At 41.9% G+C, this 72,089-nt stretch overlaps 1 long non-coding RNA gene across 1 annotated transcript; it reads right to left on the reverse strand.

Moving 5' to 3' along the window:
- Nucleotides 1–18,870: 18,870 nt before the first annotated feature.
- LOC146441420 (uncharacterized) lies at nt 18,871–47,551 on the reverse strand. Its single transcript, XR_014849904.1, has 5 exons — nt 47,461–47,551; nt 41,003–41,191; nt 39,206–39,298; nt 20,120–20,194; nt 18,871–18,973 (listed from the first exon to the last, which is right to left on the reverse strand). It is a non-coding gene; the product is annotated as an uncharacterized LOC146441420 (long non-coding RNA).
- Between the last annotated feature and the right edge of the window lie 24,538 nt (nt 47,552–72,089).

A 72,089-nucleotide genomic window follows, 5' to 3' on the forward strand; every position in this document is an offset into this window, starting at 1 on the left:
CCGGCCACCTTACAAGACTTTGAGCCTGGTAGTTCTGCCAGTTTGCAATCCACCTATTCATTGACAGTCCACTGTCCATTTATTTACCATGTAATTCATCAGTCTGTTGAATGTTATCCAAGTGGTGTTCTAGGAGACAATGCTGAAGGTCCTGCCAAAGGTGAGAGGAATCACATCCACTGTTCTCTTCCAATATGCCAAGCCTATCACCTCGTCAATGAAGTTTATCAGTTTGGCCAAGCAAGCAATAACTTCAGTGTAGACATTGCTGGCTTGATAGGAGAGAGCTGAATAACTTCTGAGAAATCATTTATTTAATGATGTCTGACTTCCTGGTCACAAAATGTCCCTGAGCAGGCTATGTGGATTTTCCCCATGTCCCATTGTGTGTCCCCCAGTGTATTATGCATCCTGAGATTGGAGTCACTCTTGGTCTGTGTGTCATTCACCTGGTTTATTATAATCTTGACCTAATGTTCAAAACTTAGCCAATCTGAGTGGCCATTTATTCATGTAACATGCTTTGGTTCCCTCGTTAATTCTTAGAATGAGGTTTCAAGTATATCTTGAAAGTCAAAATTGGCTTTCAGCAAGTATTGATATGCAGTTAAAAAACACTGTATTTCATGTGCATCACTACTTTTTTTTTCTACAGGAAAATTCAGGGAAACTTAAGCATGGACTGAAGACATTAAGTTAAAGTGAGACCTAACACCACCCAAAAAAATACTGACATTTTAATGGAGGATAATTACTTAAGAAAAAAATACTTGTTTTGCTGCTCTTAGAGTCAAATTTGTCAAGATAAATCCTGGGGACACTCTGACAGCCTTTCATGTTTATTCCTTTAGTGGGTTCTCAGCTCCTGGACTCCTGGTGGAAGTAGACCCCTGGAAACAGAAAATAACTGATGGATCCCAGTCTCATGAACTGACCAGCCTTGTTCCAGTCTAGTGGGCCTTGCTGGAGTGGGCAGAAAAGCTGGACTTTAAGCTACTGCTGTTCTTGCTTTTCCAACCTTTTCTTGTACAGAATATCAAATTCTTTAGGATGAATTAGACAGGGAGGAGTAGAAACATCTTCTGCATCTCCTTTAATTCTTGATGTCTTCACAGCAGCTGTCAGCTTCAGTTTGTTCATCGATCATTCAGTTGAGCAAGAGCAAGAAGATGAAGGACCATTCACCCCTTGATGCTGTTAACAAGCCTGTCAGGCTCTGACAACTTAAATGAGAGACATTTCATAAAATTATGAGTGAAATTTTAAATGTCTCATTGAGGCATACCACAAAATCCTTTGCTGTCAAATGAGCACTTGCAGTAAGTTGGTTTTTTCCCTGACTCAGCACTCTGCTCACGTCAAACCCATCAGGTTTTTGGAAACATCTCCTTTTTATAGGGGGCATGCTCAGAAACATTAACACAAGCATTAACACTCAATTTACCTGCTGACATTACTGTTGCACATCAGTACTGTCATTTATGTGCACACAGCAGAAGGGCAAGATAGTTTAATGAAGACTCTTTAAAATGGACTAAGCTTCTCTTTTTCCCTGTCAAATACCACTACCTGATTTAAACTGACAGTATTTCGCAACCAATTCAATGAACTTTTTCTCCCCTTCCACTGCCTGAGTTGTCCACATGGTTTAATGTGATGCTTTAGTCCCACAACAAGAAATATGTGTGGTTTTTAACGACTTTTTGCCGCAGCCATGTTCTGACTGCACACGTATTGCAAAAGGTATCTTTTTGGCCCTTGGCCCAAATAAAAGACCTGTGCATTGGCCAGTGCCACTAGGGCTCTTAAGAAGCCCAGCTCTGTGGCACAATAAATGCAGGAGCTCTAAAATCTGCCAAGCTTGAGGGAAGCCATCACCCAAAGCACAGGGCATGAGGTTTGTCTGTCTGCCTTTCACTGGGACAAACGTGTCCCAGCAGCCTCTGTGGAGCTTCTCAAATTTTGCTCTTCAAGGTACACCAAAGTGGGATATTTTCTTTCGGTACAGGTTTCAGCTAAGGAGAGCACAAGCAGCCTTTGTTAAGTTGACTGCAAACCCCATTTGAACAGAAAATTTTGTTTCACAATGTCCACATGTGTGGTGCCAGAAGAATCTATTGTAGTACATGAGTAACAGTTGTTGTAAGCTTGCTTCAAACACAATGGTTATCTGCTTTTGAGCCAGTAGCCAAAACCAGAAGCAACCATGCAATTTATAGCTAGCTAGGTAATCCATCAGCAGTTAGGCTTCAGCTTGGAAAAATATTTTGGGTACCAGCTTAACTATAAGTGTATGGTTATATACATTGATTTCAGTAGGGCAAACACATATGCCTAGAGCTATGCATGACTGGAGCTGTGTATGATTAAGTGCATCACTGAGTGCAATTAGAAAAAAATCTTAGTCTTAGCTGTATGAATTTGTCTAGATATAAATATAAGACGAACTCCATGTTGGCTCTGTTTCTTTTTTGGTGTAATACAACATAAGCAAGATCCTATTACTCGGTACTATTTATGGCATACCTTCATGCATATGTGATAACACATTCCCAGCATATTATTTAAAACTGATCTTTTCCACTGCTGGGATGTTTGGGTTTTTTTTACCCAGTTTCACTCCCCAGAATCTTCTAGAAACAATAATACTGATTTTGTGTTCAGACTATACAAGGAAGAGGAACTTAAACAATTGCCTAATTTCTTTGTTTTCTCTGCTGCCCTTCGTTGCCTGTATTTCCATGCTCAGGAGTGAATATACTTTCTGTCAGAGTTTCAGCATATTTTCCTGTCACACATTCTCCCGCTTTAAGCTCTTTTGTTGTAATACTCTTGACATTTAAGCTGGGCACTTTAAAGGTTCTTTCTCTTTGCTTTATTCTATGATTTATTGATTACTTCCAGCTTCTGTTTCCCTAAGCCTATTTCCTTTCAAGTTTTCTCACCCTTCCGACTTGTTGTTTCATCCCTTGATACAAATAATGCTTCACAGTCCCAGTTTTAAAGCCACGACCAAGGCACAATTTTTTCTCCCATTGGCTTGGCATAGCAGCATTTTTTTTACACACGGACGCCCAAAGACATTTTAAATGATTACAGGGGTCATTGTTACTGATGAATGTGTCATGGCCACACATTTACAAAAGGCCTGCTGAGCTGCACTGTCCTTTGCAAGTGGTCCCTGAAGAAGTCATAGGCACTACTCACAGATCAAGGGACTGCTCAGTGTGGAAAAGTGACGCTCCACACCGGGACACAAGTCAGCATTGTGCAGGGAGAAGCCCCCTTCTCAAAGGCTGGGCAGCGCTAGCAGTGTGATTCTGACTTAAAACCAGAACTGTGTGAGATGCTGGATGAGGGGGCTTGCCAGCAGTTAAGGGTTATTACACCTACACACTGGGGTGCACATTTTGCGCTAATTGCTACCTGGTGGGAGCCACACAGTCAGTGACAGAGTGTGGCTGTCTGTGTGCTCCCATCCGCATTTCTGCAAGGCGCAGTTTTGTTCTGGTGTTGCTCGTAATAAAGGAGGCTCCAACTCACCAGAAGTACCAGTTCTAGCATGAGAAACACAGCAGGATGTGTGTCTCACATTAGGTGTGGGTCTCAGTGTGAGTCTTGGACTGAATTTACCTAATTTGGCTGCATCCCCAATTCCCTGCCATGACCTTGGCATAATATTTGTGTCTGCCTTGGCATCTTCCAGTGACTCAAACTACAAATAGTTTTGGAATCATCAGATGGGACAGCCTAGAATGAAGCAAAGCATTACCACCTGTGCAAGGCTTTGAACAGCATTCCTTCTCTGTCTCCTGCTCTGTTACAGCAAAGGACTGGAAAGGACCCCTGTCTTTCTCATGTCTGTGTTTCTGTCTCAAACTGAGTGACACACTGGGCCCTTTAATTTCCCCTTGGTGCCCAAAGTAGTGCAATGATTTGCTGCTGTGCCTACGCAACAGGAAAGCACAGTAATTCTGCTGGATTGAGCTAGGAATTTGTACCTTAGGCATTAATGGGTAGATTGCCTAAGGTGACAGCTGGAATCTGTGCAATAGAGTGCTGTGTTCAGAGGGGCACTTTTGCCCACTTCCAACTCAGATACAGGGGCTTTGGGAAGCAGACTGTGACCAACGTTCGCATATAAAATGTACTCTAGTCAATTAGCTAGTGATTTTTCTGTCAGCCAGGATTCTGTGCAAATGAAGAGATATCAAAGATATAGAAAATGATTGAACTCAGCTGAAAATGTACCTCCTGCTTGGGTTCTAAAGTAAATAAAGACCTTTTACTAGCAAAAAAAAAAGAGCATTGTTCTCTACATTTTACCATTTCAACAGAGGTGAAAAATTAAATTGCCACTAAAATTTTATGAGAAAGGAAATTCTTGTTAGAAATTTTATCTGAGAGTATTGATTTTGCTACTGTGAAGAAAATTGCCCTCTAAAAGTTAATAAATAAAAGCAAGCAAGGATAGACTTTTACTTGATTTAATTTAAAATCTTCTAACACATACAATATTGGTAAGATTATGTTTTAAAACAAAGATGTAACTTGCTGTTTTTCCTACATTTCAATGACAGGTAGAAAATTTTAAATGATGAAAAGTTGGTCTTAGGTATATGTAAGTCTATGAATACAACTTCTTATTAATCTGAGAATATAGATGACTAAATCCTTGGCCTCTGGTTTGTCTGTCAGAACATCTGATGCCCATACCAGCAGGATGTTGCTCTGGTTCATTTTACATGCAGTACACCAAAGGGGTGTGTGGCTAGCACAGTTTTTCCCATGAGAAGTTTTCTTGTGTTTTGTAAATAAAGATAAAGTTTGGATGTTTTTGGAACAGTGTCCCAGAACTTGGGCAGTGCAGGCCTGGCCAATCAGGCCTGGGGGAAGGCTTCTAACTGACCAATCTGGGTGACTTTTGAGAACTCTATAAATGTGATAAAATCAAAACAATAAAGGTCATTCCTTCTTGCCACTGAGAACCGATGCATTCATTACTCTGCTAGCTGCTCAACAGCGACAGGGGTGTGTTGTCCTAGGGGCTTAAACAATGTTTTACGTTGCGCTAAAAATTCAGCCCAAATGATGCAGCCAAGACTGAGAGATGAATAAATTGTAATAGCAGTGCTTTTATTAAATTGGAAGTTATGCTTCTGGTAAGAAAATGGATTTTACCAAAGCCAACTATTAGTAAGAAATACTTATGTTGTGATTTTGTACCTATGTATGTCTTTATCCACATATGCACATGGATATTATACATGTGTACTTGTCTTTCCTTTAGGCAACCACGCAGTGACATTTTTCGAGGAATAAGAACCTGAATAAGCAACTAAGACAAAGTTGTGGTTTTTTTCTCTTTCAGCAGTGGAAATAACATTAATCAACTATGTGGCTAGAAATTTTTGGAGAGAGCCTTCAGCAATTTCCCATTGATTTTCTCATTTCAGTATCTTACAAAAGGCAACAAAAAAAAAAGTCAAGATATTTCAAGATAACATATTCTTCTTGTATAGGAGGAATTTTAGCTTTCTTTTATGGAAGCTGCTGGTTTGTTTCTTCCGGGTTCCCTGGGGGATTGCCTCAGAGGAACCAGAGGCATGTTCCCTTTCCTTGGACTTTAATGTGATCCATGGGACCCCAGTGCTCTGCCAGCTCCAGAGGCACAGCACAACTGAGGAATTCTGTGTGGGAAACCCATGTATCAGAGTGATGCTCTTACATGGGTTTTAACAGTGTTATCCTCAGATGAATTGGAGTGAGGCAAGCTCAGGAGCTGACAAGCACGAATAAATCCCCAAGTGAATGACCTGGTAGTTTGTGTGTCTCCTTTCCTGTTTAATTTTATTTTGGGAGTGGCTACTGTCTTGTGCTGTTGCTTTGTTTTCTAATCTCACAGATGTCTGCCAGCTGCTGGATACTCAGAAGAAGACAGTCACTTGGGCTCTTTCCTGTAAGCCATGTCCCCGAGTAAGTTCTCACACACAGAAAAGAAATTCAGGGCAACAAAGAGCTATCAGTGAAAAGGTTCTTTTAGAGTAAAAATTTGGTGGAGATTAAAATAAGGCAAAAGTTCAAATGAGAACGAGCCAGTGCCAAGCAAGCAAGAATCTTGGGAAAAAAGAAGGAAAAGAAACATTGGTTTAAAAGGCAAGTAACCATGGCGAGACAACAGCTCAATGCTAGAATCTGGTTAAGAACTAATATCACACAGAGCTGTGATTGTTTATTGAAAGCTAACCCATGGGAGAACAGTTGTCTCCAATGAGTGTTCTCACAGATTGGATCCAAAATTATAACTGCATTTTTTTAAGCATCCAGCACTTCAACACTACCCATTTACTGTTAGACAAAAGAAAAAGAAAGTATGAAGTTTTTTCTTCGTGTCTCTTGTGTGTTTAAGGCAGAGCTTTACATATGGAAAGGCATTTCATGTCAGCTGTTGAACGGGTAACATGCTATTCTGCAGCAGTTGCCAATGGAAACTGTTGATACATTTTCAGTGTCTCTCCCAAGTTTCAGAAGAAACTGGAAGCAGTGTCTGGTTTAGTGATGTTTTGTTTGTGTGGGTTTTTGGAGGGTGAGAGGTCTTGCACCCCTGAGCTGCATTACTGCAGTTATGACACAAAGCAGCTAATGGAGTGTGGGAGCTAACAGCTGTGGAATTAAGTTTAGGCATGAAATAAAAATAATGGCAGCTTTGATACAAGTAATAATTTACTAAAGATGTTTTGTGGCTATCAGCAAACTCACAACATATGCACACATCCATACACCTGCTTAAGTTGTGCACCTGTTGTCCTACAAATAAATCAAAGGGACAAATGGAAGCTTCCAGTGTTCTGCTATAAATAAAAGATGATTAATACCATTATAGTGACAAACAGGTATTGGCAGCACACAGTAAGAATGGAAGATTGTCATCTAATTTGTGCTTTTGTTTCAACATCTAGATAAGCTTGGAATACATACACAGTGCTAGAGGGCACAGCTGCAGCCCAGCAGATGAGAAAGAGAGAGCAGGTCAAATTCATCTCTCACTGTAAGTCAAAAGTAGCTCAACCAAAGCAGAAATTTTCATGGAAATGAACACCATCTGATTTTTCTACAATCTGGAGGATTTTTTCACTTACACAAATTTATTGCTCAGAGCTTCTTGGCCTAAACTACGACACCGTGATCTGTACTGGGTCTGCAGGTCTTGGCACTTCTGGGAACCTGACTTTGCAGCTATTCTTTAGAGACCTATAGGTCTGTGTGGAAGGTCTCTTTTTGGAATTAGAATGCACATCCTTAAAAGATCCTTCAGGCTAAGATCTAAATCCCCACATTTGCACTTTGTGGAATTGTTTACACATTTGCAGAGGGCAGCTTTGAATATTGCTGGAGTCTTTGGTCTCTTCAAGTCAACAGGGCAAATGAAAATTGCTGTGTAGACAACTCCCTTTCACCCACAGACTAACTAAAATTTAGGCAATAGAAGCACAATATATTTGAACTTTTCTGCTTCAGAGCTGGCTATACTGGCTGTCAAGGTGATTTAAATTTTTTTTTCTGAAAGGAGAGGGTTAGAATTTAGAGTGTAAAGCTAAACTCTTTCCCTTGCCTCTGTCCTGTCCTTCTGCTCTACCTCCCCACCCCATGCCCTTGGATGCACAGCATTCCCCTCCACCAAGGCAGCTAGCTGCCTGTGGAATTGCCTTGCCTGGATTCAGACTCTCAGGTAGGCTGAGAATGGCAGTTGGGCAAATCCCTCTATTTGAGTGCCATTCCTTGTTTTATGAAGCAAGGCACCTGTTCTAAGGTACAATTTATTTCAGTGTGTTAATGGCATCTGAAGTGTGTTTTGCCCATTCTTGAGTAAATGTAGCATATATTAGGGGTGGAGAGACAGGGAGCTCCGTCTTTGATATAGCTGCATTTTCCCTATGCCTTCGTAGTTCCAAGGAACATCTCCCAAAACTCACAGCTGCCATTGTGTCAAGCCAAACTGCTACAGCACATTAGAGAGATATGCACAGTCTTCGATTCAATTTGTTTCTTTACCTGTCAGCTAAAGTGAAATCACACAGAGCAGGAGCCCCTCCTCAGTCTTTCTGTATGGGAAAATCAAAACCTTGTTCTTTTGTGGTGTTCTGCGTCCCACATGCACTGTGCTAATCTCCTAATGTCACGCTCTGTATCCCTGGCACATCAATGGACCTGCACAGGAAGAGCAGAATTTGGCACCTTGGTGTTATCTATTTAATAGCTCAGAGGTCTTCAGGAGCATAGAGGCTTTACATTTATTTTTATTATTTATATATACTTTGCTGGGGACATAACAGGGGTGCCCACATTTGATGCCATGCTCATGTGCAGGGCAAAACCTGCTCTTGTATTCTTTCTGCATATTTCTGATCCATGATGAAGATCTCTGTAGTGTCTTTCATATTCACAGCCTGATCCAAAGGGCACTGAGTCCCTCTCTGCACAGATACATCCCAGCTATAAACAGACACTTGCACAGAAATCAAGAGGCAATCCAAAGCATATGTGAAAGCGAACTCGGCCCACTTTTTGTGCATATCTTAAGTCTGCTAAAGAGGAATATATGTTCCACTTTTGTGTTATTGTTTTTTCCTTGGTTGACAGTGAGAGCCTTTGGATTCTGCAGTAAGGAGTGAGGGCACATTGTCACTTTTCTGTGATGATTTTTGCCTTCTTCACCATTGTCAGGAATTCACAATCCAAATGATTCACATTATGTGAGGAAATATTGCCTTCGTTTGAATTATTTTATTTTTGTTGCAATCACCTCAGAATGTTACTATAGTAATATCTCTGGTTTTCCTTGTCAAGAAACTGTCACAGATAATTTCATAAACCTTTTATGCAGCTACGTGCAAAGAAAACAATGCATATATTTTACTATTATGCTTGCCTGTAAATAAAAAAAATATTTAAATGCACATAATTGCATCATAAGGAAAGAATACAAAGATGCCAGAATAAAACAGGTTGAAAATGAGGAAATATTGAAATTAAGGTAAATATTATCTCCCTTGCTCAACCTTTGCTCAAAGTGCTACGTCATCACATTTATGCCTGTTTCTCTGGGCATGAACAGTTTTAGAAATTGGAACTGAAAAAGAAAATTCCCTCTCTTTGTGCTCCATTGACAGTAGCACACAATCCTTGAGACACTGTAAGGAAGGCCTAGGTTGTATTGCTGTTTGGCACATGCCAAGTCACCTGATAGCAAGACCCTATAATTTGCTCTCTAGGCATGAGAGGATGAACTGTCCTCATTGGAAGGGTCTGAAAGTGGGATTCTTCAGATACTTCAGTTGCTAAGCCTCAATAAATCTTCTCCAGACACAGACATACGGTGATTTTCATTTTATATATATATATAAAATTTGCCACATTTGAGAAAAATGTCCACTGAAATGGCAAACAAGCATATGCACATTAACATCCTGAAAGTAGCTACTCAGTTTCAAGCAGCACAGTGTTAGGGCATCTTAATGAAGGCTGTATGCTTTTTCATTTCCCATACAAATAATTTCCCTTGATTTCAATCTCAACTTCTTAAAAAACCAAAACCCTGAAATATTTTGATTGAATTTCTTCCAAATCCTTAGCTTTGGATGGTCAACAGGGAAAGAAAAATATTCAGTTTAATGATATAACAATTAAATACTTAAACAACTTAACCTGGCAAAGTTCTGAGAACGTAAGAGCAGAATGTTGCAGTGGGAAGATATCCAGGGGAGAAACTGGGACTTGTGTGTCCACTGATGTTTACATCTGTCTGTCTCCTGTCACCCACAACATTCCATACTGAACAGTTTGCCTGGCACTCCCATGCATGTGGCTTGGTGCATCATCTTACATTGCTTATCCAAGCATAGCCTTTTTAAATTTAAGAGTTGGCTCAAAGCACCTGAGAAGGGCTTGATTTGTGAGCTCTTCTCCACAGATTGACATGTGTGCAGTGAGCAGATGTAGACCCAAAGAGACAATTCAACATTCCTGCCGTGTCTGGCAGGAATTCCTCTTTCTTCTCATCTCTGCCTACCTTGAGCTTCCTCCTGCCAGTTCTTCTCATCGGAAGAATGGAAGTGTGGATATTCAAGATGTCAGAGGGTTCAGGAGAAGCTGCTGGCTGCTGCTGTATGAGCAAAACCAGCCAAGTGTCCGAGTTGGCATTTAAGACTAGGATCTGACCAAAAAAACAAACAAACAAAAAAATGAACACCGGTTTTCTCTGAGCCTGAGATGAACTAGAGAACCATCCACATTCCTGGAAGAGTAGAGCCTCAGCAGAGCCTCAGTAGGCATAATGAAGTCCCGTCGTGCCCTGGGAAAGTAACCTCTTTTTCCAGTGAGTAGGATTTGTCCACTGAAACAATTCCTGGGCAAATTATTGTCTCTTTAAAAGGGTTAAAAACACAGACCAACTAGGAGAAGACACAGTATTCCCCATGTTGGGGGAGGTTACCATGGCAGAGTCCCACTGCTAGAGTCACAATTTTCTGCTGCTGTACCATATGCTTCCCAGAGAGGCCTGTTATTTAAGTTTCCTTATATATCTCCCAGAAAAGGGTGCTGTTAGGTAACAAAAATCTGTCAATTTCTTTATGTCTAGATCAGTGGTAGACTGAAGACAAGGATTATTGCATGGATGGATGTTTTTTCAGGGTCATGAAACAGCCCACACAGATTAATTTTATATTTTAGACTTCGTGTGGTTACCATTTTATCAGTCATTTTATCAGTAAGCAAGCAGCAGGCTCTCACTTCAGCTGTGAAGAATGAAGCATTTTAGATGATGAAATGAAGTCAGGAACTTGACATTGGTGTGGGATAAGATCTTATGTGCCTTATGCAAACAAGCAAATGCCCATACTTGACTTGGGGTAAAGTGTGAAGGAAGAGCTGGTATGGAGACGCTGCTGCAGGACAACTGCCAGGGGAGTTTACAAGTCCTAGCTGGTGTCTGTAACGTAGAGGGAGGATACAACATTGATGGTATGAGATGGGATATTGCACAAAAGGAAAGGAAATAATAGGAGGCACTAGTGAAGAAGAGAAGTTGGAAGAAAAGAGAACCATTGGAGAAGGGAGAAGAGAACAGCAGGCAACAGAAGCATGGATTTAGTAAAAAGTACAGAGACTAACAAGTACAGGAAGAAAATATTTTAGTACTGTAGGAGGATAAACTTGCAGGCAAATTCTGTTTATTTCCTTGGCCAAAAGTAGGCAGGCCCTCATGCTTTATAGAATAAGCAAAGTTCTCTCTGGTAGCACCTCTTCTGCCAGCTCACTGAACTTTCTCTTTCAGATGCAACCATTATTTATTTGTGTAGGCATGGCTGTCCTCCCTGTGGTGCAGGATGAAGGTGATTGGAAGCATTTTGTAAAAGTCACTTTCAATGGGACAAAATTCCAACATCTAGGGCCAAGTGTCCAATCTGAAGAACTTTGTACACTTGAACAGTTTAACCTCCACTTTCTTTTTTAACAAAAAACGTGTTTGCAAAGAGGAATCCATTGTTTAGCATTTCACTTAGCAGCTCTGGACTGAGGCCATATTCAAGGTATATGCAGGGATGTATTTGCAGAGGTTTCATCACTAGCAAACTATACTTGGTAGGTTCACAATGCCAAATAAAGACTTATTATTTCCCATCTGTTTTGCCTTTCAGCATTTGTCTATCATACACTGACACTTCAAGCTGGCTTGTTGTGATTAGCTTAGTGTGGCAGAGAGATTGCTCACATCATCAGTCAGAGCTTTGGCTCACAGTCCTGGGCTGAAGCTGAAGGTCAGATCCACACTAAACCCTTGAACTGTTATAACAGCCTGGTGGCCATTGGAAAATTCTTCTCTTTTTTCTTTCTTTTGCTATTAGAAATTTTTGGTGAGCAAGGTACAGGAATAAGAATGAGTTGTGGGGGTAAGGAAGCAGCTGTAGCAGGGGGAAGAGTAGAAGAGGCAAGTTATTTCATACACAAATGTGCTGTGCATATGTCATGACTCACCAGGATGTGAATCTGCAGTGGAAATTAGAGAGCAAAGGGAAAAGCCAGAGCAGATTTTTCATTTGGAGTCACACTGACTTTTCTTATAAAGTCTTTGTGGTCTTGACTTCCCACATTTTTGGGACTGTTCAAGGCATTTTTAATTAAGTAATGGTTCCACCAGAAGCTATTTAGCAATGAACAGTGGTCAGTTGGTCAGGCCACCAGCTGAAATGTGCTCAGCTTTGTATAGTAGCAGTTCTGAGTGGAGTTCTGAGCAGTTCTCTTGCCCTGGTGACTGTGAGTTGGGAGATCTTGGCTCAGTTTTTCCTGGCCACAGGTCCTTATCATAAAAAGGAAGGAAGGACAAGCTCTCATTTAAGAATTTCCATGGAAGTTTCTGCAGAGACCATGAAAGCACAGACATGAAGGAGAAAATCCTACAAAGTAGAAAATATGCTATTCAGAAGAAGGCAAGCCCATCACAAACCTGTAACAGGCAGGAGAGAACTTCCTGTGCAGTATCATTGGGCACCTTCTGGTGAAGAGGTAGAAAATGCCTGACATTATTTTTGTGTTACTGCCTGACTGCTATAGGAGTTCCTTTGAGCTGTAAGAAATCATGATAACAAAGTGTAGTGATCATATCACTTTAATTTATGCAACCAGCAAGGATGTAGAATTATGAGGCAAATATGTGGAAAAAACACCCATGTCCCTCAGGGAAAGTTGCACATAGAGATCTATAGCAAAATGAGGTTTCCAGAGTGATGACAGCTCACCTTTATAAGAAAAAGATAATATTTTGGTGGCTGGCTCCTCCATCCTCCTCCCCTATCACTAAATACTGTTTGTATTTAGCCTAAAGCTCCTTTAATCAGGGGCTAGTCTTGGTTTCACAGATGAATATGCCCACTCAGTAGATAGATGCAGAATAAAGCCCTGAATTTCCCTGGATCCAGATAATTTAAGGATTTTTAATTTTGTAGTTTCCACTGAATTAAGAACTGATGACATTTCTGCTGCAGTAAATGGAAGGTGCTGTTGCTGAAATACCTGATACTATGTGAGCGAGGAAAACCTGATGGTTTCTTAAGGTGTATTAAGGAGCTACAAACCTTTGAAATGCAAGTTGCAAGAAAATGAACTAATACTTAAGGCAAATGCCATGGAAAAAACAAGGGAGGTGTCATGAGATAGATAAGAAACGTATTCTCTTGGACTGTGGTGCCTCAATAGGTAATCAAGGCCACTGCAGGCACTCACATAGATCAGACAGGGCTGCCTCTACCCATGTTTTGAGCCAAAAGTGCCAAGCAAAGGCCATATGACCACCTGTGACTGCCTGCTTAAGGGAACAAGGCTGCACATTAAGTTGTCCTGTTAGTGCTTTTCAGCACACAACCAGACCACTGTATACCTAGGTACATTACTCTGTGCCTCAGTTCCCTGTTACAACAGCATACTCCTTAATAAAACAGGGCATCAGAGACTTGATTTATTCATCTATTATAAGAGCTTTGAGATCACAGAATCACAGAAAGATGGAGGTTGGCAAAGATCTCTGGAGATCATCTTGCTCCAAGAGGGCCACAGCTCAGATGCCAGACACTGTACAGTAAGCTAAATTGCCTCTACCTAATCACTGTTTTCAAATAGGAAATATTTCCAGGTTTGAGGCTCATTGTTCTTGAAATGCAGATGAACACATGCCATTATCTCCCCCTCCCGCCTCCTCTCAGACCCAAAACTGATATCAAAACTGGCAACTGTCTTTACATTTTTTTTCATTCTTCATTCATGAACAACATAGTTAACAGTGACTTTGAGAGAGAAAAGATGTGAAGACTTTAATATCTGATGAAAAGTAAATATCACTTTTCATGAGATGAACCCTCTCTGCCTTTGCATTTTAAAGTACTCTGGGCCAGTTTTGTTAGAGGGGGTTAATGCCTGAGCCCAGAGACCAAAATGTAACTCACTCCCCTCTCACTCTATCCCTATCCACAGAGGAGTGGCACTGCAGATGCCAAGGGGACAGGGAGCCCAGGAGGAGCACTGCAAGCTCTATCCAATCCCAAATGGGGCCCACCTGCCGTGGCAGCCAGCTCTACTGGGCCATGCTCAGCTCCACTGGGCCATGCTCAGCTCCATCCAGGTGTGGATGAAGCTGGCATTGCAGCAGCTTGGGCAGAAGTGCTCATGCTTCTTGTGGTACCATGCAGGAGACCCAAATGCCACAAACCCTGCTTTCCATGGAAGCCCAGTGAGGTGGGGAACCATGTCACCTCCTGAAGAGACCTACTCCAGGCTCTGACAGACTCTCTCAACCCATGAGCTGCATGGTGGAGGCCACACTGCCCAGACCATCCTGACTCTGTGCCTTGTCCTCATGCTGGCAGCAGGAGTGTCTTGGCCACGCTGGGCTTCTGCACAGGGTCACAGGGCATCTCAAATCACCCACATCTTAAACCATTCAAGGCTGGTTCTCTCCCTCTCACACAGTAACCAGATTGATAAATTGAGATTTAATTAAAAATGATCAGCTACTGCAAGGACAGGCTTTTTTTTCCTTTTTTTTTTCCTTTCCCCAGGCACTTGTTTTGCATGTTTACTGTGCTAAAAACAGTTACGAGCAATCTGGATAGCCCTCTGTTAGCTGTGATGAAAACATTCTCCGGTATATCTGATGGTGCCTGCCACTGAAGAGGCCCAAGAAACACTCCAGCCCAATGGGAAATGATCCTAGCTTTCTACAAATGACATGCTGGAGACCTGATGCTGCCTATCACCTGGAGTCAGTGCTGTGGCATTATCCCTGGTGGGGACTTGGGATTGTTCATGGTTCTGACAGCAGGACACAGGCATTGATGCCTGTGGACTGCAGTGGGATACACCCTGTCCCCATCTTCCCTCCACTGCACCGCACCACACCACACCACACCACACCACACCACACCACACCACACCACACCACACCACACCACACCACTCACAGAACTGTGGTGGCCATGGATGTGGGTGGCAAGGAGCTTGCTGTCAGGGCCTGATGCTCTTGGGGGTGACTGCCACATTCAGTAGGGAGAATAACGTAACTCTTTACAATTCCTGGCCTCTGGTGTGCTTGGGCACCCAAAAGCAAGCTTATACCCAAAATCTTTGCAGAAATATTAGCCCAACAGCAGTCTGGGGTAGGACACAGTAGCAGCTCAGAATTCTCAAACCAGATATGCCCTCTGCCTTGGAAATGACTGACCGTTGCACCCCCTCATGTGACATAGATGAGGACCACTGCCCGTTCAGCAGCAATGTGGTGCTGTGGCCATGGCCAGCTCTCCCTCCTCTCACTTCAGTCTTCCTCTGGGCATCTTTTTCCAGAAGCAGTTTTACAAGCCTTTTTCCTGGCTGCAAAGCTATTTCTTGCTCCCGCATGGCACTGTTCATTCCCACACTCATCCTGCAGTTCACCACTCTCCCTCTTGTGCCAGTCTGGGGCCATCGGTATGCTGGGACAGTGTTAAAAATCCTCAGTACAGAGTTGCACTGAGCTCAATGGCCAAGTGGGACCAGTCCTGCAAGGCAGGGCTGGCAAAAAAAAAAAAAAAGAGAAAGTTCACCTCCTCCTTTTAGCGATAAGGAATCAATTCATTACCAATTCAATGCTCCCAAAAATCTTTCTGGTTTGCTTGCAGACATCTACGGATAATGCAAAAAATTGTCCTTCCTTCCTGCCTCACACACAAATACAAACATTCAATTAATCTCATGGTTAGGATTATTATTTTTGTAGGTGCTAGTAAGGTGTAGCAAGTCAGAGTATTCTCAAAGCAAAGCTTCTTTATTACCAATTTTGAAAACATCTCTGTCCATCATTATCAAATATCCTAAATAGCCATGTTCAGCAGCATTCTGCTGGTACTTAGATTATGAGTCACTGGGTAATTTAGCCCTGTGAGTGAGATTGCAAACTGTTCTCCCCCTGCCTTTTCCAAGAGGAGATGCCAGTGGGGGACCTTCATTAATATTCACTGTAACATACATCTGTTTGCCCCCTCAGCCACTGTATGAAAATATGCAAGCAGAGGGGGAAGGGTGGAGGGAGAGCTAAGGCAGGCACCCCTAGCTGTGTCTGTCAGTCTGACAAGGACAGCAAGCATTTGCTTTTCTGTGAGCCATTCTTTGTGGCTTTATAAGCATTGAGGCATTTGAAGTTAGAAAGGCACTGGCTCTGGCTGAGGAATAATAGCGGAGCTCAAGTTGATAATGCTCCTCAACAGCTCAGTGTTAGGGCTGGATCTTCGGTGTGGATGCAAGTGACCCACTTAAGGTTTATGGTTGCTGTTGTTCAAAAAACCTCACCGTCTACCTTCTGTCCCATTGAGACTCAGCTACGACAGAGTCATACTTCATATTCATCTATGGGAACATCTGGCCCATGTCTAACATTTAATTTCCACACCATTAGAGTCAAACAATACGTGTACATCAGTAGATAATGTAATCCATTATCACGCAAGGCAAAGAGCAGCAATTTATTAGCCCAATTTAAAATAGCCTTCAGCAAAAAATAGTGCATCTTAATTCATGGATCTGAAAGGAATGACATATTTTCCTGTAAAATGCAAAGGTATGAACAGAGACATGCTTTTCCACAGTGGTGCATATATTATTTCTTTTTCTTGCAAATCTTTTTAAAGATGAAATATCAGTTCTCTGTCCAAAAAGAAGAAAAAAGAAGAAAAAAAAAAGAGAAAAAAAGAGAAAAAAGAAAAAGTTCAAAACCAAGGTACATCCATAATAATACAAAAGGAGAGATCTTACCAAGGGGACGAAAAAGAAAAAGCTGCCCCAGAATACAAGCAAAAGTGACCTTTATTTTACAGTGAAGTTGTGATCTGAATGTGAAGATCACTCAGACTTTCCAAGCTCACATTTCAACAAATCCGGGCACCTCAAGTGCACATCAAGCATTTCCTCCTCTTTTTAAATCCATTTCTTTAATCTGTCTTTTCCAATAAGAGACATTCTCTAGATAGGACCAAAAATATCAAAACAAATTAGAAACCTTTGCCGACCTAGCAAAATGAGTCACTTCTCACAAGCCTTTGATTAAAGGCCGTAACTTCCTTCTAGGGGGAAATTAACTTCCCAAATGGCAGAGCAACACCAGGCTTATGTGACACCCAAAGTTCACTTCAGTTCTCTGAAGTGCAATAAATTTTCTCACTTTTGGTTAATAAATACATCACAGGCTCTGACAATACTGCTCAGCTCCTATCTCTAATGTACCCAAAGTTTACAGCTGTCTGAAGCTGAGATTTGTATTTGGCAGCTTTTCTGGCTATCCTTTTTTTTATTTGACATCAAAATGTCATTGAAAAACTACATAGCCTTGGAGCAAAGTCTAACCCAATAAATCCCTCATTGTTTTTCCCACGGTGAAATAACTGTGCCAGGAGAACTAGAGAGTTGCCGTGCCCCACCTGGGATACAGCCTGGAGGTGGGAGAGTGCCCACTCCCTCAACAGCACTTTAAAAGAGAGCAGTATTATGTGGGCAGCTCAATCCTGCTGGCATGTGTCAGGTGCTTTGAGAGCTTCTTGGAAGACTTAGGTGCAATAACGCATAGTTCTGGATCTGATCTGTTTGAGCCCTGCCAAAACTGAAACCATGCAATAATCAAAGCAGAACTTTTAGGTGACTGGGAAACCTTTAAGGTAAAAAAAAAAAAAAAAAAGCTTATCTCAAATATCTGTGTCAGTGCCACTCTTGTTTGGCAGCACCTGAATGGGGATTACCAAAATCTCAGCTGTGGACTTTGCCCCAGACAACGTGTAAATGAAAATCCCAAACAAAAGAAGCCTTAAGGTTGCTTATTCTTTTGGCATTAAAGTCATTGATCTCCTTTTCATCCTGATGAAGTGTTCCTTTCAGTGGGCTTGGATGGAATAGCATAGGGGTGATTGGTTATGGGGAATTATAAACGTAAAAACACAGAGAAGAAAGAGAGAAATTACAGCAATACCAGGTTCTTGTGGGAGTTCTTCTGGTCAGCCAAGAGCAGGACCTGCCTGCAGACCATCTACAATGTCACAACTGTACCAATGCCGAGGGGCTGGGCTGAGAGGGAAAGGGTGAGGGTGTATGAGCACGCTGCACGTGACAAGGACATTGAAACTGGAGGTACAGCCTCATGAAGAGAATCCCACAGCAAAACTGTGACAAGGCATGTTCGTCAGCAGTGGCAAGGGGAATTCTGGAGCTGAAGCTGAAAAATTGATGTGTTTGACCAAATTAAACAAGTGTCTCAACCAGAGAAACAGTTTCCGTTCTTGGAGAAGGACTGGTGTTCTTGTGCTTAGAAAAATACTCTGCTACTGACTTAGAACATGAACAGAGGCAAGAACAGGGAGGATCCAAAATCCAGGTAGGTGACCCAGCTCAGCAGTCAAATAGATCACTGATCGTCTGAAAAGTACTATAAAAGCAGAAGGTCTTGGAGATTTAGAAAGAGTCACACCTGACTCTTTCTAAATCTCACACCTGTGCACTTGACGCATGTAAACAGAAAGAGAAAACCAGTAAATCTTACACCAGACAAAAGTCCTCTCATCCAATTGGCTGGTGTACTGGAAGGCTTCATCTGGATGGTTCACTGACTGGCTGCAAAACAGCACCATGGCTTGGAGTGGGCTGGCGGGGGTGTGCTCAGTGTGAAAGAAGTGAATGATGACACATTAGGAATAGATTTTTGTCTTTTCCATCTCAGCTGGAAAAGAAGGGGAGAGTCTTCTGTCTATCATACCCAGTGATATACAAAGTGACCTGGAATAAAACTGGTATATCTTGCCTGACCTTCTGTTTACCATCCCCTTAATAAAAGACATCAGAACACATTCTCCTGGCGCAGTTACTACCCTTGTAAGGATGCAGCTTATGCTGAGATACCTGCATCTCTCTAGGAAGGAAATAAGACAAAGAAAAGGTGCTTGCATTAATGCTGCCTCAGGGCACCAGCAAGTTACGGGTTGGTGGGTTTTACAAGACTACTTACTATGCTATTCAATTAAAAAAAAGAGCAGTTACCATAGCAACACCCACATCTAATGGCTCTTATGCTACCTCTGAGATCCAAAGCACCTTCTTACAGAGATGCATTGACCAATACAGTATGTCGTGGGAAGTTTTATGCTTCAAGCAATGGTTTAAGGGGGAGAATGTGTGTTCCAATAACCAGATGTATTTATATCCCCAGGTTGTAATATTAATTTATAACAAATTATTTTTGTTCCTTGATATCTCTTTTCTTCTCATTACTATTTCTTTGCTAATAGCACCTCCATTTTTTTCTTTTCCTCCCCTCCCCAGATGAATGATATTTGATTAAGTACAGGATGAGATTTGCAACATAGGAGCTCTGGGATATGTCCCACAGTTGGGTCATATCTGTCTGTAGATCTCATATCTATGAAATTCTACCATGTTATCATAGCTGAGCACTCATGGTGGCCAAAGGAAAGCCGGGGCGAGTATGTATTTGTGGAATGCAGTCTGACACTATTGGTAGTAAAAGATGGGTTTGCTGTCCTGAAAAGGGATGGAGGGTGGCAATTTTTATTTCTTTTGCCCAGCAGGGAAAAGTGGGAAGGTAAGGTGGTGGTGCATCTTCCCCAGTGGGGTAGAAGGGGGTGCAGCAGTCTCTTCCTTTGTTACAGGCATGGTTGAATGGCAGAGAGGTTACATGACCCCTTGAACATGGCAAGAGTCAAGTTAACATCCTCCCAGCCATGCTGGAGCTGGAGAGCCAGAGTCAGAAACGTGAGGAAGAGAGAGGGCAGAGCTGGGCCTCTGGATGTCCTCCTCACTCCTTGGCCCTCTCTATGGACAGTTTATTTCTCTGCAACAAGTCACAGAGGGCACACACACTGTTCATGAAAGAGAAACATGCTGCAGGATTCTGCATCCCCTGTCCCCAACTGCTGCTTTAAATATATCCACACCAAGTGGCACACTTCTGGGCCACTGTCACTTGGGTAGGCAGGCCTGGGTCCCCTGGGGACCTTGGAGGGATGAGGGGCAATGCGAGAGTCCTAGAGGTGCTTACCTTTCCCTGGGCAAAGCCCAGCTTGGGCACTCTGGGTCTCACAGCTTGTGTGCCACTTGAGCTCCCACTGTGTCTCTGAAATGTGGGGTCAAAGCTGACACTTAGTTTCCAGAAACAAAAAAAAGAATGCGAATCTTCAATAACCTCTGATTTTCAGTCTTCTAATTATCTAGCAAGCTCAGTAGGAGAGGAACAACATGTTTGTCCTTCCTACAGCAAATATTCCTTGTAAATCTAAACCAAAAATTCCAGAAAAAAACTAATGATTTAAAGAAGAGATACCAATTAATCACATTAATTATTATTTAGATATAGATTATCTTCAGAAACACAGGACACTGCTATTTTGTTACTGCAGCCTCACTGAAAAATGTCTTTCATCCAAATTGCAAGATTGAGCATCAGTTCCATGTTATTTTCCCATGAACATAGGGCTCCATGTATTATTTGTGATGTTCCTAATTTTTAATTATCCCAAATTAAAACAATGGAATGATATATGATGAATGAAACCGAGCATATGTTAAAAACGTCTAAACAGTTTTACCTGGCAAAATGAACAGAAACATAAATTGCTTGTAGTGCATATTTAAAAATTCAATAGCAAGCTAAAATTATCATTTGCATTAATGTATTCTGAAATATGAATTATTAAGTGATTCACATTGGTGCAACAAAAGCCAGTTTGGAGAACCTAGCTTTAGCCTGCAGCATTCCTCAGCAGCCTTATCTTCCCAGTCCCCTCTAAATAGTGCTAAATACATAAAAGAGATTCTTCTGATTGGAAAAATGTATCGAGAACACCTGTATGAAAAAAAGAAAGCCCTTTACATTTCTAAGCAGCCTTAAAAAAAACCCCTCTCAAACAAAAGAAATTCAAATATTCAAAATATTCAATGCTATTCAAGTCTCCCATCTCTTTTTCTCTCTTTCCTTTTTTTAACCCCCTTTGTACTTTGCACTCCTGTAATTTTTTTCTATGCTTCAATCCCAGCCATCACAGTTTTTTCTTTTCTTTTTTCTTCTTTTTTTTTCTTTTTTTTTGTGCCTCCATTCTTTAGAGATCAAGGCAATGACCTCCCAGAGGGAAGCGTGGTGAGTGCCTCTGCCTGCATTGCTGCACTGGAGCTGGGGGCAGCTGTGGCTCCGGAGGAGCACTGGGTGGTGGGACAGGGAGGCTTCCCCACCTGTGGGGCAGGGAGGCTGCCTTTCTTCTCCAGAAAGCATCAGGGGGGCACAAGGGATTGTGCAGGATGAGAAGTAAGACTGAAACATTATCCGGTGCTTCATCCAGTGAAATCTTAGTTCACTGAGTAATGCTTCCTCCTCTGCATTGTATAAAAAGGGGGAAACCTGTCAGTGAGGTTTTCTGGGTCTGGGGCTTGGGCTTCATAATTCAGGATCCCTTTGTAGGGCATTTTTCCCCCCCTGCTTTTTTGGTTTGGGCTGAGAAAATGAGATCCTGACGCTTAGCCAGAAAAACAAGTTAAAGCAGGACAGCCTAGTGATGAAAAAGTAACTCCAGGTTACTCTTGGACTCCTGTCCTTCTTCTGTTGAGCTGAAGGTCAAGCAACGAGTTTGTGGAAGAGCCAAAATTTGCCGCCTGTATTCCCAGCACTCTGTTTCACTGTATGAGCTTGATTTCCCGGAACACTTCCCTAGCTCCAGCTAACTTCAGTGACTGGACAGTTGCAAAATATCTTTGTCTACTCAGGGCTGAGATGCTGCTGCTTCTCAAAGCAGTTTATCAGTCATGAATGCTAGATCTATGATGTGCATTGTACAGCCCAAGTTTACAGACATCCTTCTGCCCCAAGACACAAAGCTCAGTGTTTTGGAAATGGAATTTCTTTTCATACCATGTGATTACAGATATATTCTGACTCACTATTTCCATTTCTCTTATGTATTAGTAAAGAGGAAAAAAATGGTTGGAAAAAATTATCTCTGTAGCATTATTTCTATAAAAATTCATTTCATATGCAAAGTGTTACTTTGCTCTGGGAAAAGTGACACTGAAGGACTTATGTGTAATTATGTCTGTGTGTTGTGCATACACAAACACACACACAGCAACTGATGAGCTATGCTAATAGAGAAACAAAAAGCGGATGTGACATTTACCCAATACAATAAACATAGGTCAAAAAATAAATTGCCACGGGATCATTAGGAGCACAGTTATGCATGAATAGCTTTACATGGCCAGCAGTCTTGCTACTCCAGCATCTTGTCACCACACAAGCAACCCTAGGAACCCTTGTTCCCAGTAAAATTTTAGTCCTGGTCTCTACTTATTAGAAATAGGTATAAACCTTGAAGAGTTTTTTCTGCTTTTGTCAAATTTGTTAACCTGGCAGGATATTTTTATTATATCATTAAGTATCAGGTCCCCAAAAAACCAAAAAAAATCATGCCATGTTCTTGGCCTCTGAGATTTCCTGGAGAAGAGAACAGATTAATTACATGCATGCAGGCAGAAGAAATAATCTGTCTTTCATTACATTTGAATTTTCCAGTTTTCTATGTAATTGAATTCCCCATGTTCTGGTACCAGAGTCCATCATGCACACTGGGAGAGGAGCACAGAGGGCAGGATCTGCAGAACAAGGTCCTGCTCATACAAAGCTCCCATATTTCTGCCTGAAAGATCCCAGTCCAAAGTGCAGCTCTCAAGCTTGCCCAGTGAGTCCATGCTCTGTGCATGCCCTGTGTTGGTTGACCCAGGAACAGACTGAGCATCACTCAGATTTTGCGGAGATGAAAATATGTGGAGATACTACTCCACAGGAGCTTCCAGGTGGCCAGGAAATGCTGACAGATGAGCTGCAAGTGTCTACTCTGGCCCGCTTTGCCCACACTTACCTCAGACATCCTGAAGTCTCACACTTTGCTGCTTTTAGTGGGATGTGGTCCTTGCTCTGAAGCAAACATGGGCAAAGTGCCTGGGGTCCACGTGCCCCTGAAGATGCATTTCTAGGTAAACCCCTGCCTCCTGAGGGGATGCTTCCAGCCACTGGTGGTCTAGAGCAGCTAGATCCCCCCAGTTCTCCATATGGGACAGAACCGAGGCCAACAATTCCCCCAAATTGTCCTGTGCCTCATTGTTACCCAGATCAAACCGTGTCTGGGGAAGGGGGTACCTCTCCAGTCTGTTTCACATTCCTTTTTGGCAAGATTTCTAGTCTCTTACAGGCCCAGTGAGCGTGATGTGGAAAGAGTTCCTTTTGGGCATCTCATAGCTGGGTTCCAGGAACTCTCCCCTTGTGTCTATCTGCTGAACCTCATAAACTGGCACAGCAATTACTGCTCGGGCCCCTTCTTGGAGACAGCTTGCTCCCACCTGCCGAGCTTAGCTGGGCAGCAGTGAGTCAGGGGTCATGCTTGCCCATTTCTCCACATTGTTTCACGTTCAGTTAAAAACAAAGCTGTCAGTAATTAACAAAACATGAGATATTTGAGAAACCAAATTTGCCAAGCTGCTATTTTATCAAATCATAACGGTGTCGCTGCCAAAATCATCACTTCTCCCCTCTGCCCCCCCTCCTCCAGAATCAGTTGTGTGCTGTGAAATTGAAAAACTCTGTGTCAAGGAAGAAAGGTTCAAAGAGAGCTGTGGTTTTCCAGTTTGTTACACTACCAATGCAAAACGTGCCCTAAACGAAATTAATGGCACTGTCTAAAAAATTCTCACTTCTTTGAATTTTTCTTGCTGTCTGAGTAATAATAAGCGAGCTGGTCCTAATCAAACAAAACAATCACCTACCATAGAGCTTTGTGAAAAAACTAGCATTCTCTCCCTTTAAACAGAGGAATATTCAGGCTGGCAGAGTTGTAGTAATTCATACAATGTGGTTTGTAGGCCAGGAGTGTAGTACACAGCTCCAAGGGCCCAGTCCAGCCCTTTGCTGCTGAACTACAGTGTTGTCCCCTCCTTTTGCAGGATGGGCTCCCAACATCGGAAGTTATTCCAGGCCCCATTCTGCACCACACTTACTTAGTGCTTAAGATGTGCATGACTCTTACATCTCACAAACTTTAACTGGAACAGAAAGTTCTCAGTCTCTCACAACTAAGAATTGCTTAGTATTAGCCAAAATCTAATGCATGGCATAATCTATAAAACTTTATTGTTTTTATGTGTATTTGTTTAAAGAAGCTCAGTATTCACCAGCCTTTCAGCTTTTGTTCTCAGTTCAACCATGCTAGCACAGTACCTTGACATTTCTAAGAAATCAGGCAGAAGTTGGGTGCCAGACAGAATGGGATTTCCTAGGATTTTTGTTACAGGAACAAAGCTGTATGAGGTCAGGCATTAAATAGGGTGGAAAAAGCCATCTTAAAAGCCTGAGACAAGACCTGCATGAGTCATCAGAAATTTTCTGTCTGACTTCTGTGGACCCTGGGTGAGGCTGTGAAAGAACATTATGATTTCACATGTCAGTATTCAAACTTCAAGATGTCAAAATTAGGATATTTACACTGCCCTAGGCATTTAGATTTGGTAGCACCATTTTTCATATAACCCATTCTTAAAGGAGACAACTTCTTTCAGAAACCATATAGTAAATGTTGAAGAATAATTTAATACTGGGATGCTAATGTTAAACTCACCGATGTAATTGATTAGCACATCTTTGTTGACTCATGGTGACATTTTCTGAAGTGCTTAAACAGCTGAAGAATACAAACTAATTAAAATGAATTTACGCCCCTTTGAAAAAAAGAGGCATTTTCAAACGTGTCCAATTAAGATACCCTTTCCCCACTAGTAATGAGAGAGAATTGAGTGCCAACTTTCTAAAACTAGTTTTGAAATCTCACCTTTAATTCTTTCTCTGAACCGTATTTTAGTGTTTTTCCATCCCAATACATTTATGCAAGCACTGTCACTTCATCTTGCTCTTCTAACAGGTACTTTCACCGAAGACAGCAATACTGAAATACTCATGTACCCAAGATAACTCCTCCAGTACTGCAGCATCACACTTCTCAACATGTGAGACAACGTCTATCCAGGGATTCGATGGAATTTCCTGGAGTGCTTTAGCTCCTCTCTAGTTTCCCACTCTCCTCTTGCTGGTTGCCTCCTATCACTGACAGTCCCTTAAAGCTAAAATAGTCTGCCACCGGCTGTGAGTGCATATGTAGACACAAAGTTGCCTTATTATCCCTAACAGTGACCCATCTTGGCTGAGAACTTTGCTGAGGATTTCTGTTCTGTTGTGCTCCTTCATGGGAGCTGCATGCACTCAGTCTACCTGATGCACTGCTAATATGGGCATTAGCTTTTACGATTACTCTGACCTCTTCCAAGAGGCATTTTCATAATTATTTCATGCTAAGTAGAACAGCTTCATGTCTTAAAGAAGCTTCTTTGCACCATTTCCAACAGTGCACGTGGGAGCACTAGATTCTAGTGTTCCTTCAAAACTGGGTCTCTCATATCTGAAGATATTGGGCACTCAGTCTCTTCTCCCCTTCCCTCTTCCCAGCACTAGCCTTCAAGTGGAATTTAGGTGTGCTCTGGGAGCCCCTATTTGGCTGGGCTTTAATACCAGCTATTAAACTGGAAACCCAGAGCTTGGGAAGCCCACCAAACCTTTGATGTGAGGTGGGTTTCTGGGGAACAGCTCAACAGTTACATGGCTTAAAGGGTCTTGCAGGTCAGCCGGGCAGAAGGGAGGCCCCTGGAGGGCTGTAGGTGCCTCCACAGTCAGCAGGCAATTAGGGGTTGTAAGGAGAAAGTCCATGGTGTTCCAACACTGAAGTAAGACTGCTCAGATATGCTGTTTAGGCTGCTGCTGACACACACCAAGATACTTACTCTTCAGCCCAGCCCATGTCCTTAGCACATCTCCAGGATTATACTCCAACGCAGTTAAGACAAACTGTGCTTGTTTATCCTTACTGCTTTTGATAGCAATTTTTTTTTTGGTAATTTGACAATTTGGGACAGGAGGTGATTGATGATGATACTGGCAGCTGTGGGGGTGCGGCCGCCCGATGCTGCAGATCCCGAGTCCCCGAGGCCGGCGGTCGGCGTAATCCACGGGGACGCTGCCGAGGATGCCATCGCCTGGGGCTCGGAGGAGGCCGGGCCGTAAACCGCTCTCTCCCTCCCCTGGAAAGGTTTTCCTAAGCTTATTGGTTTAAAGTTCGCTTCCCCGCCCCTAGCACCGCCCCCGCTGCTTGCCCTCACTAGAATGTTCTGTTGCCGGGCTTCCCCCATGAGTTGCTTGTAATCCCCTCCCTACTTATACTTCATTTGCTCCCCCGCTTGTCCCTCATGTTGTCCCGGAGCCCCGTTGGCTCCGCCCCTGTTGTTCCTCCCCGGGAAACCCCGTATTTCCCCCTAAAAACCCCCTCCCTTTGTTCTCTCGGCGTGGTGTGGCCGCGACCCCAGCCCTGCCGGGTTCTGCGCCCGGCAGCTGCGTGGACCGCCCCACCCGAGAGCCCCCAGTGTGCCTCCCCCGCGCCGCTTCTCCTGAATAAACTGCACACTGCTGACTCTCAGCTCGTCGCCCTTTCTTTATCACGGGAAGCGACCAGCGACTCCCCGGCGTTCCTGCCCGGCAGGCACCCGCCTCCGCCGCGTGGTCCCTGCCGCTCCAAGGAGCGAGCCTGGGAACACTGAGGCTGACCGCAGCCGCCTCTGGAACAGAGCTGAACAGCCGGGAGGGCTGAGAGCTTGGGCCCAGGTGAGGCCCCCGAGGTCTCCCGAAGCCCCGGAGCTCATTGGGGCCAGGCGGCCGGACCCCGCCGGACCCCTACAACTTCAGGCAGCAGATCTGAACTCAAGGGGACAGGGCGGCAAGTGCCTATAAGGAATATAACTGATGAACAGCTGAAAATGGGCTGTGTTTGATAATCTCTTCATTCATATCAGATGGAGCCAAAAGAGCTGGTTTACATCTGATTATAACTGTTGTCTTCTAGAGAGCTCTGAGTCCCTTGGTGGATCTCAGCAGTTTCAAGAAATTATCTGCTATCTGCATATCCTACAATGCTTAGGTATACAAGCAAGATATTCCTTACAGCCCCTCCCTCAGACACTCTGGAGACACGAGACAGACGATTCCAGTCTGGATCCATTCCACTGCAATTATCCACTGTTTTTTTGTAACATATTTTTTATTTAAATAAATCAAGAGGTTCCATTTAGCACATTGCATTTGTCTTGGCATACACTTCACACATGCAGAAACTCTATATTAAAGCTTTCATACAGCTGTTAGCAAAAGAATCAGCCAAATGTATCCTTGGTGTGTAACTGTACTGACTTCGGTGAAGTTCCACTGGGGTATCCCCATTCTGTTGATTTGTCCCCCTCCCTCTCATTCCAGAAGACAAAACAGAGGAAAATGTATGTTTAAATTTAGTTAAGGCAACATATTCCCCATATGAGACACAAGTAAGCCCCTGCACTTCATTGTCTTCTACATTGCTTGCTGCTTTATAGGACAGATTTTCACATTTTTATATTATTTTGATTTTATGACAGATGCCATAACAACATAGAGGTTGCAAGAACAAGCAGTAGGAAGTCCGAAAACATGAAAGTCACCATTTGCCCCATGAACATAAACTGACAACCTTGAAATGAGCCTGTTGGCACCAGAAAACATAAGAGCAGCAGGTGTCTCTTAGTTTTGAGTGCTAGTCTCCAAGGATCAGTTCTTGGCCCTGTTTTGGTCTAAAGGATTGAGAAGCAACATCAGAAAAGTAGAAGAAAGAGATTCAATATCAGTGTGTTGGTCTGGTCTGAGAGGTGCGCAGGAGTTCACCTGGCTTGCAGTGCAGTGCACTGCATTGCCTGCTCCAGGTTTCCTTCAGCAGCTGTCCAGAGTCATACCAGGGACGCAGAGCGCTGCCTACTATGAGAGTCAGTTCAGAAGAGTTAAAGCAGAGTGACGTCTGGCAAGGAGGTGAGACTTGGGTGAGCTACCCTAAAAATTAATTTTTGCCACTGCTGTCCAACAGTTTTATGAACTACACGGATGGAAACACAACTGCATTATCCACTGTCATGGAATCACAGCGTCATTGCACTTGGAAAAGAACTCCTTGATGATCAAACACTACAGGCTGGGGGCAGAGTGGCTGGAAAGCTGCCCCGCAGAAAAGGCCCTGGAACTGCTGATCAACAGTGGCTGAACATGAGCCAGCAGTGCCCAGGTGGCCAACAAGGCCGATGGCATCTTGGCCTATATCAGCAATAGCGTGGCTAGCAGGACCAGGGCAGTGATCATCTCCCTGTATTCAGCACTGGTGAGGCCTCACCTCCAATCCTGTGTTCAGTTTTAGGCCCTTTACCACAAAAGAGACATTGAGGAGCTGGAGCATGTCCAGAGAAGGGGAGCAGAGCTGGGGAAGGGTCTGGAGCACAAGTCTGAGGAAGAGCAGCTGAGGAAGCTGGGGGTGTTTAGTCTGGAGACAAGGAGGCTCAGTGGGGACTTTATCACTCTCTACAGCTCTCGGAAAGAACATGGGAGCTGATCTCTTCTTCCAGGTAACAAGTGACAGGATGAAATGGCCTCAAGTTGTGCCAGGGGAGGTTCAGTTTAGATATTAGCCTAGGAAATAGTAGGAATTTTTTCTTGTGTGGAAAAAGTTGTCAAGCATTGGAACAGGCTACCCAGGGAAGTGGTTGCAGTCACCATCCCTGGAAGTGCCAAAAGACATGCGTATAGGGCATTTGAGGACATAGTTTAATGGTGAACATGGTGGTGATGCTGGGTTAACAGTTGGCCTGATGATCTTACAGGTCTTTTCCAGCCTTAACAATTTTATGACTCTGTGAACAAGAAACACTGCTTCTCTTGCCACTCATGCATCTTCCATGTGTTTTGCAGTGGCTTGATCTCTGCAATTCTGTGTTTCTGGGCGCTGAAGCACTGATAAGCACTCAGAAAGTATCCACTCAGGGTAACAATGGGCTCAGGGCACATGGCTAGGTTACAGACTGAAGGGCACAGTGTAGTTAGCATGTCAAGGAGAAGGCAAAAGACTTGTTTAATCACCATTCAAACAGGATGCAGAAACCTGATAATGTGTGGTCTTTTCAATTTAGCAGATATGTAACAACATTCTGTGGTTGGAAGTTGAAACCAGTCAAAATGAGAATAAAACTGACATGCATATTTTTAACATTCAGGATAATGAAAGTGGAATTATTTCCCAAGGGCTACAATAAAGTATACATCACTGGAAAACTTTTCAATCAAAAGAGAATGAGGCTGGATTTTTGTTTTTCAAACAGATATGCTCTAATTCAAGGAGGAATTAATTGAGGCCAGTACTGCAGTCTGCACAATACAGCAGATTGCATTAAATGTAACCCTTGATGTTTTGAGCATCTTTTACCAGCATAGAGGCCCAAAAGTAGGATTGTCCATGTATAAAAATAGTCTTATTTATTACTAATACACACAGCAGTGGGCCAGGGCTAACATTATTAGGCTAAGCATTCATATGCTCAGTATCCATGGGGCAGCCACCTTGTGAATCTCTGCTGGCCAAGGTGCTGTCAATCAAGCAGAGATGTGTCAACCTTTGTTTCTCCTTAGAACATGTAGATGCTCAGCCCTGTTGATGTATTGCCTGCCTCCTCTCTGCCTTCTCTCATAGGATTTTTAGATCTTGACAAGCCGGTGATGATTTTCTGCTCTTTTCCCCTGCTGAATCTCTGATGATTTACTTCTCTGCTTCCAACCATTACGAACTGTTACTGACCTAACAAGCTCACCTCTGTGGTCCCTCTTTTTTTCTGCCTTCTTGCCTATCAAAATCTCTCACCGCCACCTTAAAGTGGGAGTGACAGCAACAGCTCATCTCCGTTAAAACTGAACCCTGAGTCACAGAAATGGTTCCAGTGGTACCATTTGTTTTTACAGTCAACAAACACTCACAGACCAATATCTTCTCTGAGGCTTCCCCTCACAGATTGCATCCCATGTGGATATATCTCTTAATGACTCTGCTCAGCCTTCTTATGCATGAGGGCTGCAAGCACATCCAAATAGATAGAAGGAATGGTTCCCACCTTCCTTAACCCATGTAATGTGAGCCATGACTATGGAAAGCTGGAAATCAGTAATTAAAAAGAAATTCTGCCACTGTGCACAAATACTGAGCATTATGTATGAGGCATGTGATTAGAATCTCATAGAGATAGGTGAAACTATTGGACAAATACTACTCGGTACTGCTGTGCTTTTATATTTCACATTTCATATCTCTCTTGATAACTTTAACCGCGCAGAAAACCCAAAGTTATGACTTTGGCTGCGGATAATGTATATGCCAAAGTTCAAAGAGCTGCACCAATTCCCTAAGGTGTTAAAACTGCTGAAAAAACTAACAGAAAAAGTGCAGTTCCCCCCTCCCCCCTTCTGAATTCAAACCTTAATTACAAAACAAAATCCAGCAACTTCATTCTGGGTCCATTAAGGAATATGTAATATTTTGGGCAAAATGTTAGCAGAATTGTGAACATTTTGCAAATGCCCTGTAGAATTAAAGTATTTTAATTACGGGAATCTCCAGAATGGAAAGCAAAGGATTTTCTAGCAGTGGTAACATGTGGTGCCATCGTCAGTCCTTAGTATCCTGCTTCACAAGCCTCTGTCACCTGCCACTGTCCTGCGAGCTACACAGAACTTGTGCATGCATCCCTCTCAGCAATGTGGTGGCAAGCAGAGGGGAAAAAACTTCCTTCAGCTTTAGTGCAAGACTTTCTTGGTGGATACTCAAGTAATGTTTGTTCTGGCTGTAGTGTCTCTCTTAAAAATTACATATTGCTGTGCCTGGAAACTCTCCTAATGGCTGTGTGTGTGTGTGTGTGTTTGTGTGTGTGTGAAACTGTGATAGATGGATTACAGAGATAGGTAACACTGGACATTTTAATGTACTTGTAACCTGATCAAAAATATTTCAGCTTTACATCCATGGATACTTTGAGGAGGAAAATAACATTAAAAAGAATACCCCAAAGAACCCCCCAAACTCACAACACCCTGGCCCCAACCAACAAAATCAAAACAGTAGCAGAGATGTAAAAGAATATGAGAGGACAATGACATTATTTATACAAGACCTACTTCATCTCAAAATAAGATTCAAGTGAGTTACACCACTAAAACCTCCCCATGTGAAGCTTCTGCAGGAGGATGTGATATGCTTTCAGTCTGGCTCAGAAGGGAGAGCCCATCTGACGAATTTGGCTAAAGGTAAAACTCACTAACTAAATGCCACTTCACATCTCTGTTCTTATGAGTACCTTTTTTTCCTTCAGCTCGTGGGAAAGAAATGCAACTCATCTCTTCTTTCCTGTTTTGTCACCCAAGGAGAATCAGCATCAGCAAGGTTCTCAGAAATTTGTATACATTGTTTTTCTTCCTTTTTTCAAAGAGTCAGGAAGATTATAGGGTAACTGTTCTCCAAGCATTAGGCCACTTTTAACAGAAAAAAAAAAACAACCAAAACCAACACAGATCCCTGCAAACAATTCTTTGATTTTGTTTTAAATTAAAGCACTTGCATTCTCAGAGAGACTGTTTTGATCTGGATGTTGAGGCTATGTTTTTGTTGTTTCTTATTTAAAAGTGCTCATCCATACTCAGTCACAGCAGAGACTGAGCACAGCATTACTTAGGTGTCTATTTGGGGTGTATGTGTATTGTTCTGTCCTATTTTTGAGCTATTTTAACTTAAGCTTCATATTCTAGTGCTTTCTGATAAGTAGAGTTTATGTCAGAATAATTGGCCTGAGGATTTTTCTTTCCAGTCCAGTACATTTCTGAGGTACAGCTACATGGGAGATAATGGAAATGCCTCTGGAGTATCTGTCTGACAAGGGAAATAGCAAGAGTAAGGAGTGAACACAAAACAAGGACCTTGTCAAAGAGTGTGCAAGTGAATCAGTCCAATCACTCACTGTGGGTGACGTATCTGAACAAATTGAAGCTGACACAATGGTCAATTTGACTGAGGAAAGTATAATTTTGGATTAGGGTGAGCACCTTTAATCTGTCAATTGTGACAATCTTAAACCTGTAATTGAAAGAGCACAGCACTGCTTTACTCCAGATGTCAGTCAAACCTATTCACCCTCCCCAGATCACTGATCAGTTTGCAGTCTCTTTTGCATTTACTGATTAGGCTCCTAAATATGTCCTGTCTTAGACAAGATTCTTTGCTCCACCTAAAGAAAATATTATTCTAATAAGAGCAGCCCTTCAGAATAACACTTTGATTCACCTGATTTTCAAGCAAATGGTATTCAGGGCACAGGAAACAACAAAACAGAGTATCAGCATGTGTTTAATTTTAGCTCTCGCTCCCTGAATTGCCATTTGAGCTATAACACAGTCTCTAACATTTAGTATGCTAGTGTGCCCTGCCATTCCAGAATTGAAGTCATGTCTCTTAGTGTCATTCAGAATAGGGTGATTTCTGCCCTGGGAGCACCACTCCCAGAAGATGGTTTTGTTTCCAGCCTACCTTACTTGTCCCACCTGTCCCAGCCTGGGACAAGTCAGAGAATGATTTCCATAGGCATTTTACCCTCAAATCTATCTGTGAAATTACAGACCAAGGATACTGAGTCATGGGAAGCAAGGATATCTTAACAGCTTCAGGAGAAGAATTACTCCATCCCTGCCCACTTGCATACAGATGGTTCTATGATTTATCAAGAGAAATGGTCCATATGCTGCTTACAGTCTCCTGAGGCTTTTACTCCAACATCACCTCTTCCAATGTTTAGATTAACGCAACATGAAATGGAGAATAACATTAGCCTGACTCTGCAGTAAGCAAAGAGATAACAGAACGACTTGCTGCACTAGAGACTCTCCACTACTTTGCAGCAACTCACAGAAATTCGAGATCAGAATAATAGAATTTTCTGAGTTGGAAGGGACCCACAAGGATCATCGAGTCCGGAATTTCCGTATCTTAGCTCATGCTGCAGGTGAGCCATGGCTCACACTAATATCCTTCTCTGCATACTGAACCTGACATTCTCCACAGCAGCTTGAATTCTAGCCTCTTTAATTTTATGGTCATCACTGCTACCATTGTTTTAAATGCTTGCTGCTGTTGCAGCTCTAGAGGCAGAAAGAGAGAGGAACCTCTTATCATTCTTAAGAGCAACCTTGCCATTGCGAGGCAGGCCACAGGGAAGTACTGAATAGAGAAGCAAATTCCCATTCCCTGGTAGCAGAAAATGCAGCAAAATATTAAAGCAGCTAAGGAAACTCATTTCTTCAGCATGTGAGGTTGAAATAAACGGGCAAAGAAGCATCCCACCCTCCAGAGCTTCTCAAGAGTAAATCATCCTAACTATTAGTTATCCATCCTCTACTCTGTCATTATTCTCTGCCTGTCAGCTCCTTGTAAGGGCTGCCTGTTCCACCCCTCTTGTGTTATTACGGTTGCCATGCCCTCCTCTCACCAGCTCCTATCAGTTATAATGACACAGTTAGGGGGAAAAAACCACACTCAGGCTTCCAAATTACCAGGAATTAGAAGAATAGCAATAAAATTGCATTTTAAAAAAAGAAAAGAAAAGAAGAAGAAGAAGAAGAAGAAGAAGAAGAAGAAGAAGAAAAAAAAAAACCAGAGAAACCAACCAATCCCCCCCCCCAACCACCCCACCAAACAGAGTAAATTAACCAAAATGAGAGAGTGAGAGAATTTTGCAATCTGTGGATGATTTCTGCTTCTGGGATTGCATATGTCATTAAGATTTATAGGTCAGTCCAGAGCTTAAAGAGCAGATGTTTTCTCATTATTTATCTTCCTAGCTAAGGCAGAAGATTCCTTTTTAAGGAAATCTGCGTAACACATGCAATGAAAATAGATCAGGTCCAACAATCAGCCTTTTTAACCAGCTCATAAAGGGTGAGCTGAGACACCCATCAAAGAGAAGTTTCATTTTACTCTCCAGAACAGAAAGAAATGTGCTCACTAGTGTCTGATACTGAAAATGTCAAATAACAGAACTGAATTTTACCTCTTATCTGGCTGTCCTCTGACTATAGCTAAGAACATTCGAAGAGTTTCTTGTATAAACAGTCAACTGACTAGCAGTCTTCAGCTTCTGCACTTGAACCCCAAGACCTGGATTTTTGAGCTTTAATCAAAAGATTACTTTAATCAAAGTACTATTCTGAATAATATCACTGCTATGCATGCCCTTTGTAAAGCACAACCTGTTGGTGCTGTGCTGCAGTTCCCCAAACTGATCAGAGCGATGTCACTTCCACAGGTATCTGTCGTCATCAGAGCCCTTCTGTACTTTTTTACTTATGTAGCCACAGAAATAAAACAGCTCTCAAGGACCCACTTTTCTAACAATAGCCCTTTCTAACAATAACCCCTTTATGGGCAAATCACTGGGTACTTTGGAGGCTCTTTGCACAAATCATCTTCCATTGTGAAGGTGGCAAGGAAAAATCAAAGTAAACAAAATATTCCAAGAACTTGAATTCCGAATTTTCCTCTTGTGTTCCTTACATCAGAAATACTTGTTTCAGAACTACAGAATATCCTTTCCATCTTGTAACATTCTTCCAAAATATATGAATTCTACACACTTATAACCTACATCAATTTTTGCATATGCTCTGTGGTCTTTTTTGTCAGTGTAGTTGGGCTGAATAGGGATCTCACATATTCCCAAGGCAGCTGGGACTGTGTCTGACCTTTGAAGTGTTTCTAACTCCAGAATCACAGAGTGGCTTGTATGTGGAGATCCTCTTTCTGATTGCTCTTCCCTTGAAGGGATGCCTCTGCAATCCTCCTGCTCCAGGCCTTAAGAGCACTGCTGAGACAGCTCATGGCTGAAGAACCTATTCAAGGCCACACACCTCCAGGGAGGTAGATTCATTTTAGAATCAAAAGTAATTAAGAGAAAAAGGTGCACAGGCTTGCACAGTGGCCTCGCTGTCAAACAACACAAGCAGTAAAGCTCTTCAAGTAAATCATCAAAAGCCTTCATAATCCTTTGCAGAGCCAACGCCCTCTTCTTGGGAGTCTCTGGGATCTCCTTTCTTCTGCAAATGTTAAGGCATGAAATGAAAGAAATCTTGTCCCTTTTTCTGCGATCCCAATTTCTTACAGCAGCCACCCTGCTTCTCAGCATCTCCAGGCAATGAAAGCTCAAAACCCATTGCTGATGAACTGGAACAACCACTTCCCTGGAGCCTGCCTGCCCCCTTTAGTAAATCTTTTGCTCTGAGAAATACCACCACTGGCCTGCACAGCAGCTGGTGTGAAACAGTGATGGTGAGGTGCTGTGTGAGGTTTTAACTCCAAGCAGGGATTGGGACAAGCTGGATCAACAGACCAAGGCCAATTGTATGAAGTTCAACAAGGAGAAGTGCCAGGTCCTGCACTTTGGTCATTTTGAACTGCCAGGTTCAAAGTAGACAGGACCAAAGACAGGAGTGAAAAAAAACCCAAAATCATACATCTGAGAGAACCATCCAGAAAAGAAGCTACCTACAACATAGGTCTGAGGTCCACCAAGGAGAAAGCTCCAGGGTCAGCATTAGACACAGGCACACCTGCTTCCTGCTGTATTTAGCATTGGTGCAGCCTCACTTTGAGCACTGTGTGCAGCTCTGCCCCCTCAGTTTAAGACAGACGTGAAGGTACTTGAAGGTGCCCAGAGGTAAGCACCAAAGCTGGAGAAGGGGCTGAAAGGCATGTCCTGTGAGGAGGGGCTGAGGATTTTGGGCTTGTCCAGTTTTGAGGGAAGGAGCTTAAAAGGCAACTTTATTGTTCACTACAGCTTCCTGAAGAGGGGAAGTGTAGAGGGAGGTGCAGAGCTCTTCTACAGGGGATCTAGGGACAGGACAGGACATGTGGGAATGTTATAAAGCTGCATCAGGGCAAGTTTGGATTAGACATTATGAAATAGTTCTTCACCAAGAGGGTGGTCAAACCCTGGAACAGGCTTCCTAGAGAGACAGTTGATGCTCTGAGCCTGTCAATGTTTAAGAGGCATTTTGACAATGCCCTTAATAGAATGCTTTAACATTTGGTCAGTCCTGAAGTGGTCCAGCAGTTGGAATCAATGGTCATTGTATGTCCCTTCCAAAGCTACTCTTCCACTCCACTCTACCTACAACACAGCTGAAAGAGAGATGGAGGCCCAGGCCTGAGCTGAGATGGAGCTCTTGAGTCGCTGGGAAGGGATGTGAGTGGAGGCTGCAAGTTAGGCTAGTCATGAGCATTAAGGACCATTAGTGCCCTCAGGACACTGACATCCCTCATTGGGCATTGATCTGTCTACCTTTAGGAGAGGTAGCTCAGCCAGCCTGATCTCTCAATATCACCCATGGCAGATATTTGGATTCACTTTTACAACATAGTTGAAATTTCCTTAGATTAGCTGGATGGTGTGGCTTTCCCACTACAAATCTCACTACCTGTCTCTCTCTGGGGAAATATGGTAATAGTTCTGTTCTTGGGACCCTCATGCTCTGCTGGATTTTTTTCTAGGTAGACTGCACTCTCTCTTTAGTCTCACAAATTCCAAAGTTTTCCTCAGTCATTCTAAGAGCAAGTTACCCTCTATTTCTTGTCTTGAACCTTTTTCCTATGTATCTGCATTGCTGCTCAATGAACCATCTGTAGTGCCAGTCTATCCATGCTCTGTTCTACTGTGTCATGAAGAGGTAAAGAAAATGCATTAAAAAGCTGTAGTCAGTGCTGTGTGCCAGCTGCTAGTGTCCCTTGGAAAATATTTGCACTGTTTGTTATTGACATGAACGTTCTCTTGGTAATTTGTGTGCTGGTTATAGTTCTCCAGGATTCTTTCCCTCTTTGGCTACCCCAGAGAAATGTGCTGTAGGGGCCAATATGAGCATTCGGCTGAGCTGATCCAGTCCAATACTTTTCTGTATTAGGCGAAAATGTTGTTTTCATTACCAATCTTTAACTCTTTAAAAAAAAAAAACCAACAAAAAAACCAACCCAAAACCAATCCTGCAACTGTAACTGTTTCTCATAAAGTCCACATTGCATAAACAGTTGCCTCAGGTCCTGGGAAGAACAGTCCGTTCACACATGGACTGCACCACAAAAGCAATAGCTCACAGTGGTCAGGCCAGGGCAGAACAAGGACGTGCTCTCTGTGAGGGACAGATGGTATCTATTTAGCTAACCATTCTTCCACTAAGGCTGTTTTAACGCCCAGATAATTTTTATCAGCTTCTTATCACATTTGGGAGCCCAGCATGCTTTTGATAGAGGCTGTGTAAGTGCTTCCCAGAGAGTGCTGTAGTTTCAGGGTTCAAGGCAGCATAACAGCATGAAGAGGAGGTGTGTGGATGTGGAGGGGTGGAACAAAAACAACCCCATGCCATGTTTGCTGATTTTGAAATGTTCTTGGATGAATTTCCAGGTAGAACATAGATGCAAGAACGTGGGAGGCCTCTTTCATCCATACTCAGTTTTGCTATACATTCAGGGCCAGACTGTGAGCCTTTAACTCATCTGTGCCTGTGCGCCATTTTTCAGGCTGACATGAAGGAGATCTGCCAGTGCTCTGAGCAGCTCAGAGATGCCTCACTGGCATCTGTAGCATGGTATTAAGCCCAAGCTATCCTGGCTCACATCTGACTGCAAAATTCAGTGTAGACATGCAACTTAGCCTGGCACCCACGCCTAGGAATGCTTCCCTTCCCAGATACTTGTGTTGTGAGGACAAGGTGTTACTCATCCTCACTACGCATATCACAGGGTGCCTTGCTGTTAGACTGTCAGGTAGAGCTGTCATCTGAAGGCCCCGGTGCAGTGAGGCGACGCAGCCCTGTGTCAGCCCTCTTGAACTATGACACGAGTAGCACGACATCTGCACAGCGTAGCATGCACCAGAGCACTGCGATGTAAAGAGCAGCTGGATGTTCAGAGAGAGCAGAGAGGAAAGTTGGGGACACTTACAAAAGGCAAAGAAAAGTCTCTCTCTCCCCCCCTTTTTCTTTCTTCACCAGGGAACTGGCTCACACAGTATTACAATAACAACAACTGGCAGGCTGCCCAGCATCGATGTACTTTGGTTGTAAGTGAACTATGAGGCTCAAGCAATCTTCTGGGAAAAGTTCACACCAAATGTATTGTATGTTATGTTTTCCCCTCATTGTATTTTTTTTCCAAAACAGTCTATTATATTCCTTCCCTGTTGCATTGTGGATTTCTTTAAGATCCCCAGGAGCTGCCCTTTTTAAAACCAAACATTTGGGTAATCGAACATATCTGTTTTTGAAGTAAGAGAGATAAACTAGTAATCTTCCTCTCAGAGCCAGCCTTCAGAATAAAACCAGCGCACAATTCAGTGAATGGTGGGGGTTCCTGCCTTTGGAAATTTATTTGCTTGGGGTTTTTTTCTCAGTTAAAGCCAAAAAGTTAAATGAGAGAAAGAAGTGTGCTATTGAAACACTGTAATTATCTATATGATGTACATCTTCCATGGAGAGGAAGCCAAAGCAGAGAGGACTTTACAATAGTAGTGCAGTAAAAAGAAAAAAGCATGTCCTCTGTTTCACTTAAAGCTTTCAAAAAAAGTCTGATGTGGCTTTATATGATAGTCCTGGACACCTCAGCGATGACAGCTGTAACTTCCACTGTACAATGCATTCATTTATTTTTTCCTGTTTCTCAATGTGGCTTTTGCAGGGGCATTAAAAGACAAATTTTTTGAGTTCTCAGAAACTATGAACACATTGAATGAAATTTATCTGACAAATCAGCCCAGAGACAGTCAGTTGGAAACTGGATAAGAGAAGTATGCCATAATCAGCCCAATTGCCTGCAAATACAGGTGCTGGGAATTTATAATTTACTGTTGTTTTTACTAATTAATTTTATTGTATTATTGCCTGGAGGCCTTTGCTAAGCTCTGCATTGCATTGTGTGATGTGTTGCACCTATGCATAGGAAGTTTCTTCCTCAGAAGATTTAGGAGGTTAGCTTTGAGTCGTTTTGCAGACGTGTTGGCACGATACACAAAGCAAACTCACAGCAAACATGAAAGAGTTAATTCAGCCTGAATTAGTAGTGGTATTAAGTACCTGTAGTTCCAGGAGTCCTTGGTAGGAGTTTTGGGTGTTCAGCACTTTTGAAAGCCAGACTGAAGTTCCTTGCCATGCTTCTGACAAAAAGTCCTTAGAAATTAAAGACAGAAAAGAATTATTAGGTTATCAGTCCAAATTCATCCCAGAAGAAAGCCCATTGAAGTCAATGAAATTACACTGGGGATGAATTTACCATAGCAAGATTGATCCCTATAGTATATTTAGAAGTGCTTTGTCCTATACAGTTTTAATTAGCTCTACATTAGTCAAGGTACTGTACCATTGTTTTAATCAGCTACCCTAGAAGAGAGCTGTCTCTAGCTATCCTTGTCCACATTTCCCCTCCCACCCCCATCCCTCACTGCCTCCTTCTCACCCCCTCATTATTTTATGTCTAATTCAGCTAATGAATTTCTCAGCCAGAGCTTGCTTTCATGTTTGAGAAGGACCTTGCCTGTATTGAGGCTAAAGAAAAGAAAACAACAAACTACACCGAAAACCAAATTAAGACCAGAAAGAACGAGCAAATTCTTCTACTGAGAAAAGCAAAGGTGTCTATGAAGCTTTAAGCTGTTCTTTGTCACTCCATCAATCCATATATAGCTAGGTTACAGTTTTTCACCCCATATTCTGTATTAAGGTGGGCATGAGTACTTTAGTCTTGACTTTCCAGTTTGTCCTAGGTTGCAATATAGATGTAGTTAAGTATTCTATTACCACCAGCTGTGGGCCGTTAGCTGCTATCACCTGCTAATGGCCCACCCCGCACGACAGGCAATGGGCCATTAGGGACACACCGTGTGACTCATGGACTTATCTCATCCCATTGTGGGATGCTCTGCCCAGGAGGGAGGAGCCAGGTGTTCCCACCTGGATATAACCTGGCCTTGGAACTGCCTGAGGGAGCCCTGTCTACTGGGTTCCCAGAGGACGAGAGCTACCACTGGATCTTCAGCTGGAGACTAGACCTTCACAGGATCACTGCTTCAACTGGACTACTTCAGTTGGACTGCTACTACCACCCTAACAGGGTGTTAGGTTGTATCTGACTTTGTCAGTGCTTTTTCCTTGTATTATTTCATTTATTTTTAATTTCAATCTTGACTTGTGATCTCCCACTGGTTTGTTTTCAAACCAACACACAGTTTCAACACTGACTCATGGCATTGTCAAGGCAAGTGGTTCTTGTTTCAAACCTCTGCTTTACCACCGTTGCAATAGCCATAGTCATGCACGTGCATGTGTAAAGAATTTCTCAAGCTGCCTCACAGAAATCAGGAAAGTATCTTAAGTTCTGTAGTGGAAAAGCACAGTAATACAAGGCAAAGTACTGTTGCCATTGGTACTACTGTGTTTTGGGGTTTTTTTGGTAATAATTCTAACACAAACCTTAATCTTTTCTCTGAGTCTTGCCAATTATATTTTACCTTCTCTAATGAAAGTTCTAACAAGATTATAGGGAATTTGTAGTTTCTGTATGCTTTCAGTCATGTAATTACAACTAAAACAACTGTGTTGAGAATAATTGCAGAAACTGTGGGTTCACTGCTGCCTTCTGCCAAAGAAAAAAAAATGTCCATAACTAAGGAAAAAACCTCTAAAACCACATTGGACAAGTTACTAAATCCCATCTACGTAAACATGTGTGTGCTCATTTCTGAGTCACTGTATCATTTGACCATGCAAGAAGCAAGACAGTTTGCTTGAAGAATGTCAGGAAGACCAGAATATAATTTTTAAAAATGCCATGTTTTCAGTTTTCTGAATGCTCTTCTAAAAGAGGCACACAATCACTTTAAAATTAACCACAGAGCTTAATTAGGCTTCTTCTGATTGTGCTGGGAGGGTTCCATGTTGTCTTCCTGTGGTCATTTCATCAGCCAGGGCTTTTCCTGTAAGAATGTGCTGCATCCATGTCACAGCATGGGGTTTCATCACAGACACCTGCTCTCAGCCTGTGAACACAGATTTTAATCTCCTTCCCTGCAAAAATGGTGACAGAAGGACATGTTATTTAATTACTCATGCATGCTTTCCAAGACAGGGTCCACAGCTCCACTTGTTTCATATGGCTTGTGCTATTTTTGGGGGGTGATCAAATAGGATGGTTGTTTAAAAAGGAGAAAGCCTCACAATAGACTTCTCTTTGCTATTTGATGAGAATAGTATATGAAAAGATTGGCAGGATAAGAACAGAGGGGGAACTGAAGAAAGTCTAGGTATGGTAAATGTAGCTATAAAATTATTTGTGACTACTTCTGCTCTCACTGTGAAGATATGTAAGCTAAGCTGTACTGTGTAACTTCCCTCCACTACAAGATCATGAGTCCATAAAAATTAACTGCAATAGCCATCTCTAACATACTGAAGGAGATGAAACTAACTTAAACTTACTAAATGTTCATCTAAGTAAGATCTGCAGTTGTGGTTATGTTTCCCTCAGGTGCTAGAAGAGGAAAAAACAGGACAAAGATGAAAGAAGAAGTATAAACTTTTAGTTCTGCTTAAACAATGCATTTGCTAAATCACTCCAGTCAAACTCATTCAGCAATTCCTACAAAATCCTACCATGGACCAAAGCAAAGCACAGCTAAATGAAATGTTATATATTGTATCCAGCAAGCAGTCACTGCACTTGCGTTCTCATTGCCCTCAGCAGCACCTGCATTCTTTGATCACAGTCCTTTTATGTGCTGCACTGTATACAAAAGACTGAGCCAGCAATTAGCCATTCTAGCACTGGGTCCTGAAATCTCTGCAAATGCTTCAGCTCTTTAATGAATTCCTAAAGAGAAGGAAGTTGCAAACAAAGTTCAGCTTGTGTGTTTTATGCCAGGTTCCCACAGCACTGTAGGTTTTTAGAGCTTAATTAATGACACTTGCATCCTGTGTGCCTTCCAGAGTTTTAGTGGAACTTTTACTGGTCACTTCAAACTTTGACATCTTTTGGACAATTGTCCTCAGAATATTGGGCAACCTCCCCAGTCTTTGGAAGGAACAAACAAGACATTGGTGCCAATCATGACTCATCTGTATTAACAGGATGAACAAAACTGGAGGGACAAAACATGCATCATTTCAAGTAAACTACTCATCAGAAATCCTATGCATTGTATAGGAACCAAAACGGGTGATGAAATTTAAAACCACAGCCTAATATACCAGCATTTGGGAACTCTGCCAACGCCCCTAATTAAAATTTTGAACTAATCTCTTCAGGGCATCCAAGAAACTCTTTCAGAAAATGGAACATTCTTCTGTGCACATCCAACTACTTATCCTGTAAGAGGGAATATAAAGGAGATTGTATATGATCAGACAGAGGTCAGTCAAGTGGAAAGGACAGTGTGAAAGCTACAGGAAATGAGCCATCTATGAATGAAAATACTGGAATTCCTTCTTGAACTCTGACTCACAAAATGTAAGATTTTGCTGGTCCTCATCAAAGGATCATTACATCAATAGAAATTCTTCATTAATTTTAGTGTGATTTTAATGTGTTCCCAAAACAGGAGAATACAAAAATAGGTGTTTACAATATCAAGTTATGCCAACATGTCCTTTTTCTTCTTTTCTACCATTGTTAGAGAGCTTGGTTAAAGTGGTTTGAGATAAATGAGAAGTGTAGAAGCTGGTCTGGAGAGGGTCTAAGACAGCCCCTGACAGTGGCTTATAGGCAATAAACAACATACCCAGTACTGTTAGAGATGCAATTAGATGTGAAAGTATGACAAAGGGTTGGTAATTGGCTGGTAAGTGGAGAGGGAAAAGATGTTGACAAGTTTTTCTTAGATGGGAAAAGCCAAATCTTCTTTATTGTCATAAAAAAGAAAGCAAGAAGAGTGAGATTTTTGAGAAGAAAACTGTGATGTTAGGCAGAGTTAGGAAGGGGGGAATAAGGTAACTAGAAAAAGTGTACAAGGCTAGGTTAGACTCTCAGACATGGAAAAAGAGACAAGGTAGGTAGGAGTTTCAAGGAAAGAAGTTACAAGCAGGGAAACTGCATCATACTTAGTAAGTTTTGTCTGTGGAGAAACCAGCAGCGTCCTATAAAGACAAAGTGAAGACAGTAGAAGAGAACTATCAAAGATTAATCTAGGCTGGCTCTGCAAGAAGTAAATCTGTTTAGGTATGCAACTGAGCCTCATAAGTCAAGAAATCCTATCCTGAGCTCATATGATTCAAATCTATGTTTTTGTCTGGCCAATGTGCAGCTACAGGGTTTAGTCATTGTCTTACACTTCCCATAGCCCCTGACACTCCGGCAGACATGCTGAAATTAGGGAAATGGAGGCACAAGCCTCCCTTTGCACAGCTCTAAATGACGACATGCAAAGCAAGGCTGTGAGGACTCAGTTTTCTGGGCAAATTCTCCCAAGTGAACACAAACACGACTTTAGCTCCCATACTTTTGTCATTTGTAGAGCTTTCCCTCTTCTCTCTGGCTAAGAAACAAACAAAACTTCCTCTCTGCTACCTTTTTCTAAAGGATGTTTCTGTGACTAAGCCATTTATGTGTCTATATTACATGTAATTCTCTGATGCCAGATGAGATAAGAGAGAGATAATCCTCATAAAGGATTTGTGGCATTATAGATTAGAGCTTCCTTTCATATGTTGTATGCATTGCCTTCAAGAGGCCTTGAGTGATGCTATAGGCTCTCTGTATTCAGATTACAAGATACTTGCATTCAGCACTGCCTTATTATAGGTTTAGAAATACCAACAACCCAACTAAGTGGCCAGCTGTTCAGATCCTGCTGTTCTCTTAATCCACGCAAAGGTAAAGTACTATTGTGGTCAGGGGGATCCTTGCCAGGTTAACAAGATTGAAACCACTTTCCTTGTATTTATCCAACTGCCACTTCACTGTGAAGTGGTAAGGTAAATAATAATAAAGTGGTTGTCCAGCAGAAAGAACATTTTTTCCAGGAAGAAGTCATCTTTGCTTCAATATTTTGTCCAAGACAGAAAGGTACTTAGTTACTCTGCCTTTTTTCTTTTTTAAAAATTATTATTCATATCCAAAGTCCTGTTGACACAACCAGCTGGAATGTCAAAATTGAATTTTACTTATAACTCAAGTGTCTACCTAGGATTTGAAACTTTTGTGGATCTACCTGAAGGTACCCTCACTGGGCATCTCCCAGGAAAAAGCTGAATAACAGGTGAACTGCTGCTCTGGAACTCAGTTTCTCCATAGAATGAGAGAGGTAATAATCGCTAGGAAGATCTTTAGTTGTGTTTCCTGCTGTGCAACATGCTCTTTGGATGAAGGAACTGAATAATTTTGGGAAACACAGAGGAGCAATGTTCAGCAACTTCGCAATATGACTGTTCTGATGAGAGGCCAACCCTGGCTTCTAGGCCTGGAAAACAATATAGCCAATCTCTGTGATACTGGGTGGTGTGAACTATTTACACAATGGTATATCCTGCTTAGCACATGTGAGATATCTCTCAGAGGAGCATGACTGATGATAAATGTACATGGCATTAACACAAATGTCATTTACAGTGCTCATTTGCCTAATTAATAGCGTATTTATGTTTCTTGAACATTGCAGTGATCATTTTTTAATTTCCTCTCTGGTGAGAGCATTTAATAGAGTGGGGGAATTTATGTTTGTTCTCCAATGATGGTACGTTAATCTCTTGGCAAAAAATCTGCATTTTCTATTCTCACCTACGCTGACATTTTGCCTGCTCCTGAATGGATCAGCAATGTTCCACTAACAATAACCATTTTCAGTGTGGAACAATGATATACATCTTAAAAAAAAGTCTTCACACCTCTTGATTTCAACTGCTCAGAAAGAGAAAGTGAAGCATGTAGCATAATTCTGCTACATATGAGGAGGCAAATATCTCATGGAAATAGATCTTTAGCACCTTGTGTCTGCGTGATTCAGGATATCACAGATCTCAGCTGTTTGTTGTCATTCTGACTCCCCTGGCTGTGTTGAAATCACCACTGTGACAGCCAAGATGAAGCAGCTGACTGTGTGAGCATTCCTTGTCCTTTCCAATACAAAGCAAAGCTACTTAGCTTAAATCACCACTGACGGGAACTAACTTCTTAAACAGGTTTGAACTTGATCCTTGTTGAGCACATCTGACTGTGCCCCAGATTGCCTAGCTCAGCTCCACGCCAGCACATGTACACTATTATCAGCAGCAGCAGCTCTACATCAGTCAGCAGCTGGCAGAAGGGCCCTTGGGGACTTTTCTAGCTGAGGCTAGTGCAGCCCTATGGCTGCTTCAATATATTCTCCGTGCACAAAAGGGGACATATCTCTATGCAAATGTTGTTATTGCACAATGGGTGTCATTGATAGCAGGAAAGAGACAATGCTTGGGAGCTGGATATGTTGTTCAAACATCATTCCAGTCTTTTTATATACTGTGATTAAGGCCCTTTACTTAGAACTGCCATCATGCTGCTGCTGGCTGCTTTGGGTGCACAGAGACTATCTGAAAGCCCTTTTCACCCTCTTTAAAAGAGTCAACTGAACTGTATTTCAGTGCCTGAAATTCTAGAGTTTGTGAAGTCCTTTTAATGTAGATTCTGGCTTATCTATATACGACACACAAACAGGTACTACTCGTGTATACGTTTGTGTTTGGGTATCCGTGGCACCCATCTTTTCAAGCACTACAAATATTTCCAGTTAGCCAATTCCTTTTCTCCACTGCATTTCCAGGTCATAACCCCACTGTTGTCAGGATTACTTAGCCCTTGACACCCTAGCAGTATTTCTTCAGTAGTGGCAGACAGGGCTCATAGGCAGCCAGGGTATCTAAAACAAAGGAAAACAGTTACAAGGAGAATATGGGACAGACAGAGGAGCAAGTGGAACTAACAGACTAAAGGCCCAAGGGAAAGAAACTAGGTTGAGACTGGGAATAAGGGCAGCAACATTTCAGAGGATTTGCTCCCAGGGCAGGCAACAACAGCAGCTGCCAGGAACAGTGTCAGTCAGATCAGCCAGGAATTCACCTGTTTTCGAAGTACAGCCCCAGCACAGGGTTAAAGTTTTTAGCATCCCATATTCAAAATGATACACAACTAAGCACAGACATAGAACATATTACTAACTGAAAGGATTAATTTACTAAATCTACATGTCTCTTTTAGATTCATAAGTCTCTCCCAGGGGACCTGTGATGCATCTACTGTCCCTGTGCCAATGTCTCAGATAGATCATTACATTTAGCCTACTGAATACTAACCACTGTGTCCTTTTCAGGCTTAAGAAAATGAATGGGGACCAACTTCAACCAGCTTGAGATAGAACAGCTCTGATGGCCCAGGTGTTACCTGCAGCTCTCCAATGATCTAACTCAGGGTCAGTGGGCCTGGCTTAACCACTTGGCCACCTCTGAAAGCTTTCAGAAACCCCTGCTCCCTGTCACATGTGCTGAATGCAAACTGTGAATCTGAGCACTGTCATTTCCCACAGCACAGCTGTAGAACTCCAAAGAAACAGCGTAATAAAGCACCAGGCATCCCCCATTACCTCCATCTCATGAGATCCAAGCCTTGCCACAACACATCCCATCCCACCTGCTTTTACCTGGTCTCTGCCAGTCACTGCCATTCCTCCCTGAAACTCTGAAGTGGCTGTGACAGGAATGTCTAAGGAAATGAGATAGAAGCACCTACAGCAAATGAATAAACAAATAAAGCCCTAAAAAGACTGAGCTGGAGAGCAAGGGGGACATGAGCTGTTCAGAGGCTCGAAGGCCAGCCCATAGAGTCACTCAGTCTAGACTCCAGATGTGAACGCAGAGCCTCAGTGAGTGCAATACGGGACTGCGTAAATATCTCAGCCAGATGTCTCAGGGCCCAAGCTACAAATCCTCACAAATGGTGACAGAGTTGGCTGTTGCTGTTTGTACAGCTCTGCTTCCAAGAGAATCAGTGGTCATTCAGTCAGCAGCACTTCATTTTTGCAGCCAGATGGGAGGGAAAACCAGGCTCAGAGTTGCAGTTAGTCTCATAGCAAGCTCAGCAGTCGGTGGATGGGTCATGGAGCCCTCTGTGGGTACTGAGGTTAGTTCAAAATAGCAATCTGGGGAAAGAGCTGAAAAGATTATACTAAACATAAAAGCACATGATACTAAACTCCCAAATGGGCTAAAGTAACAGGCTGCCATGTTAGGTACTTGAATTAAAATTTAGATCTTCCAGACCCCTCCCATTTGGTCAACTAAGCTTACAGATGCTTAACATTATGCGATGGAATTACCTTATATTTCAGTTGCTGGAGACATGTGAGACTCTGGCCCTGAGGAGCTTGATGTTTTGTGTCTGCGCTTTCAAACTAAGCATTCCTCTGCCCCACATTCACGTTCCCAGAAATTGTCTCCTAGGTGTGTGCCTTATGGAAAGCACCTGGAGGAAACCTGACAACCTTCCTGTCTATTTGCAGCTGAATATGTCCTTGGAGAGGCTGGAGATTAGCTTCAGCTCCCTCTTCTGTCACAGTTAGACCAGAGGATTGAGCTTGTCCCTCCCAGGAAATGTTACCACTAGTCTATAGCATATTTCAAATTTAAGCTTTCCCAGTCTCTTAGATTTCTCTCACACTCCATAAAAAAATTAAGTATTTATTGCAGCAGGGTATAGGACCTGGGGATCTGCAGTAAAAGTCCTTTTATAATCTACCCTGTCACTGGCCCAATTTAGGATATATCAATTTATGACCTAGATTCTCTTCAGCAAGTCACCAAAATTGGAACTGGCTGAATAATTTATGAGAAGATTTGTAAGCAAAAATCCTGAGTTGGGATACTCTGATTCACGGAAATAATATTATTTATGATTTCTTATTCAGGCATGAACATGTTTTAGGATGGCAAATAATTGTCCCAAGATTTGCAAGAGGATGGTTTTAATTCTCCTATTTTAGAGTACCAATAGAAAAGTGACTCATACAGTATAAAAGATGAGCTTTTGAATCAGCTCAGAAAAACTTGACAAAGAGACATGTGCCAGTCAAACAAATTAAACAGCCCAGAAAAACTTGACAAAGAGACATATGCTACTGTATCAATGTCTTATTTCGCTGGGTCCAGTTACAGCTTAAGGTTGCATGCACTGGAGAAGTATTTTAAAAGGCCATTTTCCCTGTCTTCAGACCTAGGCTCACAGAGATATCTTGGAGTCAAAAAAGGTTAGGATAAATTGCAGTACTTCATACTCCTTGCTGGCTAAGAACTCACATATGAGCAGTAGCTGATGATAAACTCATTTATCTTCCATGGCAAACGCTTGGGACTGTGAGCCCCAACTCACAGACACTCTTCTCTCATTCCCAAGGTCCTAACACAGGTCAGAACTGCCAAAAGATGTTCTGAACAACACCAGGCTCCCATAGGGGTACATTTCCCATAAAGGTTGCAAGGGCTTACTGTTTTTTATAACTCTTTCACTTCTGATCCTCAAACCATTCCTGGGATCCACTTAGTTCCAATAAAAATATTTCCTGACCTGCCACATTCAACCTTGGGTCTAAATCAGATTTATCTGAACTGACAGATGTATGCTTTTAAGGTTTAATTAGTTTCCCTCCCTCCCTATCCTGAACAACATAACCCCAAAAAACATAGTGCAGAGAGACCTGTGCTGGACACAGAGATCCTTTTCCTTATTACTCTGCACTTTCTAAAGAGAAAAGATACTGAGTGCAATAACCCTAAAGAACAGTTAACTCCATGATCTAAAACAAGTACACTGAACAATTTATTCAAGCACATGGGGCTGTTCTTCCACCTCCTTGGTAATGAATGCGCAGCATCACCATGGCTGAAAGTTAAAGGGGATATTTCTTCTGGCAGTGCCCTCTGGGTCCATTAGGCTGGTTTATCCAGCAATTGTGTTGGCAGTTTGGAGTTTTTCCCAGATCTTCTATGGCCAGGGATGCTACTGGCCATTTTATTAAATGTCAATGCCCATTTGCAGATTAATTGGGGGGGAGGGGGGAGGAATCAACCTTAGAATATTTTCCTTTTGGTTCACATACAAAAACTCATCTATTTAAAAGACTTTTCAGAGAGGGTCCTTTCTTTTGGAATGAAAGAGTTCTACTTGAAATCCTACTATGCAGCATTGACTTTTCCATATTGGGAGATAGAAAATTTCCCCTGTCTTGCCCTTGAATCTGCAGTTGCAAACCCTCTTCCAGCACAGGCTCAGAACACACTTCTGACTCATAAATGCCAGTTCCAGTGGATAAACAGCAAGTAGACAAGAACATGAGATAAGTGAAACCTTTCCTCTTGCAGTACAGAGGGAGGTGGAACGCATGTAGACCAGCAAAAAAGTAGGTGTTGAAATACAGAGTATGAGGAGGATGCAGAAATTCCATAATCCTTATCTCTGTCCCTCAAAAAAAAAATCAGTCTTTCCAACCACAGACCACAGCAAGTTCCTTTCTGTGGAAAATCAGATTTATTTTGCCATTCATGCAAGTGCAGTTGCCATCTGAGAGCCTCAAAGCTGCATTCCTCAATGCCTGTGGCCATAACCAATTTTTGGGAAGCCATGAAGAACCATTATCAGGAAAATGGTGCTTCATTTACTCTTTGACTCTCAAAGAATGTTTTGTCTTCCCCTCTGTTTTGTGAAGTGCTGTCAACGCTTACAGTGGAGTTTATTGTAAATACACAATAATAACAACTGTGCACATTCATCTCTGATTCGATTCCTATGTAAATTTATGTTAATATTTATGCAGATTAGGTCTGCCCCCCTCGGTCCTGGAAAGTTGTCAGAATGACACATGGGTTCTGAAGAGGTTGTGTACTACTGATCTGCAGTTTTTGTATAGTATTCAATAACTGGGAAGCCAGCAACAAGAGACTGTTGATATTTGTCTTCACTTTTGCTGGATAAATCAATGGAGTCTTCTGGAGTCTGACTAGCCTACCAAGGACTCATCTAGAGTCTAGCTAGGATTGAAAAGAATTCTCTAAAAGAATCTCTAAAGCCATGACCCGCTATTTTTATTTCTATTTCTCAATAGAACAAATACTCATACATTGGATCTTTTGAGAAATGGGGTTGTACAAGGAAGCCTAGTAAGCTTTCCAGATCTGATATGCCATTTATGAGACAGAAAAGAATTTCTTCTCCCTAATATTTAGTAACCACCAAACCAATGCTTAGAGTTTATGTGTAGACCTCCTCACTTTTTGCTGACTAAATCAGTAAAGTTTTTAAGAGAGCTCCAATAGGTCACTTATTTTATTCTTTCCTTCTCAGCCCCCCTTTTCTCTGTTTTAACACAGAAAACACTGATCTTCCACTTGTTTGGGCAGCCAAAGCCATTTTGATCACTCAGGTCAGACCAGTGACAAGGCAGCTGGAGTGCAACAGTTGGCTGTTCTCTGCTTTCCTGACACAGATGTTTTGCTATGACACATTCTAGTCCTTTGCAGTAAATAGAAACTAATTTTTAGCCCATCCCATGACTGTGTCTTTACAAGGCTCCCAGGCACTCCTTAAATAATCACAACAGGACATAAATTGGGAATACAAGAGATACATGTGCTCTTTGCACAGGGATGAATTTCTGATAATCCAAAAGGGGTTGGGGAAATTGCTGTCAGAACCAGCAGGCGCCACAATTGTTGGCTGGGAAGACACACCAGACAACAAAAGTCCAATTGCCAGGAAATATTTATACTCCAGCAGTTCACAGCTGAGAACTTGGTCCTGTCCTTTGATACACAAAACAAATTTGTTCTTCAGCTGGAAACTTGGCTGTGCCTGGAGGGTACGATGGTGCTCAGAGCTGATAAAGGTGGGAGCTGAGTCATCAGCTCAGACCAAAGCAGCAATCTTCTGACCAAAATCACCTCCAATCCAAATAATATGTAAGGGACTTAAGTGGCCAGTGATTTTTCAGGAAAAACATGAACAAAATGGGAAAATAACAAAACAACAAATAAGAGCAGAACTGTACCTCATAGAGTGATGAGAAACTTCAGCCACCATTTATTTCTGGCCTTTTAGCTTCTTTAAAGACTGATGCTGAGAAAACCTTGTTCTCCTCCAAGTTCTTCTCACTTGAATCTGGTTCAGAGTGTTATTTCACTCTACTTTTTTAATCTCATTTTAATGAAGGCAATGTTAGCCACAAGAGCAAAACAAGCAAAATAAAAACAATTAGAGCCTGGAAGGAATCTGGATTTTTCCTTTGAAATAGAGCCCCATTTCAGACAGCTTTCCACGTTCCTTATTCATTGTAGGTTACATTATGGCATCCCATCAGGCCCATTCAAACCAGGTTGCAAAGGTATTGTGGCTGGGATCCAACGCTGCCTTCCCTGCCCGTGATAGCTGTTGGTGGTGATTTCATCTTAATCATTTTCTCTCTTTCCACCTCTCATGCACCTGCCTTCCTGTCTTGATAGGACCAAAGTGCAGCTCATGGAATCTATATGATAATCACAAAAATAGTTATATCTGTTGAAAAATGGATTTAATTCCCCCTCTAAACCTTTGTGGATTGCCAACTGGGGGTGTGAAACCAGCTGGCAAAAGATGCGTTCATTTCGATTTCATGACTTTCATATACTGCAGCTTCCCGACTTTAAATGGTTCCTCCCCTCACTAATGAGAGCACCAAAGCCTTGATTAACAGCCCTCACTTTAAACAAAGTTTTGAAGTTTCTTTTCACGGTAACTTCTCTGGGGATGTCTGACAGCCTGCTCAATCCAGGGCAGCTGAATGCCTCTCCTTTCACAGCATGAACATTTGTCAGAGACACTAGGAGTCAGGCTTGGTGAGGATTTGTGTCCCTGAGTAGTCTGCAAGTAACTTGCACAACAGCGTGGGAAGCAAGCTTAAAAGTAGTGCTGGTAAAACTGTGAAAAACTAATTTCATCAATGTTTTCAAAATGTAAAGGCTTGGAATGGACGATGTTTTACTTTTTCAAACTCCTTTATCCCTATTCTTATAAAATACATTTTTGTTTACTGAAAATCTTGTCCTCAGCACATTGTTCGTGATTTTTTTTTAGTCTAAATAGGATTTTAGAGAGTCAACTAGTCAGCGTGAGAGAAAAGCCTGGTATTTTTTTTGACTGTTGATCACAGAGAAGAAAAAGGCTATTTCTTGGGAAAGATTTCTTCAAGACAGGTGGAACCATCCAGATCAGAGCCTGGAATCCAGACTTAGAGGGCATGGCTGAGCCCTCTTGGATTTTTGTTTAACATTTAGATGAAGTTTTGTTTTGGTTATGCTTGACAGTCAGAAAGTTCCACTTTCTTTCAGCCAAAGCATGAAAGGAAATACTGGGATCTTGGGGTCTGAAGGGAAAATGGAGAGGGGGGAGAATCAACCCTAAATAAAAAGCTCCTGTACAGTTGGTAGCACAACCAGACTAGCAAAGCAAGAAAAAGAGACTGAAAAATTCCAGTCACAAAAGTCAAAAGCCACAGCTCTCTTCCAGGGAAGGAATACATTGCATCTCATTTCTGCTGTGCCTACTGATACCATCTACAGAAAATCTATCACCAGTTGAAATCGACTGACATTCCTTGTCAATGCATTCAACCACATTGGTGTCTCAACTTTCAAGCGTTTATTAGATGCACAGTCATGGAATTTTCTTTGAAACAGAAAGACAATACAAACTCCTTTATTTTGGCCTTACAGGACCATTAATAACTATATTTCTTTATATATTAATTTCCTTCCATTTATTGCTTCAGGAATCAACAACACCATAAATTTACCTTAGAGCAAATTGTGGCATATTTTTATGTTCCCCCCATCCAGACAACCCCTACACAAATACACATATACATACACATATACAGACATAAATCCTGACAGTGAATAGCTGAATTCACTGAAAGGCAAGAAAAAACTAGCATATTCAAAAACAGGAGAAAATGAACACTGAATTGTAAGTAATGTATCTTAGCTATTAGACATATTTTACATTTCATTCTTCTTTCATAATTCTGTTTCTAGGATTATGACATTTTCTTCTTGCATACCCATCTTTCAGGAAGATAGCCCCTCTGGAAGATCCCACTGAACTGGGATACTCACAGAGGAAGATCTGACTAGTTTGTTTAGAGGGAAAGGACAAAACTGGAGTAAAGAGACTGAAAAGAGCAAGCCAAAAGTAAAGCTAAGAATACAGCACAGTCAGTGGAGAGTGGTAACAGCTACGGAGCCTTTGTCTTTGAGCAGGAGCTGAAAAGCACAAATAGATTCAAGCTAACAGTGCCAGAGTGGCAGCTCAGTGAGGTCATTGTTCATGTCCCCACCAACTGCACAGAGCTTTAGTCCAACACTCGGACTTGTTCCTGTGCTACAGCTTTTTACCATGCAGTACCTGCCTCCATATATATTTGCATCTAATGGCAATATGGATGCAAACTTCACTCAAGGGAGACGCAGGACCGCGAGAGCAGAGAATGCTTGAAATGTGATTTAACAGGAGTCTACCAGACTTGGTGTCAGCTCTTCTGTCCCTAAGACTTGAGACAACCGTAGGTTTATGAGCATCTTAGAAAACTGTTCTCTCTTGGTTTGAATTTAGAAATAGCTACAAGAGTTGTAACAGTACATTCTAATTTTCACCCAGTTAATTCCAAGCACAATGAATGAAAAAAAAAGGAAGTCACCTGCAGGTGACTGCTGTACCTCATAAGCAGAGCACAGAATTGTTAGTCTCATTAGAGATGATAAAAGCAGTACTCTTCATCTGGAGAACCTGTGAAGTCACCGTTTGTGAAGCATCATTCTGTCCTTATCCTCAGCCAAAAATGATGGGAAGCAAAGCTGCTCTGCTCTGCCTCTTCACTGAATTCAGAGCTTTCAGCCATTAATACAGCACATAACCAGAGTCAATGCTGCACTTATGGACTTTGCTGCTGGCAGCAATGGCATAAAGTCCATGTTTGGATCAATACTAGAAAGTTTGTGTTGTAGAGCTGTTGGTGCACTGTTAGTGGTAATACTGCAATCTCAAGTTCCAGACCCAAGGCTGTACATCCTTAGAGCTTCATTATGTACAGGAGAAAACTGTACACTGTGTTATATAAACCAATAAAGACATACATATCCCAACCCAGACAACAAGGAAGACATGCAAGTCCCATATGAAAAATACAGATTTAAACATTACCCAATGTGGCAAGCATCCCAGTCTCCTAACTAATAAAATGCTCATTTTTAGAGCTTTCACCAGGAAACAAAAAAAGAAAAAAAGGAAATTAAATACTACCTCAGCATCTTGAAAAGAGGCGGTCACCTCTCCAGGATTCCTTCTCAATTAAGCAGGACTCCTTGCCTTGGTTGGATAACAAATGCACATTCATAAGTCAACGTGTGCTCAGAAATCTGTAACACAACACCATTTATTCCATAGCCAAAAGACATTCTTACTTTCCCTGATTAGTGAGGGGACAGCTTAAGATGGTGTAACTCACCTTTTGTCTCTCAGTAGACAATTCTAATGTAACAGTGGAGGCAACATATAACTGGTGGGAAAGGAGGGAAGTAAGTTTACATCTTTGCTTCTGTAACCCTTCAGAGAATCTCACTAAAAAAGTGTTTTCTTCATGTGCTGGTGCAACTGTCTCCCCCAAAAATCAGTGTCTTTTGCATTGAAATGGGCTTGTTTTGATTGCCCTGTTGTAAGTCGTACACCATAAAAGTAATATAATACAACATAGGATCCTCCTCAAAAACGTCATTTTGTGCCGGAGGATCTCTGAGCCTAAACATTTCCTATCAGACACTGTATTCCCAGAGGAGCCTGGCTTTCTGCAAGAGCTCTTTGTAGTCCAGCTGGATGTCATTACATAATTAAGCCAGGAGGTAGTCTTGAGCATGGTAATTTTACAATGTAAGATCAAAATGTTGTTCTTCCTTTCAAAAGATCTAGTGCCATTTGTTGTAGTGCCTTTATGCAAGGGATCAAATATAGTATTGATTATTCATTATTACCTTTAAAGAGGTCAGGAAGCTTCTGGAATTCAGAAGATTTCTGGGGATCTGAAGTGATATGAGGCCTCAGGGCTTGATGACTCTTCTTGACCTGAAGCTTTGAAATATCAACCTGGTGTCTGGATTGTTCCTACTTGCTGCCTGGGATTTCAAAGTCTCTCTCTCTCCCTTTTTTCCCCCAAGGCATCAGTCTTACAGACATTGCCAGATCAAGAGAAGAAAAGAATGGAAAAGAAAGTGAAAGTGAGAAGACCAGGACTTGGAAGCCCAGCTGGCATACATCTGCTTTGCTAAGCTTGAATTGAAAATGAGTATCATTATTCTTGTTCTGCATGCATCCTACTGTGTTTGGTTATTGCATCATACAGGAGAGGCAATGGGTGTATCCTGTGGCCAGCTCCATTGCTTTCAACATGGGCTAACCAGCTGTCCAATATCCCAACACTGAGAGTTTTTAAACCTTGCTGTGACAATTTGATCTTCAGGCACTTTCAAATGGAAGAATGTTTGAAGGAGACTGGGAGTGTCATTATGTGGAGGCCCTGACAAGATTTAAAACACTATCCTTGTCAGCGAAGAAAAAAATCAACATCATATTAATCTAAACACTACATTAAAAGTTTCCATTTTCAACAACAGTTCCTTTATGTTGTAGAATAAACCTCCAAGAGTGCTTTTTGGCAGATGGTTAAATATTTAAGTAGTTGGCCACAGATTTAAAAAAACTGAGATAATTAGAATACTTGAAGCAGTTAATATTTATTAGTCATAAAGAGTTTGACAGATTAGATGTTTTCCTACCCACACATTCTTTAGCAGGAAAAAAAACCAAAAAACCCTATCTTTCATTCTGTGGGTAGCAAACTTTGATATGAGGCAGAAGTAGAAGGCATGGGCTTCCCAGGTTACTCAGTGAGAGACACTGAGAGAAGTTGCTGTGGCTTAATTCAAGAGCAGGCCAGAAAAAAACATGGGAACAACAAGGTCTCTGCGGAAATGCACAGAGTTCACTGTGGAAAGTGTTCAAGATTGAAACCTGAGGACTGAATCTTCTGCACCACTTCAGCTTTCACTAAAAATGATCACGTCTCTAGCAGGGTTGCAGGGCTGCTCCAGTCGCTGGGGGTTGTGAGACAATCCACTTACAAATAACCTTGTTGCTTCTCTTAGCCTTCCTTGCAGGAGAGGAGATGCACGGAGCAAAGGCAGACCAGTTCTGGGGCACTCCAGAACTGCATCAGAGAAGACACCAAGAGACAGTGGAGTCTTGGTGTTAAAATGGGAGACAGGAGGCCAGAAACTGATGGATTAGTGGGGCTGCTTTAGGGGCCAGTTTTACTAAACAGGTCCTCTTTTATCTGTCCAGAAATCTGGCTGAAAATAAGGATTGCTGGCTGTCCCACAAACTGTCAATACCTGTAAATGTTCAAACAGGCTCTGGGCATAGACAGAGCCTGCTTTTGCAAGGAATGTATATATTACTAATGCATACTAGAGCAGCCACATGAAACTCCTAGTCAGCAATTCATGAAAAACATGAAAATGTCACCACTAGGTAGCTAGTTGGCTGGAAAGAGAGCCACCTCCAATATATCTTACCTCTCTTAATAGCACCACTGAATGGTCAATACATGCCCCACTATGAAGTCCCTTGGGCTCCTTTACACTGAAAGGCAACAAGGCACCTTAGAAATGACATTTGTATGTATCCACATGCAGTGTTAAAAGGAATGAATGCTTAGGATTCACTGTGGCAGACAGGGAGGTGAGTGGAAAGGATTTCATTGGTGTCTGCACAGCAAGGCCAAGGGCAGACAGTAGTAGATAACAGACCAGCTCTTTCCTGTACAAACCGGTAGGGCAGAACCAACTGCCCTGGCAGGCTGAACACAGACCTGATCTGGAGTCACCCTAGCACTGCCCTCAAGGAAATCCAGAGACAGATTGGAAAGTAACCTTGAATACCAACCTGTGCCAGTTTTCTCTCTTAAGGGGATGGCAGCTGGAGCAGAGCAATATCTCAGCTACGCCTTCCTTTCCTGTGATCAGCAGAGATGAACTGCTAAAATTGCTGAGGAAGTTATTCTTTATCCTACAAAAATCTTTAAGAGCCATCCCTGTCATAGACAGAATTATAGGGTATTTTTTTCAACTTTTTTATTTTCACTAATATGATTTTAGAGATATTTTTCCAGTGTCACCTTGTCTGACAATAGCAATTCATGCTTTAATTATCTCATTGGCATACTGAGACTGTAGGAAAACTGGTAGGATTATGAGCTACAACGAAAGAAAAACATGGTTTAGAGGAAAAAACACTCAGAAGTTTCCAGCTTTCATAGGTTTTCTTTGATTGCTAAAAAGCATGTTGGAGAAAATCTGTTAAAGTTTCAGTATCCTTCCTCTTCAAGGGAAATCCACAATCCTTAACCCTTTAGAGCACCATCAAGACTCACTGCAAATGTGAAGAAAAGACAAGAATAAAACCCAGCAATAAAAAAGAAGTCATAAACTTTTAAAAAACAAATATCACAGGATTCCATTACTTGCCATAAAGAAACAAAACGGAAATGAACCCACATTGTTTCCTCTTGAAGTATCCAGAAGAAAAATCTGCACCTTAAAAAGGTTTTACCTCAATATAGGCCATAATGTAAAAAAGTGAGGATCTTGGAAACTTGTGCTTTTCCTGGATTGAGGCCCAGATTTTGTAATATATCTTGCCTGTTACTATTTTTCTTGCTTCTTCCAAAGTAGAAAAGGCTCTTTTGAAGAAATGGGTTTTCTAGACACTTTGGTACACCAGAATTGGGGTCTGTTTAAATACTTCAAATTTGACATATATACACATACAGTTATAACATTTGTGGATATGAGGCAACATTGCCTTCTCTGGATCCAGTTCTTCCTATCAATATGTTGTAAGATACTAGACAGGGTGGTGTCTACCCTATCATATAGAGTATGCTCTAGGCCAGACAAATAACAGAAAAACACTCACCTTGCTGTGCCTTTGCCTTCCTCACCAGAGTTTTAGTGAACAGTGCCTCAAAGAAGTTATGTTCATTTTAACATAGGAGTGCCAGGACACAGTGGTAGTGCATCACATTTGCTTGGAAGAAGAATATACCCCTCACAACTCCTCACTTCGCACAAGGAAATCTATCAATAGTTTGATCCAGTGACTATCAATGGTATGAGTATTCCCTCAGAGGCCATTTTCCTACCCTGACCACTGTGTGCTTTTGCACACTAACCTGCTATTCGGTTCCCAATGGTTTCCAGGTTGAGTTGAAACTGCAGCTACAAGACATTAACCCTGCCCTAAGATGCTCATGGACTGTCACGTGCATCCCTCTGCTTGCTCTTTTTTGGCATCTAGAGAGTATATATGCAAATGTTTTCCTGTGTGTTCTCTCATACCAGTTGACGAGGGCACCAGAGCAACTGAGAGACAAAGCCTGATCAATATTTTTCCTCCAGATATACCTCTAAATCCAGCTAAAAGAGGGCCAGCCAAACAACAATTCATGACTACTAGCCCCACTAAAATTAATTCCTGCCATATCTTATCAAACAATCGGCCATGAGAGAAAGTTTTCCCTACTGGAACATGCATAAGTCACTCCAACTTTTGTGGCTGTGAACTAAAAGCAATTCTTTCTCCACCTTCCAATGTTTGCTCAGGTGCAGTTTGGTTTCCACGTGGACTGAATGAGGAGAACCTGCCTCAACCAGCAGGCTAACGGGAGCCACCAACCAACTCACGCTGACTGCAAGCAAAGTCCTCGTCCCAAAAGATTCCGTTACATAAAAGTGCATGACATAAAACTATCTTTGTATTTGTGACTTACTTTAAGTCCTTAGGTGGTTTGCCTTTAAGGATGGCTACATTTTTAATCAATCAGCAAGTCATGCAGTATGTAAAGTTCATGCTAGCTTGAGCGGCAGCGCGCTGTGTTTTTCCCCTGGTGAGAAACCCCCTCTCAGCCCCTGAGCTTTAGCTGGTGAGGTTATGCAGCCTTGCCTATTAGGACTGCTCTCCGCCACATGCCTGACTGCACTCTCAAGTCTCAGGGCCAAGAGTAAACTTTGAAGGAACCCTGCCAATTAAATGTAAGCAGAAAACAAAGTCTTTATTTTTCAGCAAGCAAATGTGGTCAGAAATGTTCTCATGCTGCTGCCACTGATAATTATTATTTTGCATTCAGTAATGATGGCTTTTAATTAAATTTGAATATTAAATTCTGTCATTAAAATGAAGGTGTCTAAGAATCAGAATTGATCAAATTGTCCACTGGCCATTGTAAATAGATTAAATACATTTTACTACTGGTGAAAAGTAAGCCCTTCTATGACAAATGTTTTACAGTCTTGTTTTGGGGATCTGAAAGGGGAAAAAAAAGCCTAGATGGCATGCATTATCTACAAGAGGCAAAGACAAAACATTGCAGACAGTTCAGCCCACATGAATTCCAGTAAACCCTTTATATCATATCATAGTCTAAATAGACTACAGCAGGTTGCAGAAAACATATTTGAGGAATGACATACAGAATTTAATAGAACATACCTGGATTGGTTCTGGTACTTTCTCCATGTTAAATATAATTGTTTCAGTCCTCAGTTCAGATACAATAATGCTCCAATTTCAGTTTAACTGTTCTGCTGGATTGTGACCCTGCCTACAATGAATCTAATGGCATAAACAGACTCCAAAGAGGTCTTCTGTACTTCAAAATGACAATATTTCCAATCCCTTTATCTTCTTTTTCTTTTCAACGTTAAAAGCAAGAGATGCACATGCTATTAGGAAACTCCTTTGCAGTGCTCAAAGATTCTTAATTCCACTCCTGCCACCCTATGAGAACCTAAAAGCTACGGCAGGGGAGATGGTCATCTGTTTGTCAGAGCTTGCCCAGGGCTTCTAGTGCAGTCTGTGCACCAGGAAAAGCAAGAAGCATATAAAAATTTCAGAATGTCCCAGACAGATGCTTGGTTGCCTGTTGCATTGCATCAGTGGATTTTTTGGAAACAGATCTTGTGGGAATGTAATGGATTCATTTCTCTTGGGGCCTCCTAACACCCTCATAAAGGTCTCAGGTAGGTGCCAAACAAAAGGAAGAACAAACAATTCTGCCTTAAGAGCCCTTAAAAAAGATCAGATGCACTTCTGCTTGAAAGAGAAGAAAGAATGTGACCATTCCGAAGGGATGCCTCTAATTTCTACCATGATTTCCATCATTCAATACCTTACAATTATGCATTTCAAAGTCACCTGAAATTATCAATAAAGATAGATTGATTACTTTATTTCTATACATTGCTATGAGACATTGACATTCAATGCTGCCAAAGCTAGTTCCATGCCAGCCCTTGATCTAAAATTAGAGTAAGGACAAGGTAGTGTTCTTTCCTCTACAGTGATCACCTAAACTCAGCCAACAGAGGCTGGGAGACCACAAAGCAGTCAGTACCAGTGGGTGATTGCTGATGAAAAACCACAGGACCTCCAAACAGGCCCTTCAGGACTTCCTTGAGAACACACACAACTTTCGGCACCCAGTCAGAAAAGTGCTCAAAACATATACTAGGGATATGGGTTGGAATTTACTCAGAGAAGGTAACTAGGCAGGGGAGACAGACAGTGCAGCTGTGTGAAGGACTCTGAGTGATTCTGGATTCCCAAAAAAACATAATCAGTTATAACAAAAGTAGCAGAAGTAGCTCTTCTCCCTGCAGTTGCTCCTCTGAGAATAAGAGAGATCTCACAGTCTCTGTCCCTGCAGCTCTTCCCTGCCTGGGCAGCGCAGAAAATCACAGCCCTGTGTCTGGGCAGTGCCATTTCACAGATACTGACCAAAGGTCAAGCAAAAGTTTTTTGGCTCTGATTTCCAAAGGCAGGTTTAGCATTTCTTCACACCCGCCTGACTGCTCTTGAATTTGAGCACTTGGTTAAAGTAGAGAATATGTTTGTTGCTCTCTGGAAGACAATGCCTTCCACATAACCCTGACCCAGCACAGATATAAGGTACTGAGTGCTCAGCCTGCACCACAGCTGCTCCATCGGGGACCACCTGGGAGGAGAGTTTGCACTGTGCAAAGGATTGTCCTCATCTAACTCCACAAGTGCTCAGCCTGCTGTCACCTTAAGACACAAGATGGGTTTGTACCTGTGTATGTCAGGACACACAACTCAAGTTATTTCTGTGCACATTTCATGTGTGCATTGGCCTGGATTCACGAGTGTGTGTGCATGCGGAGAGATAAATAGATAATCTGGAATTATTTCAAAGCCACTGAAACATTTCTCTTTCTTTCTTCCTTTCTAGTTGTTTTGCAACAACTTGGCCTTGGGATCTTCCAGGGAGCTGTATGTCTGTGTGAGTGACACACTTGCCTGTTTTCACAGCTCCTGCCTTATGTCAATTTAAGCATCTTTCCTACACCTGGAGGAGTTCAACAAACATCAGCTCACAGGTGTCACCCTCCATTGGCTGAAGGCTGGCTCCAGAGAGTCTAGCCAATATCTGCTTTGGCTATTAACAGCCTTGGAGAAGCCAAGCTCAGTGTGTGTGGGGAAGCAGGGGGAGGAAAAGGTGGAAGGAAAAGTCGGGGGGGTACATGTATGTGCATGTGCATTTGCTGCTGCTTTAACTTTCCATCCATTTAAGAGTTTAAATACTAGTCAAGCACTTAAAAAAACATTAGGACACATTCCAACTTTCTCTGCCAGTCAGAGGGAAAAAAATGTTTGAAACCCTGCATCTCAGCACCCCAAGGGCTTTATGATTTGTTAGGTTTAGTAGTTCAGAGAATTAAAAAGACAGAAATATTAGCAGAAAAATAAGAGGAAAAAGTCAATGTATTCACTGAAGCAAATCTAATGGGTTGCTGGGCCAGAGAAGAAAAGGTTCTACTACCTGACTGAATCTTATTTATATTTCTTGCTCCACAATAAAAAATAATTTTCTAGACATTTCCCACCCCCCCTTTTTTTTGCTATGCTAGTCACATTTCCTAAATCCTTTATCAACGACTGCTCTGCATATGAATGGGCTGTAATTGAACTGTCACATTCATGAAGGTCAGTAACCTTTCATTAGGAAGAATGTGTCTTTCTTGATAAATTGGAAAGTCCCTGAGGATTTGAAAGCATTTTTTAATTTCATTCTTTCAAATATACCTTAAAAATCTAACACAGATCTTTCTCTCTTTTCATAGAACTCTGACAAACCCCTTGTCTTTGTCTTTGTCATAGGCAGTTCCATGTAAAATATTCAATCACAAGCTTTTCACTGTGACCTTCTTAAAAACAAAATCGGAAGCATAAGCCCCCCACACTCAACCCTTCGCTTTGAATTGCAGATAGCTAATACTTCTGCTTAAAAATCACCCAAAGTCAAAACCTTGAGATTAGAAGCTTTGCCACGTTCTTGCTTCTTCAGATTGATTTGAGTCTCTACTGTAATGCGACCTAAGTCACACTGTGTTGGTGGCAGTATATCAGTCCATCTTCTCGGTGTGTCCATTCACGTGCAGAGATGGACAGCCAAACACACCAAGGAGAGACAGGCTGCATGAGAAAAACAAATTGGGGGAGAGAATGGTGCTTAAAAAACTGTATTTAGTACTGCAGACAGTTTTCAATCCCTGCCACAGGTTAGCTGCATACAACTCGTTCTTCCCTATCTAAGGAAAATAAGCTATTCAGAGGGTTGGTTTTGCACCTTGATCTGCACCCTGACACAGCAGGGTCTTCAAAGAAACTGACTGGCTGACAAGTTCATAACTGCTGCCAGAAGTTCAATTCCTCCTCCAGATTCTGATCAGAAAGCGTGCAGCAGGATGCACAGAAATGTGTTGAGCTTCCCACCCTTACCAGTGCAAAGGTGCCTTCAGAAGTGTTAAAATACTACCAAGGCTGCTGGGGCAAAGCCATCTGTTCCTCTGCTGTGCTCTAGCTAGCGAAGCCCAAGGCCCATCTTCAGCCAGTTAACTGACTGGGGATTGACTATCAAGGGCTCAGAAAAAAGGCAACTTGGTGAAAAAATCAGTCATGATCAAGATAGAAACACCAAAACATGGAGAAGGTGTGACTTGATTAAGGGAAGGAAGCATGTGGCCTTCTGTGTTAGCTATTCAAATCCTTCAAAAAGTAGCATGAACTACAGGTTCTTGAGAGCTGGGAGAAGACTGTCCTTTTATTGTCAGCACCCACAACATTGTGGTGCTTTGAGGTTCACCACCATAAGATGAAATATAGACGAAAAAGGAACAAGGTATAATTGCAAAGCAGCTGGAATACTTTGATGGTACAGGCCAGACTGGAGGATTTTTAGCTGGAAGGCAAAAAGAAGCAAACATTTCTTTTGATTTTTTTTGTGGGAGTGATTGAAGAATGAATATTTTAATTAGGCTTAACTAGTGAACTTCTGTTGGGTTCATATGTCCAGCTTTGAATGAGAATCATTTACTGCAGTGCCACAGAATGGATCTGTGTACACTAGTAGCAGAAGACATTAAAAAAACCCTCTCACAAAGCAAAAAAAAGTAAAGGCACTACCTGACTTCCATATTAACATCCTCCTTCAGCAGCATGAGTAGGTTTGAATTCACATAGAGAAGTGTCTTTATTTAAAAGCTAGATGTGCTCTTATGCTCCAGTTCTGCAGTCGCTCTCTAGACACAGAGTTCATGGTGAAGGGTAGTCAGGGGTGCCCAGAAGCATAAATCAGCTCAGACAATCCATCATCTGAATTCTCTCTGCCACTGGTGAAGTAAGGTTCTTGTGATAACACTGTGACAGAAAAGACCAGAATTTATCAATGGCTAAAGGTATGTGGCAAATACTACCTAGGACTTTAAAACAACAGAAAGGCCTTCACAGGCCATCACCTTCAGTGCCACCACATTCAGACTGCTCAGTGGAAGAGTCTAATTTAGAAACCCTCAGTACAGGGGCACCTAAGGTCAATAAGCAAGGAGTGATTCAGACTTCGACCTTTGGTGAGCAGGAGCCACGATGCATCAAGCAGGCAGGACTGACTTCTCTACATGCCTAACTTGGGAACCAAGATGACTTTTCTTTCCTCTGATTGCACATGAAGATATCACAAGGTCCAGCAACTTGGCAAGGTGTGCAGAATTGCTCACCAGTGTCTTGACCTGACACGCTGTCATTGGTCCCATGTTTCATAGTGGGCAACAGGAACTTAGCTCCCAGTTTCTAGCTCCCAGCATTACTGTTACTCTGCGGAATACATAGATATGTTTTTGTGTGGTGCTTTTCAACTTTACATCAGGAGATGACTTTGTAGTGACCCCCATTTCAGGAGGATCAGGAGGCAAGAATGCTAGCTTTGCTGAATGCTTTACTAGAGAGAGTAAGCAGAGAAGAAAAAACAAGTTATATTTTAATGTAAAGCACATTAAGTGTTGGACCAGTTAATGTGGTCCAAGATAGGGACTAGTTTTCCCAAGCGTTAATTTGGAGACCATTGATGTTTTAATCTCCTGCGCTGTATGTGGGTGTGCCAGTGATCTGGAGAATGTTTTCATGCAAGTGCCTGATCATCCAGATCCTTTCTGTTGCCAAAAAACCAGAATTCACTGACAGTCAAAGCAATTCAAGTGGAAGACCACAATCTTGGGAAAGAAATTACATGAAAATAAATATTTTTGCAGAAATTTTCTAGCATGCCTGCCTTAAAATGCCCCTGAGGCAACAATACCTAAGGTATATTGTTATGGTTCTTCTCAGATAGAATGCTAATAGCCAAATGGTTGTGAGGTTACTACTTACAAAGCTCTGCAGAGATGCCGTTTTAATTCATGCACTTTGGTCCTCTGTCCAGAGTATACAAATTTCTTTCCTCACTTGAAATTGGAGGTAGTTTTCTTCATCGCAGTACTTGGATTCAAACACAGCTAAACATTTTTGTATATCAGGAAATTCAGATTCCAAGATTTCAGTTGATAACTGCATATGGAAAAACAACAGAGCAGTATATCACCTCATTGTATATATCCAGACCAAAACAATGGGACTTCTCAAGCACTCCACACTGTGTATAAAATAAAAGTCGTTAAAGAATTTGTTTAGAAGTGTGTTAAGCATTTTCCAGGCAGGCAGTGAATAAATCCACTTTACCACTTCATGGCTTTACAAAGAAGCCCATCCACTAACATGGGAACCCTCTTGTTTGCATTTCTTAACAGCTGACATTTGTACCTTGAAGGAAAGTGAAGGGCATCTCATTGCCTCATTGTTTAAATCAGTGTGAAAATAATGGGGATGATAGGGATTTGGAGCTAATTTCCTTTGTCTCTTATTCAGCAGATAATGGTGGTATGTGTGGGATGCTAAAGGCCAGGCAGAGGAGGTGACCTGAAGATGACTTCATTCTTATGAGGTTTATCAAAGGCTCCTGTCAGTCAAATGCATGCTGAGAGATTGGGGACTGGCCATCTGGTCCAAAGTTAATCAAAGAGGAAAAAGGAAAGTGAGGAGGTGAAAAATCCCCCTGTCAGCTTTGTGGAAGGTGGAGGGAGAGGCAGACAGAAGAGGGAACTCCTGTACTCCAGCAGCCCAGCACTGATGGCTGCAGAGGAGACTCGTAGCAGAGTGGGGTAGAGGAGCAGAAGGGAAAGGGAAAGATACTGTTGTTTTGTAATTTCCCTGGGATGATCCCACACCAGCTTTAAGTGGCAAGCCTGAAGGTCACTGCTGCTGTTAGCCATGCAGAGCAGAGGCAGAATTGTTTCACTTGTCCTCAGAAAAAAAAAAGGGGGAGTGACTGACTCACAGTAGGGAACCGGTGTAATATAAAGCTCAGGGTTTTTTGTCACAGAGCCAGACTTCTTTCCTCTGAGTTTTGCTTCTTGCAAGCAGGAACAAGTGGTACAGCCATGCCACCTTCATATCCTGCAGACTCAACCATACCCAGCTCCTCACCTTCTACCCCCTCCTCCCGCTGGGCTCCAAAACAGGTGCCCCACAAGCACTGTCCATATCCAAGAGACTGGCATAGTTTGCCCATAATGGCTTTTTTGTCAATACTGACCCACATACATTTTTGCACTGTGTGTAAGCTAAGAGGGGTATAGAGCAGGGATTTATCAACAAAAGATTTGGTTTATGCTGGGCATCACACAATACTTGTACATAAAAATGAAGGCACCAATCAGATAGCTAAAATACTGTTTCAATGTGTGTGTGTGTGTTATGCAAAAATACATTTCTTCACCAAAGATGCATTCTGAAGTAAAACACCAGAGTGTGACAGCCTGATTTCCATAACTAGCCCTGTTCAGCTGCTCAAATCAGCTAAATAGAGACATATTTTTAAAACTACAAATATCCAGATTGTGAATCCCTCCTTCACGCTGGCAAGTAGTCATGCTAATGAGTAGTCTCCTTGACTCCAGGGGAAAAATTCTTGCCAGCAAAGGTTTCACAATCCAAGCCCTAAACATTTCTAAAATGATTAACCAATGTGAACTAACTTAAGACAAAACAGAAAAAAAAAAAAAAAGAAAAAAGAAGAGGAAATAGGGGAAGGTTTTTTTGAATGGCTGCAGATTAAGGCTGAGCATTGGAGGTGTTCGTGGAGTTAGCAGAGCAAGGGATGAATGTGCTGCCTCTAGTACACACACGCTCCTCCCCCCAGGACAGAAACATCCTAAACCAGAGAGAATGAGAACAAAAGAGTTTGGCTGCTTCATATAAAGGGGTGGGACTCGCTTCTCCATTAAGCTCCCGTTCTGCATCTTCCTCAGGTCGAGGTCCAGTCAGGCCCCCATAGAGAGGAACATATGGAAAACAGTGGCAATGAGTTCTGCTCTACCTGCAGCTTTGCTGAGCTGAGTCTCCTCCAATGCCCTGTTTGGGAGCACCACTTTAAATGGCCAAGTGCTGCAAAACAGAGCTGGGAATAGCGAGAGTAGAATCTGGCAGGACTTTAAAACCAAACCTTTACAAAGCACCTAACCCAAGGAACCTCTGCTGAACAGAGAATTTCAGTCAAGCATATACAGCTCTGTCTGTACAAACACAGTATATACAGAGCTATACATTCACTGCTTGCTGCCCCCTATTTTTAGTGAGATTTTAATATAGCGAGCAACCTGCTGCACATGAGGCGGCCCAAAGCAGGCACAGCCAAAAATGAACAAGGGTGGATACTGGGATATCTAGAATTTTCTTGCTGCTAATGTCTGATGTAACCCTTATGCATGGCAATAAAAGCCAGTGAACAATCTCATAGGCACCAAACATGCACTTTATTTTGACATATCCCAGCTTGCATTGACTCTCTACTAAACTGCTTTACCTGAGCTGTGATGACCTCAGAAGGAAGGGAGTTAATAGCACTAAGGGTTCTTTTTTGCTTTGTTTTCATCTGCATGGCTCTAGATCTCAGAGAAATATGACTAAGAAAATGATCTTTCCTAACCCCTGGAAACAAAATGCAGCCATTTGGATCCCAACATAAAAACAAGCATCAGCATGTCTGAAATTCTCTGCCTGCTATAATTAAAACTCACGAGCAACTACAACACAACTGTTTCTGTCTTTATGACATGAAACATGCAGACATTAAGAAATGGGCTGACAGAAAATTCAGCAAGGAAATTTCACCACAAACCCTCTATACCCTGGAAAAATTAGGTATTTTTATCAGGCAGCAAGCCATTATCATAATATTTATGATTCCCCTTGCCCAGTTCCTGCTGGATCTCACAGAAGGAAAAAGCTTTAGGCTTACCTGTGTCTGGCACGGATCCCTAGTCTAACACATTGGTTGAACACACAGGCATGAGCATGCTGTCATCAGCATGTCCTCCTCCTTCTTGTGGGCTTGAAATAATTCAATATGCCAAATTAGATGACACCTTAAATCAAGCATTTGCTCCATTTTCTTCAGGGGCTGAGACTATTTCCAAACACAGGTAGGAGATTTAGCTACCTAACCCTAAACTGATGGAAAATAAACAACTACATCCCCTCAAAGACACGGAGAACATCCTACTGTGCTCTTTTCCACACGCTTTCCACAACTCCCTTGTTTCTAGTTAGGAATCACATAATTGCAAATATCAAAATATTAAGTAATTTCTGAAGGACCTTTTCAGCTTCTCTGTTATCCTTCATGGCTAACAGCAAGCACGCTGAACTTATGCTTTAATGATAGCCACTGCAAAAATTCATGCAAAACCAGTTTTCTTTCAAACACTTCAGAATAGTAAGGAGTTGGGGGAGGGAAGTTATCAGCACTAATACAATTTATTAGACAAACCCTGTGTGGATGCCATGGCAGGTCCAAAGGCAAAAACCTTCAGGCTTCTTACATCCCATAATCCCAGTGAAAGCCTGTTTTTGCAGATACCCTTCAGTTCATGAATCACTGGCTGTAGCATACAAAATCCCCTATTTAAGTAATTAAAATACAATAGACAAATCTGCACAGTGGCTGATGTTATATAAAATATTCCAAGGCAGTCTCAAAACCACAACATATTAAAAAAAATCTCAGCTGGAAACAAATGTCTTACAGTAAGTATATATTGTGAAATAGGGTACGCTGTGATCTAACTATATTTGGTCTGTCCTGAGGACTGGAAAAGGTCTGGCAATAGAGAAAACCAAGCCAGTCATGGACAGTGAATGGCTCCTATCTCCAGACACTGTTTTCTATTTGTTTTCACTCGGGCTTCAATACACCCTCAAGCTCCTAATTTTTACATAATTGGATGGCTTTATTATTTCCAACTTAGTTTTCAAACATCAAAGAACACAGAAACATCTCAAATCCATGCATTGCCTGAATAACGGGCCTGGCTTCCTCCTCGCTTCCATTTATTCAGCAGAATGAACCAAAAGCCTAGTATTTTTAGGAAGATACCAAACCTAAACTGTGGTCTTGGCCATGCATTGCCTCATAAATGGAGCTTGCTTCCACATCTTCAGCAGAATGAACCAAAAGCCTGGTATTTTGGAAAGACAACAAAATTTCACCAGCAGTATGAAGTCTTTGTACTTGGTTTTGATTTATCCCCACACCTGGGAAGTTCAGCTTCTACATTCAGCAACAAGGAAGATAGGTTTTCTTTCATTAAGAGCCCTTATTTGCCTAACTTTGGTTCATCTGTGAACAAATTACTTCACAAAAACTTGTACCCTTCAACGAGTCTGTAAATCAGACGTGGAGAGACAAGCAGGTGGCATTTTGCCAAGTCACATCCAGAGCAGACCAGCAACACTCCGTCATACCAACATAATCAGAAAACAAACAAAAAAGGATAAAGAAGGGCAACACTCTGTTACAATTTACAGAGCATGATGAATATGTTCAATTTGGATTAATTATAAAATATGTTCTATTCATCTACTTACAATTTAAGAGCTGACAACGGTCACAGCAGAGAAAAAATCTGAACTAGAAAATTAGCACTACTTTAATTGCAAGATTACTGACTTTCCTCTTCCTTTCAAAGGAAGTATGCAGTCCTTCAGTGGAAGCAATGGCTTTAGAAATCTTGATCTGAATCAGACTTAGCATTTTCAGAAATCTCCTGTACCTCCCACAATGTCCAAGATTCAGTACAAACTTTATTTTCTTGTTCTTGGTGCAAGAAATGTGAAGGACAATTGGAACATGGTTAACGAAAAATTATAATGGTCCACAAAACCGAAGGTCAATCAATGTTTTGGAAGTGCTTTATGACCTGGAAATCTTTCTCCAAAGTATTTCTCTACATCCCAATAAAACATTACATGCTGGCAGAATTTTATCCTTTTAAAGTTGGCAAAGCTTTCTTCTCCAAAGAGTAAGTTTTGTTCAGGTTTAATTTGCTTTCAGTACTCCTCCCAAAATCAGTGTAATCACTCTGGTGCAGTTTGACAGGTTCCTGAGATAGTGTAAATTGAGTGATCTACAGCAACCAAGGCACAAACACCAACTACACAGCAAAAGGGTGGAGGGACAGCAATTACCAGCTGTAAAGCAAAATCTAGCAAAGGCTCTCTGTGTTAGGTTTGTGTGGAGCTCCCAGGCAGGCTGTTAAATCAGGCATAAGCTTTTGTTTGAAGGAAGGCAGAGCTATGATGCAGAAGACTTTTCTGGGTTAGGTCTGCCTTTTGCAACAAGCATCAATCACAAAGAGTGCAAGCAGTTTGAGTTTAAGACAGAGTGAAGAGTTTGGCAGAAAGTTGGACTGCTCTGTATGTGGGATGTTGTGATTCCTCCAGCTGCAATTCCCTAGGATGCATTTCACCTAGCCAACACCTGACAGGAAATATTTAGGAGGTTATAAGTCTTCTTTAGAAGAAAATTACAGCAGAAGGAGGTCCAATATAACAACTAAAACATGAAAAAAAAGCTTTCTCACAGTTTGTGTTCTAGGTGCCTGGCTGAAATCCTGGCTCCATAAAAAGTCTTTTGCTGTGCATTTCCAGGAGGCCAGGTTTGTCAATGTCTAATTAGCTTCCACATATATTTGACCTACCATGTTGCCTAGCATCATAGTCAAAGAATAGTAGATTCAATTTCATGTGAAGAAGAAACACAGTACATACTGAGCTGGTTTGCACAGCCCAGTGCACCCCAGGACACAGCCATTTTATACACAGAGAAGGTGTGCCCTTCCTTGTAATTTATTGGATTTATTTGACAGAGGTAGGGAGGGAGAACTTTGAGAGCATTTTTTTACACAGTTGATGTGTTGATGCTGATCTTATTTTTCTCTAAAGAGTTTTATCGACTCAACAGATAACCAAGATTTTAGATTCAGGGATCACATTGCCACAGCATGACAACTGATTTGTCTGCTGTAACAGAGACACAATTGTACCATAACTGTTCCACAGTATCCAGTCATCCCTTTTCACACACATATAGGTTATTTGGTGGCTTTAATTTAAAGAACAGAACAAAGTATCCAGCCTTGTGAAAAAGGGTAGTTGTGGCTAACACACAGATGTTCTGTTGAAAAAAACCCTAACTCACAAACAAAATCAGAGAGGTGGGAAAGAATGGGTACAGTCTATTCAGTCCTACCATTTCATGTCAGTTTGACAAACCCATTGCTGTCAAAATTGCAGCAGTGTCAACAGACAAGACAGTCAGTATCATCTTCTCAGCATCTAAGCCCAAGAAACAGAAACAAAAGTTAAAAAAACTGGCCTTTTTTCCCCAAGGTATGTCCAATGCCTAAAATCAGCCTTTTCCCTGTGTTTCTGGTCGAACTATTAGTGTGAATGAGTACTGGAGTGAGTGTCCATCCTGGTAGGGTATATGAACTCATAGAACCATGACTGAGATTAGAATATAGCTTCCAAAAAACCACAGGCATTAATCTATGCCTTTTTTCTTGTACTTCCTGTTAACCCCCACACTTCCAAAATACAGAGAATGAAAAGATCATCAGAAGAAAGCACCATTAAATGATAGAAAAAAATCCCCCTGGTTCTGGTAATAATTTGGAATATTCTGAATAGCTACCAAACTCTAGCAGGGGTCTTTGGTCTGTTGTGCTGTATTATGTGACATCGAGAAAATGAGATGGGAAGGTAGATATACAAAGTAGGATTTAGCAAGATGCTGGGTGAAGAGGGACAAAACCCCTTCTTACCTTTGTTAGGAAAGAGGAGGGTGACATTCTTACAGAGTTAGAAGGAGGCCAATAAATCATCATCCTTATCTTGCAAACAGAGCCTGTGACTTCAAAAATTAGCTCATTTATTCTGCACAATTAAATTTATTGAAGTGTGACAGAAAAAGTTTAGCAGTCGCTGATGCAGAAAGGCAGCAACAACAGAGGCAGGCAACTGACTGAATGACACAATTAGTTGATTTTCATTTTATTTATCAATATAATTATTGAATTGTATTCATCT

The sequence above is a fragment of the Lichenostomus cassidix genome, chromosome 2, assembly GCF_008360975.1.
Source record: "Lichenostomus cassidix isolate B80296 chromosome 2, HeHo_3.0, whole genome shotgun sequence".
Lineage (NCBI taxonomy): Eukaryota > Metazoa > Chordata > Aves > Passeriformes > Meliphagidae > Lichenostomus > Lichenostomus cassidix.